General features: G+C 43.7%; 2 protein-coding genes and 1 long non-coding RNA gene across 3 annotated transcripts; 1 reads left to right on the top strand and 2 right to left on the bottom strand.

Annotated features, from left to right (window-relative positions):
• Positions 1-21,049: 21,049 nt before the first annotated feature.
• On the bottom strand, positions 21,050-25,118 carry LOC147650897 (uncharacterized). The gene is made up of 2 exons (XR_015275321.1): positions 24,991-25,118; positions 21,050-24,231 (listed from the first exon to the last, which is right to left on the bottom strand). It is a non-coding gene; the product is annotated as an uncharacterized LOC147650897 (long non-coding RNA).
• An 11,981-nt stretch (positions 25,119-37,099) lies between these two features.
• On the bottom strand, positions 37,100-49,448 carry LOC111934428 (uncharacterized). The gene is made up of 11 exons (XM_023934501.2): positions 45,001-49,448; positions 44,343-44,477; positions 43,454-43,578; positions 43,119-43,187; positions 42,827-42,940; positions 41,988-42,103; positions 41,639-41,694; positions 40,238-40,290; positions 39,405-39,532; positions 38,682-38,838; positions 37,100-37,593 (listed from the first exon to the last, which is right to left on the bottom strand). Exons 1-11 carry the CDS (start codon positions 45,505-45,507, stop codon positions 37,506-37,508), a joined length of 1,548 nt encoding a protein of 515 aa, XP_023790269.2. The 5' UTR covers positions 45,508-49,448; the 3' UTR covers positions 37,100-37,505.
• Positions 49,449-49,518: 70 nt separating this feature from the next.
• ZDHHC7 (zDHHC palmitoyltransferase 7) lies at positions 49,519-69,464 on the top strand. Its single transcript, XM_086847097.1, has 8 exons — positions 49,519-49,691; positions 55,008-55,093; positions 57,327-57,655; positions 60,171-60,295; positions 64,718-64,814; positions 65,045-65,126; positions 66,260-66,390; positions 67,386-69,464. The coding sequence occupies exons 3-8, from the start codon at positions 57,344-57,346 to the stop codon at positions 67,560-67,562; spliced, it is 924 nt and encodes a 307-aa protein (XP_086703223.1). The 5' UTR covers positions 49,519-49,691; positions 55,008-55,093; positions 57,327-57,343; the 3' UTR covers positions 67,563-69,464.
• Positions 69,465-70,863: the final 1,399 nt, after the last annotated feature.

Here is a 70,863-nt window from a genome sequence, read left to right as displayed (position 1 = left end):
CGTGATGATGATTGTTGTGATTATTACAAATGATCCATGTTTAATTTAAATTTTAAAAGTAACCGCATTCTGCTGTAACTTCAAATCTATTTTCTCATGTCTCTTGTAACTCTGAAGTCTTCCAATCCAGACTGGCTTTTCCAATCAAACATAATTTCATCAGGAAAAGTAAATTATTTCAATAGCAGACTGGATTGCCTCACAATCCCATTTGCCTTCAAAATGTCCGGTACTGTTCATGAGAAATAAATCACTTAATCATTACTCAACCATGGAAGAATTTGATGGAGACCCTTCCTGATTTTGATGCCATCTAATCATTCTTGGAAGTTACCAATAAAAGACTTGATCCTCCAGCTGTTAATTAGCTCATTCCTTCTTTCCCCTGACTCCTTTACTAATTTTCCTTCCACCAAGAGGTGCTCTGGGGGGATTTTCTCATTGTCCATCTGGGACAGTCATGTTATCATCACACTTGATTTTCAGCCTTAATTGGTTTGAGCTTAGACTCGATGATCTCAAGGCTCTTTTCCAACCTCGGTAATTCTGACATTCTGTAAATATTGGTATTGGTGGAATTTGTTAGGATTGTAACAAGTCTCTTATTTTTTTAAGAGTTCCCCTTAAGCTGGCTTTGAGATACAGCTAAAGTTGGTATTAAACATGGCATTAGTGTCTTGTTCTTTGTAAATCAGGAGTATTCAACAAGAATTAAATTCAGTGGCACACAACTAGGAAGTTTCCACCAATGTTTTCTCAGTATACTTCAATTCTTACAGTCCCTTACAAAGCAAAGTGCTTAAGGATTTATTTAGATTCTGAAAAGTGTTGATGAACAGGAGATGGACTTAAGAACATGCTTAAAGTTAAGTGCATAAGTAAATATTTTGCTGAATAAGGCCAAATGATTGCAAAGTGTGATTTCCCCTTCTTAAAAATCAAATGAATGCTCACAGAGGTATTTTGCATTTATTTCCCATATGGTGTTTGGACAGGCAGGGCAGCAGCACAATCTGCTGCAGTCACAAATAAATACCAATTAAGGAACATCAGCTTGATTTAAGATTTATGCAAAGATTTCTATCTATATTAAAGCAAAAAATATTTAAGAAGACCCATTTAAAATGATGGTCTTTCATGAGCAAAAATTTGCACTATTTCGATAATTTCTCTTGGTGCTAATTGTTTTGTTAATTAATTAGGATATTTTTAATGCAGTTATGATAAGTTTCCTGGAATATTGCACAGGAGACATTAAACGTTGGCATTTCTGAAAAAAGCAATTTGTTGGTCAACAAACTTGATGGCAGTGGGCTCACAAATGTCATCTGTACTCAGGTGAGCTTTCTGCTGGCTCCACAGAGAATTTTGCCTTTGGAAAAGAAGAATTAAGAACTTCAGGTTGGTCCAAAACAACACAAATAGTCTTTTTGGATCACTACTACAAGTGATCACTACTACAAAGTCTACTGTACTTTCCTGAGACCATCAGTATTTTGCGTCCCTTCTATGAAAAGAGAGCAGAAGGAATGATTTTTTTTCCATAAAATTGGGGATTACTTTAAGTTTTTGGGGTCTGGTGTGCCCAAAGCGTGGCAGATCAGTGGCTCCTGTGCTTTACAGCCAGGCAATGGGCATTTACTGCTTTTCTTCATTAAACTGGAGACCTTGGTGGGCTGCTGGAAAAAAAAAAGAAGAAAAAAATTAGGAAAGGGGGACTGGAGAGGGGAGGGCGAGCGCGTGAGAGAACCACATGTTCACGGTGCCTGTGTATGAACAGCAAGCTTTCTGGCCTGACATTTATTGAAAAAATAGATCTTACACTGTATCCACCCAACACCTGTTGAGAAACACTGACCCCATTACAGAGGTTGGATTTACACTGGCTCTGTATAACACCCTATAAAGGAGGCCACTGGTGCAAAAGATTAAAGAATGCTGTTAAGTAAGTTGTTTTATTTCTTTTGAGACTGAAAGAAAGCTGCAAAGTGAGAGAAAGCTTTCCTGGGTTATTTACTCTTCATTACCGGGGATCTTGAAGGGCCTTGTATAAACTGCTCCAGTCGGGTCATGACAACACTTTATAAGGTGCAAATGTTGAGGTGGAGCCAGTGCTGCACTGCCGGGGAAGCGAATGGAAAGGTCCCTCCCGACTCCATGGAAAGTTAGTGCTAATAAAAGCTCACGGCTTTGGCACGGCCTCCCAGCCACCAGAGGCCCATGAACACCAGTTTACACCAGTTTGCACCAGTTTACACCAGTTTGCACCAGTTTGCACCAGGGCCCAGAGCAAGTGTCCCAGCCCAGGGCACGGCTGGCGGCGGCGCACGCTGCCCTCGGTGGATTTTCTCCAGGTGAACTTCACAAAGTCCTTTTTAAACATGAGCTAAAAATCTCATGTTTAAGGGCTGGGGGGAAAGGAAAAAAAAAATAATAAAAAAAAATTAGCAAAAACAACTTGTTTTTTACAAGCTGCTGCATAATGAATAGCCCATTTCAAGGAATGTGTGAGTTCCTATTAGGGCTCGGTGAATGCAGCAAAATGTTTTCAGTCAACGCGTGTCCCAGTTTTCAGACAAATGGCTTTCTGTGTACTTGCTGCCTTCTGCTCTCTGCCTTCCCAAATCATCTGTGGGAACTTGTTCTACCTGGCAAAAGGCTGGTGGAGACAGCTCACCTGCCTGCTGCCTGCCTCTCACTCCCTTTTCGTACAGTGAACTGGGAAGCTGCAGCTTTTTGGGGCCAAGCAGGCTGGAAGGTGAAGCAAGGCTTCCAAAGGGTCACCAACACTGAGTAGTTTCACCCAAGCTGGGAGGAGGAGGATTGGCCAAGTGAGCCAGCCACAGAATTTTGGGGTTGAATATATTGCCTTGAGACATCCTCAAATATCGGAGGCATCTCCGAGGGGCTGACAGATTCCATACAGGATTTGTGGGAGACCCTTATCCTTGGGGGTAGCTGTTGGGGCCAGGGAGACTCCTGAGGAGATCCCAAATACCATTAAAGAGCCATGTGTGGTTTGAGCCCTTTAATCACCCTCTGACCAAAGACTGGCTGGAAATGTGGGGACTCAGAAAACCCTGGCTGAAGCAGACAAACAGAAAAGAGATGTGTCCGCTGCTCAAAAGAGGAAAATGCAAAGCAGGCACAGAGGCAGGAGATGATTGCTTTCACCAGCAGTGGTGAGGACTCCTCAGAGCAGTGAGGACCCTGGTAAGAGGCTGTTTTGCTCAGTCCCCATTCAGCAGAAAGCTGCAGCTCTTCTGCACTGTCTCAGAACCAGCCCTTTGCTTTGGAGCAGACACAACACAAAACCCAAATCCTCCTTCTATATTCACATCTGTCTGTAAAAGAAATTTGAACCACAGCTACAAAAATGCTCTGGAGAAGTGGGCAAAGCAGCTCAGGAGCCTCTGGAGGTTCTCTGCTGGCTTCGGGATGTCTCATGTCTGAGCTATGACATGTTACAGCAGAAGGGTCACTTTAGGCAATGAGTTCTTGTCCCCAAACACTCCCTGGCAGGGATGGATGGACTCTGGGCAGATGTCAGGGTGTGAGAAGGTCTCCATCTATTCAGCCAGCCTTTGAGGAAGCTTCTCTCTCATCCCACCCTTTCCACAACTCTGTTTGGACACAAACATGATTTTTGTGTAGGAATAATTTCTTCATAGCCAGGAAACAGACTGTGAATGAGACCTTCTTTTGGAAAAAAAAAAAAAATATAAAATTTTTTCTTTTTAGGTCCTCCAGGCTGGGAACAGCCCCTTATTTCCCACGCAGGGATGTGAGGCTGGCATGTGCTCTGATTTTGTAACAGGCACAGCAACTTCACGGAACTCGAGGAGTTGGGGTCCTTCTGTGTGAGCAGGACTAAGCCCTGCAGGTTCAATTAACAGACCCTGGAAACGCACAGAGGCCTGACAGTCCCCAGGCTTGTTTTAAGGGAAGGAAGGTGGCTGTTGGAGGAGATCTGGACCAGCTGGGACACACAGTGAGAGCCTGGAAAGCCTGGAACCTGTGCTCCGATGGCTCCTGAGCCAAGAAGTCCCATGGCTGGGACAATAAACAAACAGGAATGAGCTGTGCAGATGAATGTCTTTGGGTTGTAAAATCCATTTGCTTCCCAAGTCACAAACCCCAGCATTTAGCTCAGAAGTCTTTAATGAAAAGGATGAACAGAAAGCAGCTTCACAAAATAAGAAGAAAGGGGATTTATATTTAAAAAAATACATCCAACAGCAGATTCTTGAGGGCTCATTTAGTTAAAAAATCTTTCCATTACTAATTTCAGCTAATTACCATCTTAAACTAATAAACACCTTGGATTCTGGGATCAAAGGCGCTTCAACCCAGGGCAAATTCCCTTGAAGTCACAGCTCCCAGACACACAGCAGAGCAGGAGGCCAGGAAAGGTGAGAACCCAGAGAGCTGATGGGGGAGACAGACCCATCCCCACCCCCCTTCACCTTCACCTGGAACATGGGCACGCTCCCCTCTCGTTTCCACCATCCAGATCCAGGAGAAATCCCGGGCTCTTTGCCGGCTGCTGTCGGCTGGGCGTTACTGTTCCCATCCTCCTCGTTAAGTCTTTGTATTTTGGCTCCCGAGGTCAGAGTAAAACATCCTTGGTTGCTGATGACTGGTGACTAATTTGAGGTGAAATGTCCTGAACAAGGAGTTTTCCATCCTAGAACCTAAATTCCCCTCTCTGGCACTGCTTCTTTTAGAAGAAGTCTGTTCAAAAACTGGATTTCAGGATGAATCAACCGAGCAAGAGGGAAAACTGGCCTGCCAGCTGAATATTTAATTGTTGTATCTGTGAGAGCAGTAAAGGACTAGGAGGGGGCAGGCAACGAGGGAGGAACAGAAATATTCCGGGATGGCTGGGAAATGCACCATTTTTTATTTATCGACTCTGTTTACTTTAAAACACATCCAACTGGAACGCTAAGGTGCAGACATAAAAATTAAAATAGAAAACATCCTGGGCCTGCCTCTTGGAGGATGCAAATTGGCATGGGAGTTCCCATGGCTTCCAGCACTGCCTGCTGCTCTCACACCAGCTGCACTCCCAGTGAAGGCAAATAAAGCCAACTCCACCACTGATTTTGTGAGGAGAGGGAAGGAGGGAGAGAGAGATGAGGTCTCTAAGTGCTAAATTATGAGGGGCATGGTGGCTCTGAAGGAGAGCAGAGAGGAAGGGGAAGCCAAGGCAGGTCAAGGAGCACAGGTGGGCTCCAGATCCGAGTCGTGCCACGGCTTGCTGCCATTCCTGGGTGGTCCAAAGGTGTAGCCCCACCGAGGGCTCGTTGCGGTAAGCCAAGCCCTCGCCTCCTGGACGTGCCATGGGCTCAGGGGAAGCGAGTTCAAGTGGGGTCAGCAGAAAGAATACGGTCGTTGAGTGGTAACAATGCGCACAAATTACCAACAGATCGTGAAAGGCGGCTTCAGGCTGGGAAAACGCTGGAAATGGGGTGGGGGAAGTACAGTTAAACTTCATCTGCACCAAAGGGGGTGTTGAGGGCTTGCTTAAAGTCTGTGTGATACTCGTTGTGTGTTATTTATGTGATGTTGATAGGAATAATCCCATGTTTCCTTGCTGCGGGGATTAATCCCTTCTGGAAAGGCAGAATGGCTGGCCCAGGCTGTGATGGAGCTCTGAGGGGCACCAAAAACACCTTCAAATCCATGGCAGATGGGACTCACTGCAAAACGATCAGATCTGCAATTGAAATTATGTTTTCCCTCTCCTCAACAGGCAGGAGTCTCCAGGGAGACTGGAGGTGCAGAAAGACATTTTTTTTTCTGCAGAAGCCTGGAGTATAAATCATGGTTTAGTCCCATCTGGGCATTTTCCTCAATTTATAAATAATTTCCTTTCTCCTAGCAAGTACTTCATGGTTGCTGTGGGGTGCTGGAGAGCTTTTTCCCAGTGAATATGTAGTCTTTCCTGCATTATACACAATTCCATAGGTTCAAGACTGTGAAAAACAGACACCCAAATGTTCCTTTCCCAACTGGAGCCCCTCTAGCTTTTAGGCTGGAAAAAGCAGCACATAAACACTTAAAACAGAACAAAAGATGTAAGAAATAGTATATTTACTTTAAAAAGTCTCAAATTAAATTAGGGTCAGCTCACATTTGATCATTTTTTCCTTTTTAGCACACCTTTATTAGCTGAAGAGAAGAGCCAGGCCTTTGCAATAATACTGTCACAGAAACATGCCCCAGTGAACTCTCTCTGAGATAACATCTTCAATAATCTTTCCACTGTTAAACAAACAGCCAGAAAGGAAAACAAAAGTGAATCCAAATATTCATTTCTCCCTAGAAGTTGTGTTTTTGGGAGTGGAGTGGTTCTGGATGGAGGATCCTACATATGGCTTAGTTAATGGGTCGTGATAGGAGTGAAAACCTTCCTAAAGAGGAATTTAAAGATGAGGGCTCAAAGAAGAGCCTTTCTTGGCATAATTTATGGGCTGAGTGCTGGCTTTAGGAATGCAGATAATCCCCAGCAGACATGGCTGACATCCACTGACATCCATGGGAGCTGTCTTTGGGCTGCCCAGAGAGATGAGAGAAATTGTGGCAGCATCTGGTAGTGCCTTTAAGGAAACCATGAGCTGAGGAAGCGACTCACATTTCTCTGATTTTATTAGTATTGGCCAAATCTGGGAGTTCTCACCTAGACTTTAATTGGCCAAAATGTCTCTTGAAGGCAATTGGAATTTGCCTGGGTTTGGGGTTCTGTACCAGCTCAGGACTAAACCCCACTGCCCTTTCTTGTTGTACCAGATGCTCTGATTAGGTGTCAAGAAGCCCTCACGAGGCAGCTCATGGCCAAGTGCAGGGCTCAAAGCTGAACAAGCACTGTGGTTGACAGGGAACAATATTTTCCCTCACGTCTGACCACAATTAGAGAGAGAAAAGAAGACAGAACCATTCCTAAAAATGTGAACCACAAGCAAAAAATTAGATGGAGACATTGCTGGGCCTGCCAACACCATTAAGAGCACACATTTTGCTGCTTCATCTCCATTCCTACCATTTTATAGGATCAGGGAATGGTTTGGGTTGGAAGGGACCTTAAAGATCATCTCCTTCCAACCCCATGCCATGGACAGGGACACCTTCCACTACCCCAGGGATGCTCCAAGGCTCGTCCAAAGTGGACTTGGGCACTTCCAGGGATCCAGGGGCAGCCACAGTTTCTCTGGGCACCCTGTGCCAGGGCCTCACCATCTCACAGAGAGAATTTCTTCCTAATTTCCCATAAAACAACGTTTTGACTTATTCTGGTGCCGGAAGTTGCTGTTGTTTGGTGTCCTCCTGGAAGCCGCTCTCATCTGAGATTTGGGGGCTATGGAATTTGGTTAATAATGAATCCAAATTTGGAAAGGAAAGGCTTTGAATGCTTTTTGGACTTGCAATGGATATTTTAAAGACTTTGAAAATAATGATGGGTGCAGTCTCAGCTGCACTGAGCTTATTTCACTTCTAAGCTTGACCTAAACAGCTCTTTGATAGCTTAGACTTCTGAATCATTTATCCAACCCCTATTATTTTCATTTCCCTTTAGGTTTTTGTTACAAAAACACCAATGCATGTGTTTTGATTTTAACAGCTAAAATACTGGTTAATATTGGTTGTTTTAAATGGTTGAGGCTTGTTTAACTACATGGAACTTGCCCTTGCTATAGAAAATTGTAGGAAATTAATAAAATGTTCTTAGTTTAGGCTGTCTAAGCTTACATATATTGAGATTTGCCTGGTGATTGTGTGTGAGTGTGTAGGCAAAGATGGATGGATGGATGGATGGATGGATGGATGGATGGATGGATCGATGGATGGATGGATGATGGATGGATGGATGGATGGATGATGGATGGATGGATGATGGATGGATGGATGGATGGATGGATGGATGATGGATGATGGATGGATGGATGGATGGATGGATGGATGGATGGATGGATGATGGATGATGGATGGATGGATGGATGATGGATGGATGGATGATGGATGGATGATGGATGATGGATGGATGGATGGATGATGGATGGATGGATGGATGGATGGATGGATGGATGGATGGATGGATGGATGGACGGATGTGTGGCAATGGAGAAGAACCTTGGGCACACTGGGAATTTCCTAGCAGCACAAGTGATAGGACATTTTTCTTAAGAGTTTTATTGGGATTTTTTTTTTTTTTTCTTTTTGCTAAGGTGTGAAAATTGGCAGCTTGCTGCATTTTCTGACGGACTGCTGGAGATTGGCTAATTAGAAATCATGTCTAATTCCAAGTCAAACAAGCTGAGGCCACTAAATCTTCATGGGATGTTTGTCTGAAATGTTTCAGTGAGCGCTAACATTTGCAGAAAGAACAATATTGTCAATCCATGTTCACAAGTCCAATCCACCACTTGCTATAAAACAAAAATAGTATAAAATCCGCTTTCTTTGAGTGATCAGTCTTCATGCTCCTTCCAGGCAGGAAACAGAACCCAAACCCTACGATTTGTTTGTTATTTATGTAAGTGATAACACCGATTTAAGTGCAGAGCTGGCTTTTTAGTGCAGGTTTGATGGTTTATTCAGTTTCCCAGCAGAGGTGATTAATGCTAAAGGATTTCCCAAAGGCCCCAAAATTTGGTGATGCACCAGCCCCTGTAGAAGCCCCCCATCCTCCTCCCCTTGTCATTCAGCAGGCTCCTCTGTGTTCTAACAAGCACCACACCGGAGAGGCTGAGGACAGAATTTTGGCCTCGTTTCCTCAAGCTTATTAATTTCAAAGTGCTCTTTTACTAAATACACACCATGGGCTTCATGAATCCACATTCCAGCCCCAGAGACCTGGTAGACAGTGAAATAATTTTCCCCCAAAGATGTGGTGGAAGCTCCATAACTCAAATCAGGCAGAATTTGGTCTGACAAAGCCTGGGTGAGCACGTTGGTGTAAACAGAGTTCTTTTGGCAGAGGCAGTCAGAGCAGAGGACTCCATGTGCTCTCGTGCACCATTACTCACCCTGTGGTCTGTGAACCACTGGTGGTCCATGAGGCATCAGAACATGGCCCCAGAGATGATGGAAATGTCTTTGTTGTGTTTTTGTTTTTAATGAAAAGGCACATTCTGAAACAAAAATAAATGGAAGGGGAAAAAATGTAACCCAGAGTACTTAAAACTTACCCTCGTTTTTATTTGGTTATAAAGGAAAGGCCTCACAGCAGCACCACACAGGAGGGCCTTTGGATTTTACATCCTGCAGAAGTGAGGTGGTCCATGGATTTAAGGATCACAGAATTATGGAATGTCTTCAGTTGGAAGGGACCTTAAAGATCATCTCACTTCAACTCCCTGCAGGGACACCTTCCACTGCACCAGGCTGCTGAAAAACACCAAGTCTTCTTCTGGGAATGATGGCAAGCTTTCCAAAAGAACAGGTCATGTCATTCCCAATTCTTGTGTCACAGCAGATGTTGGATGTTGATTATAACCCAATCTCCATTTTGGGATTCAAGAGCTCTGCTTTCTTCTCACCACAGCCGCCCTTCCTTGCCTTGTCACTCGACATGACTTTTGCCTCTGCTTGTAGTAAAATCAGGACTGTTTTATTGAGAGTCATATTCTTCTACTGTTTTGGGGAATGACTAAACCATCCAGACCATCTGCAAGTGCTTGAGATGCTGCTGGAAGGTCTCTTCCAATCCTGCTGCCAGCATCTCCCATCCAACACAGCCCTCGATAAAATGAATGCTGCTGGTTGAAAGGTTTGTGGTGAAATCTTGGATTTGGTGGGCAAGGGATGGGAACTAGGAAAAGTGAGATTATTGTGAAAACCAGCTTTGACAATTTTCATTTTCCTACAAGGAGACAGAATAATTATATCATTGATTGTGACACTACCTGGATTCACAATGGCATCACAGAGGGGGTTATCCTAAAATATTTAAGGATGAAAAAAGACTTTGGGTGAAAGCCAAGAGGTCAATTCTTTGTCTCTGAAATCAGCTATTTTTATTCCATGTGGAGACTGAACCCACAGAGAAAGAAACATTCCTACATTTCCCCCGTGAACAGTTTGCCAGAATATTGGGAATATCACCCATTGTCTCACATCAGAACTGCTGGATTCCTTAGGCTTTGAACATCAGCATGATTTGAAAATGAGAGTAAAATGTCTGGGATTTCATGGCCACCACAGGGCCACGCTGAGGTGGCCTCAGGGGCGACCCACATTCCCCAGATGTGTGGTCGGTACCATGCAGGCTTGGGAATGCTCTTCACGGTCCAAAATTTAGCCCTGAGCCTGTTTTATTTATCCTGACCATTTAAACCACTATCTCTTTTTGAGCGTGGCCATTTTTTATAGATTGTGGAGATCATTATTTGCACAGTTAACTGCTCTGCCTTTCGTCTTTAGCTGTTTTTCTTATATACATATGAAGTGCTTTGGATCCAGCAGAGTTCATAGAGTACAAAGACTTGTACTGCAAAAAAATATTTGCATTTCTTTCGTATTCAAGAGAAAGGTCAATAAAATAAAGCAAGATGAGAAATCGTGGGGTGAAATGTTGGCCCCAATATAGTCAATGGGAGTCTTGCCATTGCCTTCAGTGGTGGCCAGAATTTCACCCGTGTTGCCTCAGACATGGTGAATGACTCCTTTTTGTCTACATTTTTCAAGCCTTAGGAGGCAAATGGAACAGAAATAAATCAATATCCCACCAGAAATGCAGATTTCACCTTGTCCTCTCTGTTTCTGAATCCATAAAACATAAATTCTGGGCAAACTTTGATCTGTGTGTTTGATTTTTGTTATTCCTTCGTTTTTCAGGAAGGCTGGCTTTGCAGAGGTTGCCTGGATGGGCTCTATAGGTGGAACAATCTGAAATGCACAGCATTCTTAGAAGATGAATGCATCATATACATCCAGGACTGGACTGGACAGGCTGTCTGCTCCACACAGTAACAAAGCCTGAAACCAGATTGGCCTGCTGCCTGACACAACACTCCGATCTTCCCTGTGGCTTTTTACTCCCAGGGAGAGAGAGCAAAGGAATCAGCGGGGAGACCAGTGGAAGTCATGGTTTGACAACATCAAAGAGCAGCTTGGACCTTCTCCTCATAGAGAGAAAAAGGTTGCCAGGATCCCATGAGTTGGCTGACTAATAAGTGAAGTGCTGCCAACCCTCCGATTCAGGATGACTTGGGGTGACCCACTGAGTGATGGCCACCGCCAGTGGAAGAAGTTAACAGAGAAAAAGCAGGGAGATAAAGAAAAATAACCAAGCAAATGCAGGGATTTGGAATGCATAGGAGCACGGGGGCAGTTGTCTCTTGGATCAGAGCTGTCTGTGTGAGTAGTGAGGTCAACAGTCACTCCCTGAGAAGGCATTTGCAGCTTTCGTCCCAGCTTCCGTCCCCTGACAGAGACTGGGGTGTGGTGCCATTTGTCTTGTCCACACCAGTCAGGGCAATGGATAACACTGGCAGAAGGAGGAAAACACATAATTTATAAACCAGGACAGCCAGAGGTACGTTTACACTGGGGGCTCACTGGGGGTCAGCCCCTGCTCATTATTATAAATAAATAAACCTGGGATTTCTTTATGGAGACCAAGTCCCCAGTGAGGGCTGTGTGACTTGAGTTGCAGGGCTGTGAGAGACAGCAACGACAGCTCAGGATAGTCCAGGGCAGCCTTCTATGGACAAGGAGAAGGGACAGGCATTTGGGCAAGAAAAGATTTGGTCACTGCTTTTTGGGTCAAGAATTCCTCATGGTGGATAGAAAACATTTTCTAGTTCTCCAAAGCTTGGGTAAATCCATTAAATGGTTGAAAAGTGTTGTAATCTTGAAGTTCATTTTCCAAGATGAGATGTTCAGAAGGGTGTGATGAGCAGGGTGGCTCCTGGTCTGCTGCAAAGCATTTTTCCTTCTGCTGGAGGTCAATGTAGAACCATGGAATCATTAAGGCTGGAAAAAAAACTCCAAGAACAGACCTCAGAGCAATCACCACCCTGCCAACTCAGCCTCAACACTCTGTGCCATGTCTACTCATTTTTTGAACAGTCCCAGGTATGGTGACTCCACCACTTCCCAGGGACCCTTTTCCTTAAGCTCTGTGGCTCCTGAATTTCACTCTGAACAGCATTGCCAGACCTTGTGTTCCCCAAGCACAACATTAAAGTCAACACCTAAAAAAGAGGAATTATTTTGGCCACAGTCACACCTGTGGCAGCTGGGTCTTTTCTTTAGCTGGACCACTGGGTAACCAAAGCAATGGAGAAGAGGAGCTGCTTCCAGCTTCCCTGGATTTTTGGCAAATCACCTCCCTGTATTTCCATACCTCGAATTTTTGCCTGGGCTGTTTACACTGTCAGCTCTTCAGAGGGTTTTGTACAGCACCTTCTGCAACAGGACCCCGATCTCTGCTAGAGCCTCTGAACGCCACAGGAACACAAATAGTACGAGAACATTTATCAAAACTTACAAAGGCGACTCTCTGTGCTTTGATTTGAAGCGTGTAAAATGAGTCTTGGAAAACATTCCTCCAAAGGAGCCGAGGATTCATGAGCAGCACGGGTGGTGCTGGGAGCCCTCAGCACCCACTGATTTTCCAGCAGGATTGGTTTTCACCAAAAGGGGTGCAGACAGGCACTGGATCTCACAGGATATCACAGGTCTCTTTGCTTTCACTGGGTTTGCTTTTCTGCACAAAAAAATAAATCAAAAATAAAGGGGCACAAAATGCTTACATACTTAAAGAGATGAGGATGGAATAGTTTAGTGTCTTTGAGGCTTGAGGTGTTTATGGTTAAACTTAAATCTTCTCCTGCATATTTGATTAAAAACCACCTTGGAATTTGAAATCAATGAATCTCCTCGTGGACTGAGAGGCTGCCCACAGGGGTTCAGCTCTGTCCTATGATTTATCCCCCATGGGGAGCCCCACTGATCTGTGGGGAGGGCAGGTGTCCCACAAGCTGCTGAGAGCCACTTTCCCAAATCCCATCTGAATTCCTCTGTCAAAGCTACAGAATCATAGAATCACAAAATGTTTTGAGTTGGAAAGGACCTTAAAACCCATCTCTCATGGGCAGGGACGCCTTCCACCATCCCAGGCTCCTCCAAGACCTGTCCAACCTGGCCTTGGACACTTCCAGGGATGAGGCATCAGCCTTACCTGTGCCAGGGCCTCACCACCCTCACAGAGAAGAATTTCTCCTCAATATCCCATCAAAATCCACCCTCTTTCATCTTAAAGTCAAGCTGGAGTTCACTGTCTCAGCTGGTTCAAATTGCAGAACACAAGAAGGGAGAATGGTTTTCCAACTTTTAAGCCAGGATAATTTGCTTGCTTTATTTTTATTTTATTTTATTGTAAAAATGGTTTAAATCAATCAAGTCACTCTTCGGAGTTATAGAGCTGCAATAAATCCTGGTCTGTTTGGACTCAATTTCCGATTAATTTTTTTGCCAAGCACCCTAATAAAAATGGATTAATTTAAAGCTATGTGGAGAAAATATATATAGAATTTTACAGCTGCTATTTCTTTAGCTGGACTATGCTTTTCTTGTATGCATGTTCAAATCATTAGAATGGCAATAAAAAGAACTGGTAATTGCACTCCCTGTAAAAAGTCATTAGACAGGAATGGAAATTTATAAAATCCCATAATTAATGGTAGATGAGTCCATATACACACACATACACAGATGTGCTTGAAAAAGTATTAATATAGAGGATAATATGGGATATGGGCAAGGAAGGAGACTGCTCTGAGGTTTAAATGAGTTATATTCTAGCAGTCTTCAGCCACCTCATAGAGTCCTTAAAAATTAAATTCTCACTGTGCCATCACCAGACACATCCCTGCAGGAGATTACTGGGCAAAGAGGAGTGTGGGGTGCTTTGGGGTGGAAAAAAGGGTGCCCCACTCACGTGTGGAACATCCCACCCTGCAAAACTTGCTGGATGGGAACTCCCAGATCCACAGCAGATCCTAAAAGATGGATAGAGGGTTGCAATTAGGAGGGGCTGTGCCATTTCTGTAGCCAGACATAAAAACAACCTGCCTAATTTCTCAAGTGAACTTTGTAATAATGATGAATGCCAGGGCTTGACATTTACTGTCCACAGTCCTGACCGCTGGCTCAAAGCAGGGACAGCAAATAAACACTCCTGGCTTGGGACACTCCATTGTCTGCAGTGACCTGGGAGCATTTCTCCCTGGGAGTATTTATGAACCCCAGTGTGACCCCAGCTGCTGCCCAGACTGGCAAAAATCATCCTTTGGATAAGCTGGGAGCAAACACCCCCCTGATCCAGGTTTTTGTAACTTCAGGGAAATGATTTTTGTGTGGTGATGCTGCAGCAGGATCTTGCTGCATCTCTGGCACAGGGAATTGCTGGAATCCTGCAAGGGCAGGTGATGGGAAACCTGGAGCAGCCCTGGGAGAGGAAAGTGGGAGTTGAGCTACGGGTCTTGGGAAAGGAGGATCAGTGTCATCCCTGTTTAAACACTCAGCATCCACCTCTCCAGAGAAACACGCTCAGGAAAGACAGGGATATACATTTCAGGGAAGCAGAGATGGGATCCCGTCACCCCTGGGTTACACCACACAGAGGTGGTCTGGGCTGGGCTTAATGAATACGTGGGAAACAAAAAGAAAAGACCAAGGGAGAAAATCATCCCTCTTTCACTCAACCATCACAGTACAAAAGGATTATTCTTAAACTTATGATTTAAAAGCATTGTCAATCCTTGAGGTCAGTTATTAAATTTTAAAAGCAGCAGCAGCAGATGCTCAAAAGCTGAACAGGGGGATCATTTACATGCTCAATTCAGATAAAATTTAACAAAAAAAAATCAAACTTCAATAAAAATAATCTCAAACAAGTGAGATTTTCTTGCCAAATTCACTCAAAGGATATTTTTCCCCCTCCTATCAGCTGCTCTTGTATCCAAGGACAACGTTCTCTTCCCCTTTTCAGAAAAGCTTTGGACTGACATTTGTTTATAATATCTTATTAGAAATTACTAAAATATTTTCAGCATAAGACCCAAGGCATCAACTCATCTTTCCTCACTGAAGCAATAAGCAGCCACTAAGGCTCAACGCGTTGGGCTTCCTGTTTACATCCCCAGATGGCAAATTAATGTGTGCTCATTCCTCCCGTGGATTAATCTCTCCTTTTCCCACATAATCTGCAAATGAATCCCAGATGGAAAGAATTAGCTCAAAATCTCCCCCTCCTCCTGCCCACCCTCCCCGAAAAAATGTTGGGACAGGGGTTTTGGTAGCACTGATTACACTGCAAAATTGTTCGGTGATGCCTTAAGTCTATTGGAATCTCCCAATAGAAATATAGGATTATTCTGCTGGTGTAATATAGCACATGATATATTACAGTTCCTGCGTTATTCCCTGCTTACAAGACCAGGGATATTAAAAAGAAGACATTGGAAATGTATAAAACAAGTAGCTCGAGACTAAGAGACACTAATTCCTAGCTCAGTGAATCCGGGAAGAGACCTCCCAACAGCAGACATGGGATTAAACCTCTCCAAGCCTTACCAAGCTCAGCTTGGTGCAGATCACAAGCTCTTACACTGTTTATATGTTTTTGAGAGTGGTCTGGCTGGGTATGAGGTCACACTCTGTATTCCTTAATTTCTGAGGGAAAAACTTGCCATGAGCTGCCTGTGATGCATTCTGTAGGCAGTGGCTCTGAAAGCTGTGGATGGATGCTCCTTATGACACTTTGGCCAGGTGACTGACAGCACAGCAGTGCCATCAGCTGTGTCTGATTCCCACTGGAATTTGGGGAATTTATAGCACTGAAAGCACTGATGGATGCCTTGCTTGCAGATTTGGGAAAGGAGCAATTGCAGAATGAGCTGTGCCCTAAGAAAATGGAGCAGGAAGGGTCATGTCCAGCCCAAACCTAAGTTCTTGTGCCTCTTAGGACACATCTGCCTTATTAGCAATATTCACCATTTCCCAGGCTCCAAACACATGCCTGGATCTCTGAAGATAATGGAAAATGGCCTCAAGTTGTGCCAATGGAGTTTCAGGTTGGATAATGAGAACAATTTCCTCACTGAAAGAGCGATTAAGCAGAGGAACAGGCTCCCCAGGGAAGTGTTGGAGACACCATCCCTGAAAATGTTCAAAAAAATGAGAAGTGGCACTTGGTGACACAGTTTAGTGGGAATGGTGGTGTTTGTTCAAAGCTTGGACAGGATGATCCTGGAGGTCTTTTCCAGCCTTAATGATTCCATGATTTTGTGATCCTTTCCCCAGCTCCAGAGGTATTGTGTTGATCAAACCTTTAAGGCTGGGGATATCCCCCAGTGGGAATTTTCTGCAATCCCAATTTTCGATGACCAATTCCTGCACCTCCAGCAAGGCTGTGCTTCCAGAAAGGTTTCCCCAATTGATGATGGATTTTTTCTCTGACTTGTGCAAACCATGGGAAAAACTCACCAAAGGGAATTAACAAACTGGTCCAGCCTCACCTTCATCCCATTCTACTGAAAGCCAAACCACAGATACTCTTTTTTTTAATCCTCAATTATTAAATTGCTCAAAGGAGTTGCCGGCACTGGGGAACTCTGAAACATTTCAGACGTGATGCCAACAATTTATTTGAAGCCCTGCGTGCTGCCACATGCCCTGAACTGCTCGTGAACCTTCCCAAATCCCAGCAGCAGAACAGAGTTTGGATCCCAGGTGGAAGAAATCCATGGGATTTCAATCCAGGGATTGAGCTGAGAGGAATTAAGCCAAGAAACCACCCAAAAAAGTGGGTTTGGGTTTTATTCCACCATACTCTTCCTGCAGAAGTTGGTAAATTCCATGGGGAAATGACCCTTTAATGACCAGGAAAAGCTGGAAGATCAGCATTAAATGTCATGAAAATGACACAGTTTTTAAAAGCTTTTTTATATGGGTGATTTGGAGTTATTTGGATTTTTTATTTTATTTTATGGGCATTGTAATAATTCAAAATATCTGTTTGAGTGCAAGTGGTTTATGTCAAAACAATTTTTTACCTAAAGAAACACCTCAGTCTGTGAGGAAACAGAGAAATCCCTGTGGGCAATGAGGAAAACAGATCTGAGCTGAAAACCAAATGAAAAATAAGAAATGAGAAAATGAAAATCACCCCAGACATAGACATAAAACCAATTTAATAATGATCAGAGACCTTTAGTGTCAAAAAAGGGAGAAAATATCTAGAAAATCAAAATTTTTGCAAGAAAATTTGCAATAAAAATATTCATCCCTCCCCCACTAACCATCAAGGTAGGAGCCAGTGGGGAGTTCATTATTTCCCATCCAGAAATGCTTTTTAAAAAAAAGGATAATAAGGAAAAAAAGAGTTACACAACTTTAGTCTGAGCTAATTGTTCAAGGAAACAGAGTTTCCTCCAAGACTGATAAATCCCACAGGCTATTTCAAACAACTGGGCAGTAAATCACAGAGAAGTGCTGGTACATTATACAATGAAATCAAAGTGATTTGCAGAACCCTAAATGTTTCTTCATTACCCTTAATCCTACACCATTAAAGTAACAAGGAACTCTGATAAGGTTTTCAGACAGTGACAAGGCAACAGGAAAATTATGGGCATTTTTATTTCAGGCATTTTCTCTTAGTGCTTTTGGTTTAAAATATAATGAAATATTGTAAATACTTTTATGAGGTTGTAATAAAAAACCCTAATGAACCTAAAACTGTGAGCTTTGTTAGAAGTTGAGAGCAGGACTGAGCCATGCTGCTACCCTAGATTAAAAAAAAAATAAGAAACAACCAAAAAGATGACAGAATATTTTATATCTTAGTTTGATTTTTACATTTAGAACATTTAAAAAAAGTAATAAGCCATTAGTATTCCGTGGCAGAGGGAATATATTTAGAATATAGAGAATTAAAACTAAGGGCTTGTAATCAAAGAAGTGGAAAAAGAGTTATTTCCTTAAATCCCAGATTAAGACATTAGGAGTTTTTGGCACAATATATAATACAAATATAGGTTACACCAAGCTTCTATCACGTATAGACATGTACTGAATGATTTATCATGTAGGGCATGTGCTGGCAGAGAGACCATCTCTGTTTTCATCTGAGCTCTGTGCATGGATGTAGCGGGAACAAACATTTGTTGTGTTCACTTTATGCTGCAGAATTAATGACATCTGAGCCAACATTTGCATCTGTATGGAAGCACAGGATGGGTTGGGTTGGAAAAGACCTTAAATTTCATCCCAGTCCATGGGCAGGGACACCTCCCACTGTCCCAGGCTGCTCCAAGCCCTGTCCAACCTGGCCTTGGACATTCCAGGGATCCAGGGGCAGCCACAGCTTCTCTGGGCACCTGTGCCAGGCCCTGCCCACCCTCACAGGAAAGAATTCTCTCCCAAAATCCCATCTCTCCCTGCTCTCTGGCACTTTGAAACCATTCCCCTTTGTCCTGGCATTCCATCCCTTGTCCCAGGTCTCTCTCCAGCCTGTTTTGTCTACTGACATAGAGAGGCATGGAGAGAAATTCAGAGCACTAGGCATGACTCTGCTTTCCTTTTCTCGTGGTTCACTTTCTGGTTGATTTTTGGGATTTAACAGCTCCTTGGAGATTTTCACAAGCATGGATGATTTTCTGCATCAAATCCACATTGGCAGGGGCTGCCCAGGGAGGTTTGGGGTCCCCATCCCTGGAGGTGTCCAAGGAAGGCCTGGATGTGGCACCCAGTGCTCTGGGCTGGGGACAAGGTGGGGATCAGTCACAGGGTAGACTTGATGATCTTGGAGGTCTTCTCCAACCTCAGTGATCCTGGGATTTTGTGTGGTAAGGTCTGAGCATCTCTTCCATACTGGGGCACCTCTGACCATCCCCTGTCACTCCTTACCAGCAGCAAAAGCTGCCTGAGCAGACCTTTACCTGCACAGTTTATACAACACCCACTCCCCAGGGTTGGGAACACTGCTGGAATTCTTCATGAGTGGATTAAAAGGCCCCTGTGCTGATGGAGGGGTGGCTGTGAGTGCAGCTGCTGGACACGGCCATAACTCACTGCTACTACTGAGCTCGCTGCTATTTATTTACTGAGTTCAGCCAACAGACTCCGAAGTGATTTAGATGTTCCTCCAGATAAAAACAGCAGAGTAGTCAGGGTTTTTTGTTTTTTTTTTACAAATCCAGCATTGCATCAGCAACAGAAAGGGAGCAGGAGGGAGGGCAGAGAGGGGGAAATAGCTTGGTTGTCAATGGGCACGGTTTGGTCTTTCTGCTGAGCTATGCTAGCAAAGACCAGGAGGTTTCACTGCTCCTCAGGCATGTCTTTGGTTTGGTTTTAGCACAGAAAACCAGACAATATAGGCATGAAGGGACAGAGGAACATGCTGGTGGAATGCTGACAGTACTCTGAGGTGCCAAGTAAAAAGAAAAATAATAAATGAGAACAATCAAAACAAGAGAGGCTCTGGGGAGAGGCAAAAAAGTCAATTACTAAAGGGAATAAAAAGATCACTGTCAGAGGATGACAGGAATTCCTGATATGAGGGATTTAGCAGTAAAGGACAGATTCCTTTTTTTTTTTCTTCTTTTACTTAAAGGTAAAATCTCGTTCAATCTCATTCATTCAATCTGATGAGCATTTTTGAACTTTGAACTCTCTGACCTTTAAATCCTCCGAAATAAATCCTGGCCAATGGAAGAAATGGCAACAAACAGCAGGGTTGGTCCCCTGGGTGCCTTTGGGTGCATCCAGCACCACGGTGGTGGCAGCAGCTCCTGAGGATAGACAGACAGACAGACAGACAGAAAGTGGCCAAACTCTGCTCCTGTGCCCCCAGAGTCTGGAGGTTCAAAAATCCTCGTGGATTTTTAGAGGATTATCCTGGGATTCTGGCAGGGGTGATGGAATTAGGCTGGGGATGCAGAGTGTGCTTTACAACAGATACCAGAAAAGTCACATTTTGCCCCAGTCTGCAATTTTGATTTCTCCTCCAGTTTGCCCAAGTGAGGTTACAACACTGATTTAATAACAGAGTGATCTGTGCCAAGATCTGAAATACCCAGAGCCATTTTACATTAGAGAAACCTTTAAATCCTGCCCAGCTGAAAGGAAAGCTGCTCTCCATAAGCAACTGGGCTCAGAGAAATTAAAGTGTCACCCCAGCTGAGAAATTTTCTGGGAGCAAATGAGACCACAGGCAGTGTTTTGGAGTGATAGGATTATTTTCTGAGCAAGGTTGGCTGCAGATGTTTAATGAACACATGGAGACATCTCTGCCTTAGCATCCCCAGAACCATAAATGACATAAATGACAGAGATTGTCCTTCTAACTTTGACCTTTGCCAAAGGCTCAGCACAAGAAAAGGGAAGAGAGGAAATCACAGAGAGAAAAGTCTTCATATCTTCTGCTCTGATCCTGGTGGAGCATTTTTGCATGGAAGAAGGAAATTGTGTTCACAACATCTCCTGAGCTTTACTGCTCCTCCCTACCTGTCCTGGGGCCTCATACAGTATAAAATAGTGCCATCTACTGATATACTTTAGCAGCTCCTGGGTACTCAGCAAAGCTGATTTTGCTGCTTAAAATGTACTGATTTTACCTTGAAAGCTGATTTTTCTATCCCTTCATCATTGTGTTATCTCTCTAACCAGGACATGCTGCTCCAAAAGTACTAAAGCAGCTGCAAATTCATCCTGGAAGAAATTACCCCAAGGTCAGCAGGGCATTAAACCTACTGGTGTCGATGGAAAGTCCCTGATGAAAAGGCAAGGATGTTGTGCAGGTCTGGATTTTCCTCTGTGGAACACAGGAGGGTGTCCTGGGGAATGCAAAGAGGGAGAGCTGTCTTCAGCAGTGCTCAAAAGTCACATTGCTGTTGTGTGAGATGCACTGAAATCCCTTCTTCTGGGATTTAGGACAAGAGGAAACACCTGAAAGGAAGGACCAGGGACAGAGAGATGCAGCTGGAGGCAGCCAGGTGAGTATCTTATATAGACAGGGAAAAAAAATCCTTCTTGGGAGCTGCACACCTGTGCAGGGGAGGATGTCACACAATTCAGGCATTTTAGAGAAAGTCACTTCACAAAGGAAATATTTCCCTGCTAGCTTAAAAACAGGGGGAAAGAGAGAGAGTGATTTCCCTGCTTTGGAGATCTGTGGTTGGAATCTGTCAGCGCTGATTTCGTTATTTTCGTATCACAACAAACTCATAGGGGAAAAACAAGACTGTCCCAAAGGTAGAAATAACTTGGAATATTGCTCACAACAAAAGCCAAACACGGGAGTGAAACAATGTGCAGTGTCAGGCTGTGGAGCTGGGTGTGTTCAGCCTGAAGAAGGCTCTGCAGAGGCCTCAGAGCCCCTTCCAGGACCTAGAGGGGCTCCAGGAGAGCTGGAGAGGGACTGGGGACAAGGGATGGAGGGACAGGACACAGGGAATGGCTCCCACTGCCAGAGGGCAGGTTTAGGTGGGATTTTGGGAAGGAATTCTTGGCTGTGAGGGCGGTGAGGCCCTGGCACAGGTTCCCCAGAGAAGCTGTGGCTGTCCCTGGATCCCTGGAAGTGCCCAAGGCCAGGTTGGACAGGGCTTGGAGCAGCCTGGGATGGTGGAAGGTGTCCCTGCCATGGCAGGGGTGGAATGGGATGAGATTTCAGGTTCATTCCAACCCAAAACACCCTGTGACCGTGTGATTCTTCATGTCCCAGGCTCCAGTTCCCCGCTCCTCCACCCTCGCACCCCTCGAATCCCAGCAAGCTCTGGCTCCTGCTCCAGAAACCCCCAATGAATCCGTGTCCCTTTCCATCTGCCAGCCTCCAGGAGGATGTGCCAGCGCTTGATTAGAGTTATCAGATCCCAGCACTGGGATTTTCCCCTCTCCTGTTGTTTTTACGACCAGGAGAAGTTGTTACAACCTTTATTTTACAAGGCAGCGCTGGCGGCCCGGCCCGGCTGAGCGGGGTCGCTGATTGCCCTGACTTCCCTGCAGGTATAAAGGCTGCTGATTTATGCCAGGGGAAATTCATATTAACCATAAATATCTTAATAAGTGGCCATCTGGGAGAGAGGGCAGGCCTTGGATCCAGCAAAGACTAATTGCTGTTTAATGGGCAGCATCTCCAGCACTGTGTAAAACAAAGCTTTTGGCAGGGGGTGCTGCTGAGGTTACAGAGAGGGCTTTTCATCTGCCAGGGGAAATGTGACTGCTGCTCTCAGCCCAGTCCTGGCCCGTGTCCCACAGGAGATGATTGTCTCGTATTAATCACAAAGATTCAGCCCCCGCCCTCTGTGACATTCAGACATCACCTGGTTTTCCATCAGCACTGCTGAGCTCCCCAATCCGCGTCCCCCGTGCCCAAAAGGGGCCTCACATCCCCCAGCTTGAGCACGGGAATGTAAACCCTGATAAAAGCTGGCTAATTTAGCTAATTTTGTAACATTTTGTGTCTCCTTCCTGCAGGAAGGTAGCGTGATGCCAAGCTGGCAGAGGAGGTGGAAGGTGGGCACTGGGATGCTGTGGGTTTTTACCCAAACTTCCTGCAAAAAATGGGAATTCTGGAGACTTTTTGGGTCTGTGTGACCCCCCCCTGGGTGTCCCCTGTCCAAAAAGAGCTGCTTCTCACCGGCTCACCCGTTGCTTTTCCATTCCCAGCCCAGGAGAAACCTCTCTTTGGTCAATGTTTTATCCCAGATATCGACCTCTTCCTTCTCTCTTGAATCAGACTTCAGTCATCAAATCTCAGCAGCACTTCTATTGCAGGGGGAGATAAATTTCCCCAAGGATAATTCTTATTTTTTCACACAAACCCCATGGTTTTTGGTTCACAGGAGGTTCTGCCTGTGCCACAGCCTCTGCAGAGGCCCGAGCCAAGGGAGCCCCTCAGGGCTTACACCCAGCTAAGGTATCAATCAAAATAAAACCCGATAATAAATAAATATAAATAAATAAAATAAATTTCTGCCTAGGTGTGGGAGCATTCACAGGGTTTTGGGATCAGCTGAGGTCTGGTAGGCAGCGCTGCTCAGGTGTGAACTGTGTCTCCTGCCTTTCTGCTCTGGAGAGAGTCCTGTGCAGGTGTGAGTGATGAGGAGACACAAAAACACTTCAAAGGTCTGGCCATTTCCCTTTTTAGCCAGGATATTTGAGGGAGTGTAGCTGAAAACATTATTAAAGAACTCAACTGGCTTAGCACAGCTCTTCAAAGTTCTCTGAACCAAGGTGAAAACAGCTTCCCGCTGATCTTCCCTTTCCTCACTTCTGATTCATTTAAAAGCTATGAAATACTTGTTATAATTTTTTTTTTTTAAACCTCAAATTTAGTTTAAAGTTCTGGAAATAGACTGCAAAAATATGGTTTGGGTTACTCATGGTACAGGAGCAGTAGACACTGACATAACTTACTCCCAGGAAAATTCCCTATTAAAGGAAAAAAAAAAGAGAAAAAGAACCTGGGAGAGCAGAACATGCCCATTGATAAGGCATCAGGTTTCTCTGAGCCAAAACATGATGTCACCAAGGAACAGGGCAGTTGGTGAAGCTCTTGTGCAAGGTGACAAACACTTGTGCTGTGTTTATCTTCCAGCCCTGCTGCTGTTTTGCATGTGCCCCTCTCTGCTGTCCTGAGGCCAGGCAGGCTCCAGGAGAGGCCATCCCCAAACACAATAAACGTGGGCTGTAGATGCTGCTGGACGGGCCACGTGCACAAAAAATCCCCTCGAGGTGCAGGGGGGTTGCTCCTCCTGTTCCACGTCTCCTTTTTTTATTGCTTGTCACTCAATCCTCACTCAGCGCTTTTGCTTTGAGCCTCAGTACTGACAGGTCAGTGTGCTGGCTGCAGATAATTGGTAGTGTTTGGGTGTTTAAATCCTCTTAGCATCACCCAGAAGAGTTTAACCTGTCAGAAGCTGATGGGGAAATTGCTGCATTCATCACCACGAGGTGCAGAACCAGCCTCTTCCGCAGCCACCTGGAAAAATAAATCCCAGACCCACTCTGCCTGGCACAAATCAGCATTTCCTGAAGGGATAGCTGCACTCTGCAGCTCTGGCACACGGCAGGGCAGAGGCTTCCACACATCAGTGCTGGTTGTCATGGATAAAAAGCAGCTTTTTCAATTCTTCTGGATTCAGGATGCGATGCAGAACATCAGCAAGCTTTGACTTCTCTGAGCGTGGTGGCTCATTTGTTTTGGAGAACACTAACCTGTGTGAACAACCAGCCCTTGGATGTCACATTTTGGAACTGGAAGTGAACACCTCACTTCTCTGTCCCTGTTTAAATTACCAGGCTGGAATTTCCCCAGTGCACTTGAATATTTGCCTTTTGCAAGCAAAGCCACTGCGAGAGCACCAAGAGGAGAAAGAAATCACCCAGTGTGTGCAGGCTCCTGCTCCATGGTGCCCACACTTGAGATAAAACAATTTCTGCATTCCACATTCTCAGCGTGGGGGTCTGGGGGCAGAGGATCCCCCAGGGAGACACACACAGAGCCCAGCCCGTGTTGGCACAGGGGCTGTGTGAGATGGAGGAGGAGGAGCTGGGCTTTGTGCAGGACAGGAGTGGATTTCACAAAAGCAGGAGAGGAGAGGTGAAGCCCCAGGTGTGCTGCCTGTGACCAGGCTCCACCACAGATGAATTTGCTCCCCGGAAACTCTGAATTTTCTCATCTCTGTTATGGCTCTGCAGAGAGACAGAAAGTGGAAAACCACCTTCCCCAGCCAAGACAGAGCCTGAGAGGTGGAGGTTTACCAAGCTGTTCTTAGAGAGATTCCCAAATCCACCTCTCAGCAGACCTGGAGGCAGCTTTTCCACACACTGCCTGGATTTACACTTCTCTCCTCCAGCTTTCCCTCGATCCTGAAACCCAGAAATGCCTGAGGCAACACCGTGTGCCTTCACCTCCTCTAACCCCTCCACAGTGTGCAGCCCACACCTTATTCTCCTCTTGGAAACAATTCTGACCTGAGGAACTGAAATGATAAATGAACAGTACATTCACGGCGTGGAGGGTAATCCCTAGGAGAAATGGGAAGGATTCAGCTTGGCAGTAAAACACTGGGCAGTTGGCACATAAATTTCTCCCAGGTGTGGAGATGAGTGGCAGGCAGTGTCAGAGGCATTAACACCTCCCATCAGGTGTAATTATTCCAGGCTGTTCCCAGTCTAGGGGTCGAGAGGCATTTCAAAAACTCTGGGAGAAATCAAAGCCTGGGAGGTCTGTGGGAGCTGTTTCAGGAGGCTGTAAATTTTATTTTAAAAGGAAGAATTTGGAATTGCATAAACAGCCAACCTTTTCCTAACAAAGAGTGGAGAGTTTTATATCAGCTTTTGCCAGTAATCAAGTCACTTCTTGTATTAAAATAATTGTGAAATTCAAAATGATATGCACATTCAAGGGAAAAATACCCTAACAGGTACAAATCCACCCTGACACCTTTGGTGCAAGAACACTTCTCCTCTCTGCTCTAAGAACAGCCTCTCTACACACAAGGGAAAAACCATCAATTCTCTAGAAGTTTTCCTGAGATTTCTTCTCTTGCAGTGAGGAATCACAGAGAGGTACGGGAGAAATCTTTGTCCTTTTGCAGGACTCTTATCTCAGTTTCTTCACTTCTGCCAAACTTTGCCTTTTGGCAGCCCCAGATGTGCCAGCTCAGGGCACCTGCACCACCAGATACAAAAATCTACATTTCTGTAGATAAATTTAAATCTAAATTTACATTTTTTTTAGTCTCCATAGCCTAATTTCTCAATGCCAAACAAAAATCCTACCCGGTTCAGAGACCACTTCTCCAAACACCAGTTTCATCAGCTCTTTCTTTCTTCTCCCCAGCCTAGGACAGCGATCTGGCTGCACTTAAAACACTTTCCTTCCCATCTTTTATCCCCTGGAAGGGACTGGAGAGGTTTATTACACTCTGTGATCTTATCACAGCCCTTGGCAGGGAATGGGGTGTCCCATGGAGGCTGGAATTGCACTGTGGCATCTGTGCAAGGGGTTCCTTCCCATCAGAACATCTATATATATATTTCTTTTATATATTTTACATAGATGTATACTTACCCTATCCCTTCCAAGCCACGCTGGCAGTTTATTTCTGCACCAAATGGTCACTGGGAGATTTTCATGGGGTATTTATGAGGGTTTAAACCTATTTTGCCAGATTAAAAGTGATGTTAAACCACACACTGAAAGCTCTTCCAGCTAAAGGCTGTTGGGCAAAAAGAAAATAATCTCCTTTTTTAGTTATCTCTGTCATTAATTGTGGTTGGGTTGCCCTGTGTGTCAGTCACCCTTGAAATAGGTTTAGTGGCTGAAGAGCAGTGCTGAGAAAGGAAAGAAAGAAATGTGAAAATTATCTTTTCTCAATGTGTTCAGCACTGCCAGGATCTGTTTACGTGGGGGAGGACATAATTTCATGTTTTCCAGAGTACAAATTCAGCAAGATTAAACACCATGAGCTGAACCCTTGTCTGAGGGAGGCCAGCTTGACGTTGATTTACACCTGCCCAGGAGTTGATCCTCTGGACCCAGCATTAAAGCTCTCTGAGAAAAATAAACCCAACAACAGCGACTAGTTCTATTAAATAATAATAATTAAAAAAAGAATAAATAAATTAAGTGATACATGGGGGGAAAAAACCTTCAAAAATCAAAGCTCAGGGCAACAGCCAAAAAGAACCGGTCTTATTTAGGGGCAGATGAAAGAACATGTAAGTTCAGCATGATGTCATGGCTGTTTATGCTCTTAAATGTCCCTTTATCATCCACCAGACACAAAATGACTTTCTAAGGCTCCCACTGGACGGATGGTCCGTCTCTGGAATAAATGTTGACAAGTTTTATATCAAACCGTTGATCATTTTCAATTCCCAGTGCGGCCATTCGAGCCCGTGATTAATAACCTCGCAAATCTTATCTGTTTGAAAATAAGAGGAGCTGGGTTTGTTTCCTTCAGATTAGGGTTCAGGGCTTAACAACAGGAAAATCGCCTGCTGAGCTCACTCTGCTTTGCGTGGCACATGAAAGCCCAAACCCAGAAAACAGAATTTCAGGATGCGCTCAGCGTTCCTATCACAAAGCAAATAAGATACTCCAGGAGCGGTGATAACGTTGATTCCTGGAGCCTGGGAGCAAGGAATTGTTTGATATCAAGCAGAATAGCTGTGAACAGAGAGATAGGCACTTGTACGTTTAAATTCAAGCACTAATTGGCCGATAAGATGTACCGCGAAAAATAATACCCAGCCTCAAACTTCCTGGTGGTTTTGTCAGACTGAATGGGAAAGCTCTAGGGAGGGTGAGCAAAAAGGAGCGAGGATTTGGGATTCCAGATGTATATTTGGCCTGGATACAGCTGATAGCCAGCATTTAATAAAATGGGGGGGAGGGGAGGGGAAAAAAAACCAAAACAAATTAAAATCCACCAAAGACAAGAGTCAAATAAAAAGTGGTGTCAGAATTATGCAGGTCTTGAAGCTGAGCAGAGCAACCAGCTGAAGACAAAAAATTCCTTTAAAATCTGCTTTAAAATCCACTTCAAAATCCACTGCAAATCTTCAGTATGTCATCTTTCAGTATGTAAAGTGTTATATTGGATATAAAGCATTCCTAGCACAGTTTGGGACGCCAAACATCTTCATCCTTCCCAATTCCAACATTCCATCTTTGCACCTACAACCAAAGCTATAAAGAATAATTAAAAAATACTGCTAGACCTTTCCCCTGCTGAAAAAGGGCAGAAAAGAATTAAAAAGGAATTTTTTTCCCCCTGCAAAAATCAAAGAGCATTCAGCTGAAATACGTTTGGTTTTCAGCACTCCAGCACATTGAAATTTTCCTGTGAAATCAAGCTCTGCTTGCCAAGATTTTAATTTATTTTTGAAATGTAGCTTTTTGTCCCAAATGGTCAGTGGATTTTCTCTTAAAAGAGCTTAGAGTTATTGCAGTATTAAAAAGAAAAATTGCCTTTGCCTTGCACACAGTGGGCTGCTCACAGGGGCTGGAGATAAGCACAGAGGGCTGAGCAACTCCTTAATTACCTCTCCTTAATATTAAATTCTTTGTCTGCCTTTAATTTTACGGCACTTTCATGCAAAGCCAGGGCAGTGAAGTAAACAGAAATTTCTCCTTATGCTTTCTGTTAAGTGAGAACATCAAGGGCCACCAATAACTCACCCAAGTGAGGAAAGGATGGAGTTGGAAAATGAAGCAGGTCGTGGAAAAAATCGAATAATCTCTGTGGAAAAAGCAATTTATCCCCACACTGGCAGATGGCTGCAGACAGGAGATTTGGGGATAAATCTCATCTCATAGGAGCCACCTCCTGGGGCCTGGGCCCAACCAGGTTTACACATGTCTCAGGGAAAAAAATTGGAGTTTTTTATCAATAAATAAAAATTCAGTTGCTGATTTATTTCTTGTTTATGAGTGGTGGGTTTCAACCATTGAACTCACCCTGCCAGCCCCAGAAATGCTCAGCAAATTCCAGATTTCTCTCTTGTTGATGGAAATTTTATGCTTTGTGACAAAAAATGGGCATTAAAATTGAGAAGGAAAACACTCAATAAATTGATGAATCTTGGTAAGTCTTTCTGATGAGGCTAAAAACACCACATTCCAAATAATTTACAGTCAGCAATAAATAGGAATGAAACACTGCTGGTTTAATTCTTCCTTTTCTAGCATCCTTATTGTCTGATAAGTCAAAATAGTAAAAAACCCAAACCCAATATGAACTGAAATTATTTTTCACTGTCAAACACCACTCCAGAATGCAAAAGTCCTAAAAAAATATTAACTGAGGATGAGGCAAAATGGGTAAGTGGGAAAATATTTAAGATGTTATTTGCTTGATCATCACTGTAGGAGTAGAATCCACCTTTGTGTCACCATGGAATATATTATAATAATGTAATAGAATAATGAAACAATTATGAATAAAATATAATCATTAATAACATGTAAATAATAATAGTATCAGTAATAATAGTAATGGATTATTGGGAAATAAATACACTTTATCCCTAAAACAAACACGTCACATGAAGGAAGCAAATGTGTTTGTCCACGAGAGGTCTCTGGAGCCCTGATAATCACAGGATGTGCCCATGGATTCCAGTGCTCCTGCTTTGAAATGAGACAAATGTTTGGAATTTCATGTTCCCTCATCAACTCATGGGGTTGTCCCCTCTGGATCTGGCACATTTTGGGCTTCCTCAGCCAGAGGAGGAGGAGGAGGAGGATGGATGTGAGCAAATGTCTTCAGGACACAAAAAATCCACGTTAGCCCACGGCTATGAGAGCAGATCAGGCAAAGAGCAGCCTTAACGATTCTGGGATTTTGGGATTCTACTGCTTGTTTATCCCAGAGGGAAAAGGAATTCTTCCTGGTGAACCACCTTACCCAGTGCCTTTTCCTCTTGTCCCATCACTCGTTACCTGGGAGAAGAGACCGACCCACACCTGGCTGCACCCTCCTGTAACAGAGCAATTGGAGAAATTTCAGTTTTATTCAGAACATTCAGAAATCAAATTAAATGCCCTTTTGGTTGCAGAATTAACAATATTTCTGTTTAAGGCAGTTACTGACCAGGAAACACAAGAATTGTATTGCAAACAGATGTAAACAGATGTTACAGCACAAATGCTTTTCTAAGTAAATTCCGTTTCAAGAAGACTTTATGAAACAAAGAGTCTGGAAGTATTTGTATCTGACAATGCACACATTTGGAGAACTCCTTGAAGAATCCATTCTCACAATTTCACAAATTTATGTTTCTTGTCTAAACAATAAGATGCAAATTGTTGGCCAGTCCCAATATTCTTGTGGGATATTGGTTCTTCAGTCTCAGTAACTGCGCTTTGGAGTCCAGGTGAGATTAAACCCAGGCTCTGCATATCATTGCCTCAAAACACATCTCCTTGCTGAAGAGCTGGAGCTTTCTCAGCTCCTGGTGATTCCTCTCGCTGCCCTGTCACCAAACACTAAAGCAGAAGATGTTAAACAGCTCACTCAAAGGAAAAAGCAGAGTTTATTTTTGGAACTCTTCATTTCCCTGTGTTAGTGACTGGGAATCGCAGAGGGAATGAATGGAGAACCTGAAGGGAAGACAAAAAATCTGGAATGTGCTGGAGTAATGCTGGGATTACCACTTTTGAAAATTCCAGTCATCTCTTTTGGCTTGGCCAGCCTTGGTGATTATTGAGTCTCATCAAAGGATGTCAGGAGGAGAGCAGAATTCTGCCATAAAGGAGCTTTAAAGAGGAATTAAATCAGTCTTTGCCTCTTCTAACACACATTTCAGCAATCCCCTGCCACAAGCAGGGCATAAATCTCCATACCTAATACCTTGGCAGATTCTTCCTTGGAAATGCTCCTGCTTGCCTCCCATCCCAAAAATGGAAACATTTCCCTGAAAAACAAACAGAGAGTGCCTGAGAGCAGCACCCCCACCCAGCCCAGGGTGAGTGGGCTCAGGGAGCCCACCCCAGCACAGAATTCCTCAGATCCGGCCCCATGGAGCCTCCAGCCATCCCAGGGATCTGGGCTTTGAACAATGAATGCTTTAAGTGTGGTTTGCAACTTTTTTATTTTCTTTTCTGATTTGTGGACCATTAAAAATGTTCCGGCGGGGATACAGGATACCCTTTAAAATATGGAGATTTTTGTGTAGCACATGTGAACTCTTCTTCCTCACTCCCCTTTCATGGAGCCCCAGGGAGCTGCTGGAAATGCCGGCCCTGGGAGATCAAACAAACTGGGGGTCTGTGAATCAGACAGGAGAAACAAATTCAAGAGGCAAGGTCCTGGAGGAAACACCCTCCGGAGTCATTGCAGATGACAAATTGGAAATGCTGGTCTCGAGAGGCTGAAAGGGGAGAGACAACAAAACCATCCCAGGGTGAGTCCTGGAAAGGGAGAGACAGCAAAACCATCCCAGAGTCCTGGAAAGGGAAAGCAGCATCCTGGAGGGAGCAGGGATGTGGATGTGGCGATGCTCTCCTCTGGGATTGTGCTGTGTCAACACAGCTCTGCCAAACGTGGGAGGCACAGAACATATCTGGGGGCTTTTCTGCTCCGTTTGCTCCTCAGCCTGCACAAAATCCTCATTCCTCAGTCAGTGGGAACTAATAAGGAGTTGTAAATTACAGCTTTTCTAGGAAATATTACTAAATAATGCTAGCAAATAGCATTGAAGTCGGATGCAGTGTGAGTGAGGATGGGTTTAAATAAAATAAATGCAGAAAAGAATCTCCATCTTGTGATTTGATATTTGTTCCTCGAAGAGTTGATATAATCCCTGTAGAGCAGGGTGCAGAGTCACAGCTCATCAGTGACACTGGGAAAGCCTGAGGGAGAAAGGGATGGTTAGAAATGGGGTTTTCATTATCCAGTTTTTACCGGTTGCAGAAGAGCCTCAAGTATCAGCAGAGCCCCAGATGTGCTCCAGAGCATCCCTAAAGTTACAGGAGCCTTTGAGGGGCTGAAGTTGGGATCCAGCTGAAACCAAAACCGATAATCCCTTCCCAGAGCAGAAACCTTTGGTGCTCTGGTTGTATCAGGACTGGTTATCCATGGGAAAACATCGTGTTTTGGAGATCCTGTGTGAATGCAGATCCTGAGTCTTCTTGTGAACATCACTCTGTGTGTTGGAGTGGAGATCTGGACTCCAGTGGAAAGTGTCCCACTCATGGCTGGGCTTGGAATGAGACGATTTTTAAGGCCCCTTCCAACCCAAACCATCCCATGATTCTTTTGAAAGCTTTGCCAAGATGTCCCTTTCTCTCTGAGACAAACAGAAAAAGATGGAAACAAGTTTTAAGGAAGAATTTATCCACAGTTCATTAAGGTGAGGGATAACTGATGTAATCCTCACTCATTTCAGTGCTTTTCCATCATCTCCAGAATACCAGATTATCCAGGAACAAGGTGCTCCACTAAATACCCATTCAGTGCTAGCTGGGCTGATCCACTTGTGACTGTGAAACCCAAAGCCAAGCAGTGATTGGCAGGGAAAACCTTGGGATTGTCATCCTGGCATATTCATAATGTGCATTAAAACTGAGGCCTCTTCATTGTCCAACACATCCAGCACCACTTTTTGCAGTCACAGTTTTAACCATTTTACTGGGGGTGCTTGCACAGCATTTACATGGAGCATTACCAGGTACCTACAGCGGGTGCTGCCAGGTTTCATTTACAGGTTTGACCGTATTTGGGGTTTTTTGTGGACTTTCCACCCTTTTTTCATCTTTCCTGCCCTGTGTCCCACCCCAAAAAGCTGAAAGGCTGCTGTAGGTCTGGGCAGAGCCCAGGAGAGGCCGCGAGGGCGCACGGAAGCTGCGAGGAGCAGAAAGCAAGCTCTCGGGTTAACAGTTAAAGAATGCTGCTATAGAATTGGCCAGACAGCCTCTTCCCCAGAGTTTTCCCGTGGGTAAAAGGCAGATCATAGCTCTTCCTTCCCATGAAAGGCACTTTGATCTCCCTTGATGAAATGCTTTATGTATTTGGGGAGTTTGGTGTAATTGGCGGTGATGGCTCAAGGCTCTTCCCCATCCCCAGAACTCCCCTGTGCTGGTGCTTGTTCTGAAAGCCTCACACAGCTCACGGCTCCTCCGAGTGCACTGCAGATCAAGAGGAGCATATTTATGGCTTTGGGAAAATCTCCAAAGAGATCAGCTAAAATCCTCCTCCTGCATGATGAAAAGCATTTTGTGTGGCTGCTCTGCCCTGCTGGGAGTCCAGCCCGTGTCGTCAGAAGCTGCCTGACATGTCCAATTATGAATTAGGGCTCAGCAGTGTCTGCTGGGATTTATTCAGGTATTTGGGCTGAACATTATGTCAGCCCTGCTGTCACCACTGAGGGTTGCCAGCCCAGAAAAGCAGCGCTGTGGCACCAGTGTGACAGCAGAGCAGAACATTTCTCATCTACACGGAGATGCACAGCTCTTACATCAGCATTTAGGCCGAGAAACTCCTCTTTTCTCACCTCTCCATGAATTATGACATTTATTCACAGCTATTGTTTTGGTGTGGAAAGCAGGGTAAACGAGGCTGTATCTGCAAAGTCAATTATTTTGCTAATGGAATAGAGGAAGGAAAACATTCCTGGCATTATGGTTTTATCAGCTTATAAACATGTGGGAGAAGCCTACGTGCCTTAGAATAACAGCAGGAACAAGAGTGGGAAAGGAAACACTGGGATCTGGATGCTTTAGTAAAGACAACCAGCAGCACAGCCCAGTGTGTAACCTCACAGCTTTTCCTGCTCCTCACCTCTGCAAAACACTATTTAATATTCTTAAGCCTGATTTTATAATTAATTTCTTTCATTCTTTATGAACCAATTACCTAACCCTCTCTCAAAGGGCATTTAGGAGTGACAGCAAAAGCAACAAACAGTGGAATTTCCTGTGCTAAATCCATAAGAGAGGTTTGGAGGTTAAAAAAGGTTATTCAAAAGGTATCAAGTGTGCCTAATTTGTAGTATTTTGCAGAAGGAAAAAATCATCAGCCATCATCTGGGTCTCCTTCTGCAAACCCATTTCTAACACCTACAGCAGCCAGAAGTCCCTTGCCAGTCTCTGATGTCCCAAGGACTGTGACAAGGGCTTCAGCCATGAGCCCTCTCCAGGTTTATTGTGCCCAGGGCCATTTCTGGGCTTCTTTGACCAATGAATTTGGGGTCAGCGCTTCAGACACGCTGTCCCCTGCTCAGCTGCCAAGAAATGAAAGAGGACATTCCAGCTGAGAATGTCACTCCTGCTTTCCCTTCTTTATCTTTCCTGGAAAATGGGATAAAAACGTGACTTGTCAGATCTGCACCTCCACTCCCACCCTGTGGATGAATCAAAAAAAGGGTCATTCACCACTTTTTATTTGGAAAGTCTCTGGTGCACAGAGCAGACACCTCCAGATGTCTCCATCAGTGACATTATTTATAAGAAGACCAAGCAGCTCGTTAGGCTAATTGCTCCTGGAGCGATTTAACTCCACTGAGGGAGCCTGAACAGGGCTCAACTGTTCCAGAGCATTTGCTGCCACTCCTCCCTTTGATTTACACCTCTCGTAAAATTTTATGGCCAGATTAGAATGAACTTCACTTGCACTATGGTTTAATAAAAGTTGTTTTATGCTGAAGAAAAGCAAAAATCAATGCAGTAACTAATTACAGCTTTAATGAGGAGAGGAAAATACCTCAAAAGGGGAGGCCCAAAAAGCCCCCCAGGACAGATCCCTTTGGAGATTTTGCTTCAGACACCTGAGCTCAGAGACTGTTGGGAGAGCAACAATAAAAAAGTCACATTTTTAGGGAAGAGCAATTTTGGATGGAGAAAGAGCAATGTGAGTTTTTATGGCGGATGCGAGGGAGTTGGGGTTCCAGTAAATGGGAGAAGGGAGTGAGTAGCTATCAGTCACTCTGGCTGGAATGTCTTTGAGTTATTTGGCTGCTGAGCACGTTTTTTATGGAGGGAAAAGTCCACTTTTGAAATAATCAGATGCTTTGCAGAGATAATTTGGCCATACAGTGCATTTCTGTTGATAAATTACAGAGCTCCCTGGGCTACACTTCTGCTTCACCAACTGTAAAGCTACAACATAAATCCAAACTGAAAAAGGGACTTTTTTTCTTCCTTTCTTTCTGCCAGTGAAATACAATGTCACTGAAAATGGCCTTTATAGCTATGCTGTGAACACATGAAAAATTGCGAGAAGGAAGGAGAACAAATAAGCACGGTAAAATATTTACCATTCTAGACATCAGTAGCCAGGGGCAGATTGATGGGAAATGCTCAGTTTGGGGCTGACAGCCTTTAAATGACCTTTTTACAAGGCCTGAATCCCAAAATTCAGCATGCAGGGAGCCCCAGGGGGACGTGCAAGGGTTTGGTGGGAGCATTTTGCTGTGACAGCAGCAGGAATTACAGGTGTTCCCTCCTCCCAGATGCTGGGAAAGCAGCTCATCCCAGCGAGGCTGCAGCTGCCCCCCTTCATGCAGATCATATGCTGCATTTCACTTCTGGCCAGGGCTCACCTCTATTTATTGTGTTTTTGGCTCAAAATTAATGCTTTTGGGCTGCAGAAGTACTTCCCAAGATGGATTTTTCCACTGAGAAAGGAGCCGCAAGTGAAGGACCACTTCATATGGTCAAAGCGTGGGGCTTGGGAGATTTATTTTAAATTAAATAAGTTATTCCATGTGTCCTGGACACAGGCTTGCTATAAAGTAATTTGAAATCCAGGGAGAAAACCCCCGACAGTCAATTTTTTTCAGTCCTTGGAGCTGAAATACCCTACCAGTAGTTCATCACCTGGCAAATAAACCTGCCAGCTCCAAACTTTATTAATCATTTGCTGTACCCTGCTTGAACTTTTCCCAAGTGATCTCAGGAGTGCTCTAATTCTCCACCCACTGGTACCAAAAGAAACAAGTGGAGGACAAAAGGAGAGTGATGAAGGCTTCATCTCTGCCTCCTCCACTGCAGCAACATGAACTTCCAATAATTTGGGGGGACACCTGCCTTTTCCCCACAGCATTCCTACTTCTAAGCCCAGTTTCTGGAATTGGGAAATGGCCAGATCAATCCCTTCCTTGATGGGATTTTTAAAAAAAATTTTGGCCTGGATAGAGAATTTTTTTACAGTGATTTCTCAAACCACAGTTCCAGAGTCATAATTAATTTTTCTCATCATCTACATGCTCTGACACCTCCAAAGCCTTGCTTTATTATGTGCCAGTCTTTCACCTTCTAAATGTTAATGTTTTAGCCTTGAAGAAATAAGTGAAAGGGAAAGAGATGACAAGAACTCCACAGAAAAAAAGGAACAGATGTTCCTGAGATCATAGCAAAACAAGCCACACACTTAATAGGAACAAACTGTGATGTATAACATCGTTATTTTTCTAACCTTTCTAAAATTACCTATTTGACTGATTTCTGAGGTGTAAAAAGAGGCATAAGGCCTTCCCTCCTGTCAAAGCACCATTGTCTGGAGTAATTTAGAAGCTCCCTGTTTCAGCACCTCGAGACCACGAGAGCACAGACAGATTTAAGGCATCTCTGGGTTTGTGCAAGGCTCACAAGAATGCGGCTCTTAATACCACTGTAACTGGAGAAGTGTTTATAGAGGTCCAGCTAAAATCCAAAGCTCTGGATCAATGCCATCCCAAAAGAAATGCACCCAGAAGTCAGCTTGGCTCATCCTGAGGTGGTTTGGGATGGAAGGAGGGGCACAGCACCTGCACCTGTTGGGGTGCAGCTCAAGTGCAGAACAGGTATGAGGTTAGAAATTAGGGAATTAGGGAAGTAGGGAATGGGAATCTGTCACAGCTGATAAAATCAGCCTGTTACAGCACATCAGGCTTGCAGCACCCCAGCCTTGTTCAGTGACACATCCCAAATCGGGACAGGCCATGTCATAAATACAGGTGGAATCATTTTATATTCATGCACCCATCCTGCATAAAAAAAGCTGTTGTAGCAATAAGTGTAAGAAGTGCTTCAGAAAGGAAAAAAATTTATATTCTGTTAAAGTCTCCTCTATGCCTAAGCAGGGATTATAGAAACACAAAGATGTGCACCCAGATTTCACTATTTTCTGAAATAGAATTGTGGTACTATTCTAATTAAAAGGTGTCTTTTCTTTATTTCTCCTCTCCACACTTTCCACTTAACTATTTTATTTTTTTTTTCTGCATATTTTAAATATGTTTAATTTTCAGTAATGAATGGCAAGATGCATCTAGGTAGGGATAGGCTACCTTGTGCCAGGGACTGCTGTGGATGCTGTGGTTAATAAGGCACCTACAAGGGAATGATGAGGAATTCAGATCCCTTTCTAAACTGGATTACCAGACCCTGGCTTTCCTTCAGACAAGGGAAAATCGTGTTTGTACCACTTATTCTTGGCCATTAATTCTATTCTTAGAGGACACCTCATTTAGCAGTGCTTTTTCCTGCTCCTTCCACTTCATGTTTTACCCAGCCACAGACAAAACTATCAAATCAATGCCGTTTCCTGTAACAGGTTTTTCCCACGTTTTAATGACTGTAACAACCAGAGAGTTCAGAACTACACAGTTTTTATTTCAAAAACAAATCTGAGAGCAGAGAGAAGCTGCTAAATTGGGTCAGTGATCCACATAGCCTGAGGTCCTGGTCGTCACGGTGGGGAGCAGCTGGAAGTTTAGGAAAAACACCACAGGACAGAGCATGGAGTGATCCCTCCCAGTGCACTCCTGCAATCAGACTTCCTTCAAATTTCCTCCAGACCACCCTGCTTAGCAACCACTGAAAGCTGCACTAATAAAAATATATCTCATTTCTCTCCAAGTCCTTTTATACCCTTGACCTCCCCAGCGTCCTGTGACGAGTTCTACACTCAAACCAGTGCTGTTTTTTGCGGGGAATGATATTTTTTTGGAAAGCTGCTGCTTGCTAACATTGCTGGGATGAGCTTGTAGATAGATGATCATGGGGGAGAGGCATTGGTGGTAGGGTCAGGTCCTTCTGTTTTGGAACCAAGCTGCAGATTTGGAGCCGGCTGGGCGGCCTCGTCCCTGCGGGAAGAGCAGCGATGCTGAGTTGGTGTCTCGTGGCAAGGAGGAAGAACAACACTCCCACCCTTTCATTTCTCCCATGGGGTTGATTTGGGAGCAGATATGAGATGGAGCCGATGGGAATTGTGTCAGCACAGTCAGATGAAGCTCCCTGGGGCAGCTCCAGAGCCAGCCGGGTCTGTCCAGACTTGCGGAACGTGCCCTGTTTGGGTTTGATCCCAGGCTTTCCCTGCTGGGTCATTTCCTCCACCAGGCAGGTTTGGACAGCCCCAGAGGAGGGAGCAGGCACCTGGCAGCAGCTGCAGGTTCGAGTTCAACCAGCAGGTACTTTGCACTTTTGGCCTGTTTTATGTGCTTTAAATATGCCTGGTTTTCGGAAGGAGCTGAGCTCTTCATCTCCTGGAAATCATTTATGGCGTTTCCTCTGACAGCCAAGGGCTGGTGTTTATTTTAAAAAGCAAACTAAATGCAAATAACAAAATTTGCCTCTTTCTTTCATGAGAGCAAAGACTCCATGTGGAAAAGGCTCCAGGGAAAGAGTGACAATCATGTGGCAGGAGGAACAGCACTGAGAAGGGAAACACATTCTTTGTGGATATAATTTTGCCCCTAACAGCCATTCCTGTGGGGATTTTCTGAACATTTATCTGTTCAAATAAATCCTGTCCACACAAATCCTTGAGAGAGGGAGTTTCACCCTGTACACAGCTTCTCTTTGGGGTGAGGACTCTTCATTTCTATAATGGGACAGATTCCCTAAATAAGAGAGTGTCCAGAATGGAGCATCCTACAACCCATAAACCTATATGCAGACCTATATAAAGCCCACATAAACCTATATAACAAACAAATTGTTGCACCCATGAGGTGCTTGGGCAATTATTCCTTTTCAAATAATATACAGAGTGCTTGACAACTTAATAATTACATTAAGCACTAAAATGAGCAACATTTTTTTACATCAGGTAAAAATATCAGTGCATTTATGCTTCAAATATGTATGGAGTTACATATTTGAATATATATATACACAATTCAATATAGGAGGATGGGAGTTTTTTACCTCTTCTTGCCTGTCATTATTTTACCTGTAATAAAATTCAACCAGGCCCCAGCCTGGGGTTAAGCCATTGAGTTGGAAATCTGCAATGCACTCGTGGAAAACTCCACTCCCTGTCAGGCCATTGTACACCACAGGACAGGTCTGCTTATCCAGAGCTGCAGAAACATCAAAGCTCTCACCACCTTGGAGAAGAGAAAAAGGGAACAAAGTCAACAACTTTCACTAGTATTTTATCTCAAAAAAAATCCCAATATCTATTACTTTTATGTATGGGGGGTTTTTATGTTTTTCTGAAGAGTGATAGTTCTGTCTGCTTTGTAAATCAAGCAAATTGATCAATCATATTTCCAGCTGAATCCACCTCATAGCAGATGTTTTGACACCCCAAAAAAGTGGAAATCACTATTTTACGTGGATTAGCACAAACAACAGTCACCACAAACAATCTGTAGCCCTCCCTCAGGAACCTCTGGCCCTGATCCTGCAGTGGGCACATTTCACCCAGGACACACCACACCTACAATTTAATTTAAACAGGGAAGTGCCCATGGCAGTGGGGTTGGAACCAGAGGATCTTCAAGTCCCTTCCAACCCAAACCATGAATTTCTGGTTCTAGGTGATTTCTCAGGGTGTAAGATGATGCATTCCCCAGGATAACATGGAATCTCACTGAACAGTCTTTCCTCCACTAAAGGAATTGCATGCCAAGAAATGAAGGCAGGTGTAGCTGGACTGTGTTGAGCTTACCAGCAGTGAAAGTGACCCCATAGCCATCCTGGATTACCCCATCCTCAGCCAGCTCAGCCAGGGAGGCGTTGGACCACTCAATGCCAGCCTTCCTCCCATCAGGAAAAAACACATAACCTACAGTGAGGCTGAAGGGGAGAGCAATGGAGCAGGTTTAAAGTTCAGCCAAAACTCAAACGCACCAGAACAATGGCAGAGATAATTAGGATCATTCTGCCTGAAGAGAAGGCTCTGGGAACTTCCAAGAGAGCTGAAGAGGGACTTTGGAAAAGGGCCTGGAATGCCAGGATAAGGGGAAATGCTTCCACTGCAGAGGGCAGGGTTAGATGAGATATTGGGAAGAAATTCTTCTCTGTGAGGATGGTGAAGCCCTGGCACAGGTTGACCAGAGAAACTGTGACTGCCCCATCTCTGGAAGTGTCCAAGGCCAGGATGGATGGGGCTTGGAGCAACCTAGGGGCCATGGACATTGGTCTTTAATCCTCTGGATGCAGAGAACACCAGTCAGCAAGGCAGGGCTCCCTGTGGAATGCAGACTAGAGTCAGACACACCTTCTCAAGCTGCTGGAAGTGCCCACTTTGTACCTCTAAACCATCCAGACAGACAGGCAGCTCCACCAGCCCTCAGCAACTGAAGGGAAAGGAAGCAGTGGAAGCTAAAAGCTGTCCTTGTGACTAACTGCAAATGAAAAACTGGGAGCATGAGGGTGTGGATGGAAACTGGGCTGTACAGGTTCAAAGCAAGAATTTGCACACAGGTGTCCTGCACAGCAGCTCTTTCCACCTGTAAGATGAGGGGTTTTTTAGCAACATAAAGTTCTTTGGTCACTTACTGAGTTGTGGTAGCTGGCATGCTGATAACTGTTAAATGTGCTGCAGTCCCATCCTGCAAGAGAGAGAAAAAGCAGCCAAAGTTGTGCAGAGTCATTTCTGAGGGCCCTTCACTGGCTGGACCAAGAAGACACTGGATAGAATTCAGCTTATGCAATGTGCTTCATACTTTAAAATCCTCTCACTACATCTTCCATGAAAATCTGGCTGTAAAAAATCCAGGAATACAAACCAAACACATTCAGGACAAATTAAGGACAATGGGAACTACAAAAAGCCCACAGCAAGAGGACAAAGGAGGGAAACAAAGCCTGCAAAGAAGTACAAAACTGATGTACTTTGACCAGACTTGTCTTCTAACCCATATTAATCTATGTCTGGGAGCAGCAGATAGGGAAAATGTTAAGAAGGAACTGGAACCTCCTGGTTTTACTAATTTCTCTTCCATCCTTAGGTCTGGACTCTTCATGCTCCACTTGGGCCACCCTGAGGCAAATTTAAGCCTCCTGTGATGCTATAAATGTACAGACACTCAGGGTAAGAGGACTCCAATCTGCAATAAACTTCTTAATGAAGTCAGCTGGCTTTTAATTAGGGGCAGAACAGCCACAGTCACTTTGAGTCTTGAAAAGCTGAAGAACAGGGAGAGGTTGGTTATACACATTGTGGTGCCAAAGCTCAGTCTTGGTAAAAAGTTCACAGGCACATGATAAACCAGGGTTTGCACAGAAGTGGGATTTTCCAAGCTAGGAAAAGAACTTTTATTCTGAATTCAGTGTAAACCCCTGTAACACTGCCTATAATAGTGTTGATTTATGCCTGGCTTGGCAAAGGAAATGTCTTTTCTGGAGCATCTGCTGGGCTCGGCTGGCAGCTGGCAGGGCCAGCCCTCAGCATGTCCCTGGGCTGTGTGCTCCCAGCAGCCACAGCACTGCCTCTTCCCACACAGAAAAGGAGAGTTACGGCTCAGCACAGGCAGAAATATTTGCTGACTGCTGTCATGAAGGCTTAGAATGCCTCAAACACTTCTTGCTTCCTATTCATGGGAATCAGCACTGCAGCAACTCCACAGAGCGCTGGGCACTTGCAGCAGCTGAGAATATCTCCTGTAAAGATGCCTGCCTAATTTTTCTTGAAAAAGCCAAAACAAACTGTGTCAAGCTATCAAACAAGTTTTGCTTCAATCAGTGGAGCAAAATCTCAGTTTTCACACACATTCAGTTTTCACACAGCAGTTTTGAGAGCTGCTCCCAACACTGATCTGGGCTAATGGTGCCACCAGTGAGCACTTCTGTTTGTACACCATGGATGTTCCCAAGTCCTAATTTCTGGATACTTAAATATGCCTGAGAAGCTCTGAAAAATTTCCTGGTTAAATAGCACATTGTCATGCTAATACCTACTTCAAAGTGTGCCAAAATCATGACATAACGGTAAATCTCAGCCCAATTCCGGACACCTGCAAAAAAAAAGAACAAAATCCCCCAACCTGGAGTTTCACCATTCCTGAGAAATGTGAACTAGCAGTACCTGATTTCACAAAAGCTTTTTTGGATAAAGAAGTATCCAGTGACTGATAACGTGGTAAGTAAGGTATGTCCCCAAAACAGCGATGGTATTTCCTCTGGAATGTCTGAACTTCATGCCCAGGCATGGAACTGGTTATTTGAACAGATAATCCTTAATCTCACTGCCAGTGCAAGCCACAGTGAGGGTGTTCCCAAGGGAGGGAATTCTTTCCAGTGCTGTTACCATAGGAGTGGCTCCGAATGCCTTTGAGGGAAAGTTCAGTTTTCCCGTAATTTTCTATTTCAATCTCTCCAACAGACCGGCCCCACTGCTCGTGTCGGAAATGCTGCTCCCTCTGCCTGGAAGAAAGAAAGGAGTGGATCAGCACAGGCAAGATCTCCAGTTCTCCTCAAGAAGCCTCAGTGCCAATCTGATGGATTTGTCTCCAAAAATGAAGGAAATTTCAGAGCATCTGGACCAAGGCTATCCCAGATTTTACACATCACTTCTACATTTCCCAGTTCCTGCTCCATAATGAGACACCTGAGAGTGAAACAACAGCAAATTCTCACCCTGACAGAATATAAAATCACCCTTTGTTTGGAGAAATGCCAAGCAGCTGCTGCTTAGAACTCAGCAGGCATCACCAAAACCCCCACATTACTGAATACATAATTTCTGCTTCTGTTGAGACAGCACACCGTTGATTCTCATCTTTTTAGCTCTCCAGAGCTTGTATAGTATTTAAAACACCCACTTCAGCTCCTTTCTCACAGGATTATATTCCTTTTCTTAGCTATACCTGGACAATTGACTTTGGAAGCTGCCTAAATTAATGAAAAAAGAAAGAATAAGAAATATTCCTGATGTTGAAGGAATTTCACTCAGATATCAGGAAGATCCCATCTGTCTGCTGGATTCCCCAGGTGTGATGTGGCACTGAAACCAGTAGCCATGTCCTTTAATAGAGCACTTCAAATTAAACCTACCTTCTAAAATCAATTATAACACACATCAAACCTTGAAGAGAACTGTAGAAAAAATTATTATTAACCCCAGAAGACATTAATCTTGCCCCTCACTTTTTGACCCTCTGGAAGAGCTCGATGCTCCACGGCTCCTGGGCTAAAGCACGAGCAAATGTGCTGGGGTTGCTGTCAACATTAAAGTTAAAAACGTCTGTGGAGTTCTCCCATCTAGAAAAAGAGAGAAGATAAAAAGGACATTGTTAGCATTCAGCTCATACTAGGCCAAGTTGTGCACTTGCTGCTTTGACAGAGAAAATCCTTGTATTTTTCTGGAAAATTCCGATTTTTGCCATTTTAAATGAGCCACGAGCTTTTTAGCATCCAAAAGCAAAGATTAAAAACTTACTGCAAAGAGAATTTAACTGGTACAAGTTCTCCTTCCTCTTCACTCCACTGCTGTCTGTAGGATCCTTTCCTGCAAGGCAAAGCACTATAATTTTATATCACTCCTAAGCAAACAACATATTTCTTACATGTTTGGAATTGGGTAAAATAGAAGAATCTATAATACTTTACACCACCAGATATATTTTAATTCCTTAAAAATCAAAGTGTCTTAGTTACCAAGCAGCTTTTGGTTCAAGCCAGTTCAATATAAAATAAATTAAATATATTTCCAGATAGTGCTGAAAAAGCCTTGGTTTTACGTGTAGATAAATGAAATTACGAGTGCTGCAATACCTGAGTAATCCATCAAAATTTATCTTCCAGCACATTTGGGGCTCCAAGTATTCCATAGTGAGTCCTCCTCCACTCCAGATCTCTTTGGATTCATCTCTCACCATCATGTTTGGATGCTGTGGGTGCTAAAAAGAGGAAACATTTCAGGAAAACATTCACTTAATTCAATTGTGAGGATGCCACAGTCTTGCTATACTAGATTTTACTAAAACCCCAAAATAATGCACATCAATCCTCTTTTTTTCCCCTATATTCTCCAAATAGGATTTTTTCTGCTTTTTCTGGACATGGCTACTTAGTGAAACAGATTTGTGAACATAAGAGCTGAGTGCAAAGGGATTTATGTCAGGTCTTCTCTCCTTCTTTACTATGTAGCCAGCTCTTAACAAAAAAAGAAAATCCACAGGCAAAAATCTGATTAATAATATTTGATTAAGCTTTCCTTTCAGCAAGAATGAAGCAGATGTGCATAAAACTCCCTAAAAGCTTTCCCTCCTCTTTTAAGGAGGCAATTCCAAATTATTTTATAGCATTAAAATTAAAAAAAGGGAAAAAAAAACCAGCCATAAGTAGAAAATGGAACTCATTAACCATGTGTTGCACCTGATTGGAATGATTGGATGCTCAAATTCTTCCTGGGGGGTTTAATAAGCCACTTTTTAGAAACTATTCTGTTTTGTGCAGATTATGGGAGAGTGAGTGCCAGATCCTACTGAAAAAGGGACATACCCAGTACTGTGACCATTTCTACCACTGCCTTTAGACACAGCACTGCTGTCTTACTGGTGTGAAGATGCAGAGAACATGAATTTTGGCTTGGGATGCCATCACAGGTTGAAGAAAGGAGTCAAGCACAGCACCTGAACATCACCTCACATCCAGCACTTACTTCAAACTCGCCTATCCCATCCAGCCTCAGGAAGAGCCACATCTCACAGAGGCCAGCGGGACGTCTGGCGAGGCGAGCGATCACAAAGGTCCTGTTGGTCTCTGCAAAGCCGGTGAAGTACAAGGAATCGAGTGCCTGGGGAAAGGGAAATGGACTTCAGCTCCAGCAGGAGGCAGGAAAGGGAGAGGATCAGCAATCCTTTGTTTTCCATAGGCTTCTGCTCAAGGATCAAATTTTACTTTCACTTTTTGTATTTCATAGCAGGCACCCTGAGAACAGGCAGAGAGCTTTGCAAGCAGCAGGGAAACCTGTGCCAAAAGACAGGAGAGCTCAAAAACATGGGGTCGGGCAGTGAGCGGTGCCAGGGGCCAGGATGCAGGGAACGGGAGCACCTGAGGGACTGCCAGGGGGACACAAGGTGCTAGAATGCAGAGGATGCAGTGGGGTGGAGGTGCTGTGGGTCCAGGGAAGTATGAGTCCAAAGGAGAAAAGGTGTTCTGAAGGAATGTGGGGATGCTGGGGATGGAGTGCCAGGGGAACAGGAAGATGGCAGTGCCAGGGAGGGGGGACAGAGGGATGCCAGGGTATGAGAACAGGGTGTGGCAGAAGCGGGTCCCAGGGAAGGGGGTCCCAGGACCGGGGTTCCCGGGCCACTCACGTGGGGGTCGGGGCGGAGCGGGCGCGGCTGCCGCGGCTCGGCGGTGCCCGCGGCCGCCCGCTGCCTGCAGGCTCCGAGGCAGAGCAGGAGGCAGCCCAGGGCCCAGCGCTTCAGCGGCACCCAGGCGGCGGGGGCGGCCGCTCGTCCGGTCCCGAGCAGCGCCAGCAGCGCCGCGGCCACCAAAGCCAGCAGCGCCGGCATCGCGGGGTGCGCGGTGCGGGACGCGGAGAGATCCGGGACGCGGAGAGATGCGGTGCGGGGTGCGGAGAGATGCGGTGCGGGGTGCAGAGAGATGCGGGGTGCGGAGAGATGCAGAACGCGGTGCGTGGAGAGATGCGGGGTGCGGAGAGATGCGGTGCGGGGTGCGGAGAGATGCAGGACGCGGTGCGGAGAGATGCAGGACGCGGTGCGGAGAGATGCAGGACGCGGTGCGGAGCAGGCTCCGGCCGCCCCCAAACCCCGCCTCGGGGCCGCTCCCCGCCGTGTCCCGGGATGGATCGCTGTCATTTCCGCGAGGCGCTTGTCCAGCTCTGGGAAGTTGCATTTGCTCGTTTTATTTACGTCAGTTCTCCTGGAAGGACGCTAGAGGAAAGCCTTCAGTGGTGCGGGGCAGAAAAATCGAATGTTAAGCTCTCTGCCCCGAGCTTCCCAACTCTTTGCTGCAGATCGCTGAACGAGAGTCCGTTTAATATTAGAGATATTAAATAAATGTTCACAAGGAGAGTGGTGAAACACTGGCACAGGTTGCCACAGAGGTGGTGGATGCCCCATCCCTGGAAACATTTGGACGCAGCTTTGCTAGACTAGACCTGGTCTATTTGAGGATGCCCATGGCAGGGGGGAGTTGGACTAGATGACCTGCAAAAGGATCCTTCCAAATCAAACTATTCTGTGATTCTAAGAATTCTTATCCTGCTTTATTGGGCTCCTTCACTTGCTCCCCTTCAAGCTTCAGCCAAAAGGCAGCAACCCATTTCATTCAAGGAACCAAAAAACCCCACCCACAGCAGGCATCTCAGCATCTCTTCAGCATCTCTTGTAGGTACCATTTCTAGAAGCCATATTTTTGAAGGCTTTTGGCTGGCTGTAAAAGAGATACTTTTATTCCTTTTACAATTAGCATTTAGTCTCATTTCCCTATGCTGAAACAAACTCAGCCTTTCAGGAGAGGTTGAAGTGCAGCTAATCTCACTTTGGAGAAAGCTGCTCTCAGAACCTGTGCTTTCTTTGTCTCCTGGGCGTTTGGACTCCCTGTTAGCTCTCCAAACTTCTCAGCAGACTCCCTGCTACCTGCAAGAACATTTATTGTGCATTTTTATGCCTTGTTTCAATTGTACCTCAGTTTGGTTTTATAACCACCTCTGCCCTGCTTTGTGTTTCACGGATCAGTGCTTATGGTTCTTTCAATTTTCTTCTCTGAATATAACTTGTTTTTAATAACCTCCTGAGCTGTGCTCAAAAGATCTTTTTGCCCTTTTTGCAGTTTGTCCTGACACTGATGTGCACTTACACTGCCTCGGTGATCATGTTTCCATTGTTCCCTCAAAAGCTTTTAGCGCCTTAGATGTTCATTCTACCTTCTTAAAAAGGTTCCTGAGTTTTACACAGCTCCCTTTTTCTGAGACCAGGCACAGCTGTTCTGTGCTGCTTTATTGCTGTCCATGGGCCACATCAAATTAAAAGAAGAAGGGCAGAAGGCACCAGAGATTCAGACAATGAGGTTCAGAAATTAATTTCTGTAAATCACCATTGCTTTAGTCAATATTGAAGGGGCACATCTTAAAGTTAAGCACCTAGAGAAGGCAGAGAGCCAATAAGGTTGTTTTCCAGAGAGCCAGAGGGATAATAAGGTTGTTTTCATACTTCAGATTGTGCTGTGGAGGGACTGAAAACAGTCTGAAAGAAAGAGATGTGTCACAATGTTATCACCTTGCACCTGCACGGTGGCAGATGTGGCTCAGCCCACAGAAAGGCTGCAAAGGGAATGGATTATGAAAAACAGCTTTTCTTTTTCGCTAGAATTTGAACACATTGTTGACACAAAGCAATAGTCAGTGGTGAAAGATCCACACAAATTAACAAACCTTTGGGACTTTACAAACATGCACATAATGAAATTCTCCTTTGCCTGAGGTGGAAGTGGCTACAACAAATGACAGATTCTTCTAAACTCTTTTTCCCCCCCAATACAACCCATGAGCAGCTTTGCTGCTCTTCCCCAAATTGTTGGAATCCTTACACAAACCATTTGAATTTCAATATTTGCATTTCTGGGGGCAGGAGAAATGGGGTATGAATATTTCATGCCAAATATTTCATTCCAAACCTCCTGGAGTCTCCCCCAGCCACAGCGAAGGCATTGTGTGTGTGTGTGTCCCTCGGGAATCTGTAACAGAGATAAGCTCCGTTCCTTCCTGTGAGGACAGGACCCGTGGAAACAATTTGTTTCGTGCCACCTTCTGTTTCCACATTTCTTAGGTAATTTGTTTGAGGACTTGAAGTTATCTCTGGCAAACAATTTATCTTGGCAATATTATTTGTGGTGGAAATGGGTTCCAAACCACGAGGACTTGCAGAAGAACCGAAGTCCTGACGTGTCTGGGGATGTTCTTAGAGTGACAGCACCAATTCTCTGTGCGTTAAAACAATGCACAGAGCTGCACCATGTGCTCAGCAAAAATGTGGGGAGGAAAACACTCAGCCGGTTTGTTTTTAAGACCAGGAGGAAATCAGGAACCTGTGAGTGATGCACGGTGCTAAAACACAGAGAAAAAGCAAGCTGAATTTCAGATTTTCTGGTTTGCATAAATTTAAGCTTCTGAATAAGGTCTTAAGCATCTGCAAAATATTGCTAAAAAAAGATGTCACAGCAGCTGACTTTTTTTTGTAACTCCTGGGTAATTGTGGTATCTCAGCCACCCTGAGATAAAAGCAGAAGAATTGTAGATTTCTCAAGGGTTAAACCACAATAATTTAATATAAAATAATATAATATTATTTGGTTTTCATTTTTATTCCTGCATAAATAACATGTTAGTTATATTAAGGAAAACACTGCAGGAGAATGAAGCTTTTGAAAAAGACCTGCTCTTATGATTTGGTGTCTGTAAATATTTACATAATTATATTTGAATAGCAGAGACATTGGCATAGATTAATTTCTTTATGTATGTGCAACCAGCTGTTGGGAAATAGAAGAAAATATGTAAAATCAAGCTTTTCAGAAGTCGCCAATATTTCAGCACAGAAGAGGAGACAAACAAGCATGTGAGCAGCTGTATTTTATTGCACTTATCAACACACACAACCCTTGTGCACTGGCTGCCCGTGTCCCACTAGATGGTGGTCATGCTACAAGAAAAAAAAGGATGCAGAAGCATGCCCGAGTTGTCATCATTTCTGTTCGTCATCCTTCAGCGTTTTTTAATTGTTTCTAAAATATCCTCAGCTCACACACTGCAAGGTTTGCTGTTTTGTGTCTACTTTTTGAGCCACTGGGTATTTTTCCTAATACACAGTGGGAAATCCTGAATGAGTGTCGTGTAACAGTATTTCCATATCAATTTAACTACTGATGTTTAGGTATGGTGAACAGCTGCTGAACATGCTCTTGAATTAGGTGCTAAATCACGTTCCTGAAACTCTCAGAAGTGAAATCACAGATGATTTGGGTGAGAAGGGATCCTAAAGCTCATCCAGTTTCTCCCCCTGCCATGGGCAGGGACACTTCCCTCTATCTCAGGTTGCTCCAAGCCCCATCCAACCTGGCCTTGGGCACTTCCAGGGATGAGGAACGAGTTTTAATGAGGGACTGTAATAAAATATCACCACGAAAATATGTGCAGACATAAAGCAAAAATTCTTCATGGAGAAACTGAAGGAATACCCTCTTCCTCTGTGTTCAGTTCTTGCAGGGTCAGGGTGAGGCCCCCGTGCAGAGCTGCCTCCAGCCCTGGAGCCCAGCACAGGGAGCTGGAGCTGCTGCAGAGAGCCCAGAGCAGCTCCAGGATGAGCAGGGGGATGGAGCAGCTCTGCTGGCAGGAAAGGCTGGCATTGTTCAGCCTGGGAAAGTGAAACTTCACCGTGACCTAATTGTGGCCTTCCAGAGCCTGAAGGGAGCCCCCGGGAAAGTCGAAATGGGACTATCTGTATGAGTACATAGAGACAGGACCAGAGAGAACGGCCTCAAAGTGACAGGGTAGGTTTGGACTAGATGTCAGGAGGAAATTCTCTCCTGTGAGGGTGGGAACACCTCGGTACAGGCTGCCCAGCGAAGCTGCGGCTGCCCCATGCCTGAACGTGTCCCAAGCCGGGTCAGACGGGGCTTGGCGTGCCCTGGACCAGCAGCAGATGTCCCCGCCCGTGGCAGGGCTGTCACGAACCGCTCCCAGTGCTCCCCATCCGCACTATGAGGGCACTGCGGGTGTGCCCGGCCGCGGGCCCGCCCCTGCCCTCAGGCCCGCCCCGCCCTCCGCGCCTGCGCGGGGCCTCGCGCGCGTCCCTTCCGCCTCCCGCGGAAGCGCCGCCCCCGCCGCTTCCGGGATCCTGCGGCTCCTCGGGAGCCTCGGGAGCCGCGGGCGCGGTGGCGGCGGGCGCGGAGCTCCAGCGGCCGGGGCCCGGCCCCAGCGCCCCACCGCGCCGAGCGCAACGGGGCCGCCACCGCCGCTGCTGCTGCTGCTGCTGCTGCTGAGGTAAATCCGCCCGCGGATCCTCCCCGCGCCCCGGCGGGTCCCTGCGGCAAGGAGCGCGGTGGCCCCGGGAAGGGCGAGCGGGGAAGGTTAGCGGCGATGAGCCGCCTCAGGCCGGGCTGAGCGCTGGGCTGCCGGTTGGGCGCAGTTCATGGGGTGTTCCTGATTCTCCTGTCGCTTTCCGCGTTATTTACACCCCCCCTAAAAATTAACAATTATCCATCAGCAGCAGTGGGAAGAAGCCCGGACGTGTCCCTTTGCCCGAGTGCGGGTGTTGTGGAGCCCGAGCTGCCTCCGTGGGGAGCTGGAAGGGCAGCGAGCAGCTCCTGTTTGACTCCCACCTCCCCGGCCGTGCCCTGGGGCTTGCTCCGGGGAGTTTCCCTGATTTATGTGGTTCTAATTTTCCTCATTTCCAGGAGCGGAGAGCAGCGCTTGCAGGAAGTGGGAATGCAAATTGGTCTCAAATGAGAGGGTGGGTTCGTACAGCACAGCGTGTGTGTGTGATCTGTGCCATAAAAAAAAGGGATTGGGAAATCACTGGCTACTTTTTGTACTGAATATCCACTCGTGTGATGGTATCAGGATGCAGAATTACAGTGATGTAACTGTTTGCTTTGCTGGAGACATAATTAGGTTGAAGTCGCCGTGACTGTTCACATTAACAGACTTAAATTAGCTCTTTTGAAGTGAATGCTCCCTGACTTTGAAAATTTACAGATAAAAAGGAGCCGTACTGGTTCATTAGGAGATGAAACTGATGTGAAATTTCAGCGGTTTGAGATTAGAGTTAAATAGCTGAGATCTCTTTGTGGCTGAAAGGAATTGGTAATACTTTTATCTCTCTAAAGCTTCTTGGTTTTCCTTTAGCATAGTATATTTTGTATACTGATGGATTTCTTTTTTATGCCTTTTATGAGGGCAGAGAACTTTTAAGGAAATTGAATTGATGAAATTTTGCAGTAGTTGAATGGCTGAACATGAGGAACATAGAGGAAATGTGAGGATTTGTGTATCTGATATGATGAGCAATTGAAGGCTTGAACATTCTTCTAATTAATATTGGAAGTTGCTAGTGAGAATAATTTGACCAATAGCGTTCTCTTTTGGGACCTGGGAGGAAGAATCACATGGACATGGATGTGGATATTACAGCTGACATAAAAATGTGCTTGCCAGCTTGATATCACAGAGCAATCACTGTATGTGATAGCTGAGCTCAACTGAGTGTGAGGATAGAGTGTGCACTGATGAATACAAAAATTAGAAATAAAAAAATTACTGTCCTCAGTAGGATGTGATTCATATAGTTGCTGTTGGCAAAGAGGTAAAACTTTCAGTTTTCACACACCAATGCTGATGTTGGTGTGAGCCTGCAGCCTGTGGAGTCTAATCTGAATTTGAGCCTGTTCCAGAAGAGGCAGAAATCAAAGCCCAGCCATAGATTGTGTTCGTGTCCTTCTCAGGTGAAGGTTGCTTAATTCAGGAGTGTTTTGTCCTTGCTGCTGTACCCCAGTGAACTCTTGGTGGATCAGGTAGTGTGTTTGGTTCTTTGCTGGGCAGCAAGGTCTTGTGTAATATATTTTCTTTGACTTTCACATCTCAGGGTGAGAGATGTGTTATTGAAAAGATATCTTGCTGAATGTCTCTGGTGTTACTTTGTGCTTATGGAAGAGTGATTTGGTATCACAAATCTATTCCATGTCTGATAAGGAAGCTTTGTAATACTTTTTACAAATATGTGTCCTGAATACGTGCATCGGGGTGTTTTCTTGCATTTTTAATAACTTCTTTTACCATGAATTCTCATTTCTGGGTTTTGAGGATGTTTATAAAGATGTTAGTGGCATAAATCAGAAGTGATTTGGGCTGGGACATTAAAGATCTTGTTCCCACCCCTTGTGGGAACATGTTCAGTAGATGGATTGTTCAGAGCTCCATCCAGCCTGGCCTTGAACAATTCCAGGGATCCAGGGACAGCCACAGCTTCTCTGGGCAGCCTGTGCCAGGGCCTCCCCACCCTCACAGGGAGGAATTCATTCTGTATATCTAAACTAAATTTCTCCTCTTTTTGTTTGAAACAAGACATAAGTAATTAGATGAGCAACTTCCCAATAATAACTCCCTACTTACACTGAAGTACTTCTGGATACTTTTAGTCTGAGGTGATTTAGAAGCAGCTCATCCCCTTTTCAAAGCTGGAAAGGAGCAATTCCAGCATTTCCCGATGGCTGCCTTAAGGAGAATTGTTATAGTAGCTTGAACCTTGACTATATTAAATATGGACTTAGTGAATAATCTCTTCAAGTTGTTGTACACAGTCTCACATTAATTCTGTGTTCCACTGTGACCTGTCCCCGTGTGCCTGTAGGAGAGGAGAGATGGACCAGCACAAGGAAAGGGCTGCAAGGTATTAAATGGGAAATTCAAGAGATAAATACTTCATGTATTTTAAGAACAACAGCAGGGTTTTGGAGAGATGGTGAGCTGAGTCACTGAGCATGGGTATGGAGATAATTTGATGGCGACACTTCAGGGTTGTATCATGGATCTCCATCGCAAGTTATTTCAGCTGCTCCTCTCCAGAGCTGTGTGTGCTGTATTAGGGACATCCCAGATTCCCAAATTGCTGTGAGGATGGCTGCTAGACCAGTCACTGGGAAGGAATTGAAACAAGCCACAGGTGATTTTTTAAGTGCCTTTGCAGCTTGGCTTGCCTGGATCTGTAATAAAAGTAGATGATTCTTCTAAATTAGACATTAGACTCTGTGCAGATATTATCTGATAGGTATTTATCTGTCAGCAGTGAACAGCCCAAATTGCCCATGGAACTGGCTGCAGGAGGAGGTTTGCCTGCTTGATTAACTTAAAACTCACAAGTTCCTGGAGTTAATGTTTATGCTGTAACCTCTGAGGGAGATTCCAGGCTCTAATTTTGATTTGCCGCCAGTGCTCTGCTTCCAGGTAGTATTTAAATCCATTGTATGTAAGTAAGTGCTGCAGGATTATTATTCTGATGTGCAGTATGTGTTAGTGTCTCTACAACTATTGAGAGCAATCAGAAATATTGAAATAAAGGCATTTTCTTTATTGTGTTGCCACTGAAATGGGAGGAATTTTAGGAGCTGTCCATTGTGTAGCTTGAAGGAAAAGGCAACCAAAAAAATGTATGCTTTGACAACTGATGGATTTTTAGCCTATATATAAATTCTTACTTGTTCAAAAAAATTACAGAGAAATAAGCTTTTCTTTTTTCCTACAATTATGCTTTTCTATTCAACCTCAAAAAATAGCAGGAAGAAGGACTCTTCTTAATGCTGAAGTGCCTGGTTTTTTAAATTCAGTTCAGAGGCCTTTGTCTTCCTAATGCCCTTAGCAACCTTCTTCCACTAAACCCAGTAATTTTACAAGGCCATCTTTCTGGTCATCACGAGTTCATACCATAACTTCTTCAAAAGTTGTTTGGGTTTTTTTATTCCAATAGTACATCCGCATTTTAGACCTGAGTTTCAGTACCAGTGAGTTGCAGCTCAGGTGAGACATTCCCAACCTGAGAATTCCAAATAACACCTAAGAGTGGAACAGGGTTGGGTCAGGTTTAATATAACCACGGTGCGACCATAACATTGGGCATGAAGCATTGAATAATTTGGTGTTATCTTCTGGTGCTAGATAAAGATTTGTAAAAGGTCAAATTCAAAACTCTTGCTTGGTGTATTAGAGGTTGAAGTGTAGTGCTTTGTCCTTTTGTACTCTAAGCATGCAACAGAGGAAATTTGGTTAGTACAGGCATTGAAGCAAATAAATGAAGAGAAGAGGGAAGCTGTGAGCATCTCAGTGGGGATGCTGAGCTCTTCATAAAGGGAGAGCTTTCCAACATTGATCCTCTTCTCTCAGAGGGACCAGGATGGGGGCACTGGTGTGGGCAGCTGGTGAGGAGAAGGATGGGGAAAATCACATGAGAATGCCTAAACCCATTATTCCTGCAAATAATCCAAGGGGACACTTCTTGCACATAAACCAGTAACTGGTGATGCTGTGATAAACAGATTTTGCACAGGATTGCAGTTGGGATTAGGGACTGACTGAACAAATCACGTCCCTGTCTCATCAATTAATTCTCCACGAGCAATTGCAGCTGATGACTCGGGGTTGAATATTTCACCTGCGGAGGCCGAGTGTGTCGTGTTCCATCTCCTGTCATCCCCAACTCCAAACACTGCACATTAATGTGAGACACTCAGCCTGTCTGCTCCTGTCTCTGCTCAGCTGCCACCAAATGCCACGTCAGTGACAACTTAATGGGAGTGGGTTTCACAATATTGTGAAGTTTAAGGAAAGTCTAAAAGCTTATTTGTAAAGCAAACCACAAAGCAATCACAGCTTCCTGCAGTGATACAGAAGATAAGGGGATGGTGATTTTAAACTAAAAGAGGGTCAGCTGGGATTTGATATCGGAAGTTTTTCACAATGAGGGTGGTGAAGCTCTGGCACAGAGAATCTGTGGATACCTCATCCCTGGAAATGTCCAAGCTCAGGTTGGATGGGGGTTTGGAGCAACCTGGGATAGTGGGAAGTGTCCCTGCCCATGGCAGGGGGTGGCACTAGGTGGCAGTTACAGGGTCCCTTCCAACCCAATCTATTCAATAATTCTGATATGTTCACAATAAACATTTGCATTACAATTTAGTCTTGCAGTAGAATGTTTGAGTTTGTTTAAATAAGGTAAGAGACTCCTCCTTTCCAATTCCCTTTGATTTGGGAAAATTTGAAAATGGTTACTGAAGAACTCCACCAGTAATGTTGTATTTGGGGTATCTATTTCTAACAAGTTGCCTCCAGAAGCATTTCAAGAAAGTGACTTTGTATTTGCTGTAGCTCTTAAATGTCAGAATCCTTATGTTACTCTCAAAATATATTAAGTTAACCTTGTAAGCAAGAGTTATTTCCATGTCACAAAATTTACTTCAAATAAATAGAGAATAAAACCAATGAAGAAGAAAACCCTAGGTACTTCTTTAGGCAGCTTTAATCAGACAGCAATTCAGGCCCACACCTCTTCTGTTCTCTTCCCCAAATAGAAATGTAATGCAAGGTTCTGTGCTGCAATCCTGCTCCAAGTGCCATGTGGTGATTTCCAAAAGTTAACAGCTAAAAATGTCAAGCTATCAAGTACCTGGTTTTCTAAATAAAATACAAACTTTTCCATTGTAGCTACATGCAGCGTGTTTCAGGGTGCTACTATTGATGTATATTATTTGTATTTAACCGTATTTTCTTGATGCAGCTTTGCTAATCAGTTTGTTGGTGATGTCTTTTCAGATTACATCAGACATGACTATGTGAATAACCAGGGATAACCCAAAGGCAGGACAGGATGTCAGAGTAACATACAAAACATTTTTGAGGTATTTGTTTTGTTTTGGATTACTTTAATTGTGCTAAAATTTTTTTGGTTGTCTTTAAGAAATTTAAACAAAGTTAATGCAGTAATTCTGTGCCATTCCCTACTTAAAACATTCCTTGAAGGTTTTAGAAGCCCCTTTTTTTTTATGAATTAATAGCTGATTTACGTGGTTATCTTCATGTTCCAGCTGCTAATTATGTATCTTTATGAAACTCAAATTTTCTTGACCATGAGGAATATTGTCCCAAAGTGCTGTTGGACTTAATTGACATAGATTGTAGTTTTAGCTATGAACATTTAGAAAGATCAGGATAATTTGAACTGGGTGAAAAGAGGGTCTTATTTAGGTTAAATTAAGCTTTAATTACTTTAAAGGGAGATAATGTTAATTCTTTACTGAGGTAATTTTCTAGTGTGTGGCATCTTCATCCTTGGCTTAGCAGCTGCATTCTGGTGAGAGAGAGGAATTTTGTCTAAAAAAACCCCAGTGTGTGAACAGAAAACACAATTTAACTCCTAGAAATTGTAGTAGATCCAAGCAGCAGAGCTGAATTTCAGTTTGTTCTGTTCCACAAGCAGAGAATGTGTCCTTCAGACACCTCACAGTGTCCTGGGAGCTTCCCAGATATTTTTGCAGTTGCTCTCACATCTCTCTGCTGCATCTGCATGTATTTATTTTCATTTCTGTTTTCTTGGACTGCTCCTGCCTGGTTCTAACATCAAAGTTTAAGGATCAGAAGGATTTTCTGGACAGGGTGTGTTATTCTGATTCTTGATAAAGAGTTTTTAAAGGGTTTAGGCAAACACAGCTTCAACAAAAACCATCTCAGTGACCTGGTAATGGTCACTTGGACCATTCTAGAGGAACAAAGTGATCCCATATTCAAGGTCTTGGGATGGAAATTGCAGTGCCATAATCCCTACAGTTGTGTGTAGGCTGCCATTAGTAAAGGGGAAAAAGGGAGACCTCTGTATGCCTGTCATAAATCAATATAAATGCTTTCAGGTTTCTCTCAGACATGGCCTTTAATAGCCAGAATCAATATGATTTTTAGAACACAGTATACTTTTAAAGCAGCAGGATATTCTTGAGGCTAATGTTTAAGCTTTAATTTGTCTCCTGTTTGTTGATAGCACTTCAGTTCTGCCATTCCATATCTTTCCTTGGGAGAGATGTCTGGAAAATAATTCTATTTTCATGAGAACTGTTAAGGCTTCAAGTCTGGCTTCTGCTCCACATTGGAAGGACAACAAAGCCCTAAAAGAGTTTTCATGAAGTAAAATTAATTAATGTGTTCTTTGAAAATCTGAATCATATAATCCGTTGCTACATTAATTTAACTAGAACCATTTGTTTCCCTTAAGTTTGGGCTGATCTGAGACCATTTTATAAGTTACCCAATATATCTTTGTAACAGACTTGTGGTTTTTCCAAAACAATAACATTTTTGTCAACAAATTTAGCTGCTTTCTAACTTGTTGTGTTGTTTGTTGTGAGTAATGTTTTAGAGCAGCTTTATTTCCATCCTGGTTTTCCTTTCTACTCTTCCCTCACTTGCTGGAGCAGAATGAAAATTGAACAGTCTGGTGCCATAATTTGCTGTTTTCAGAGAGACATGAGCTGTAATTTAATGAAGACTTTCTCATTTTAGTTTGAGAGAAAAGAAGTTGAGTTTTTAACAGAAGGAGAGGAGGGGTTTATGAGCACAGCATGATGGAAATGAAACCAGTCTAAAATCCCTTTGTTGAGCATTGAAGTTGCATATTATTGATGGGTTAACCCCGGCTGGACACCCCCCAAAGCTGGTCTGTGTCTCAGCTGGAGAGGGGAGAGAAAATATTAAAAAAAGGCTTGAGGGTCAAGATAAGAGCAGGAGAGATCACTCGGCAATTTCTGTCACAGGCTTGACCTGGGGAAATCATCTTTATTTATTACCAATGACATTAGAGTAGAATAATAAGAACTAAAACCAAAAAACAAACAAACCTAAAAACAGGCAAAAAAAAAAAACCAAAACCCTTAAAACATGTTTCTCCCCTTCTTTCATATCCATCTTGATATAGTCCCAGAATCGCTCAGGTGTCGATCAGAAAGAATCACAGTTCTATTTTGAACTTGAATATGCTTTATCTCCCAGAAACAAAAGCCCAGAGCCACCTATACTCTGCTCCCTCATTAATAATTAATAATGATGATGATGATGATGATGATGGTGGGGTGTTTGTCCCTGCAGGGCGAGGCCAGCAAACCATGCAGTCATCAGGGCACCGTTTCCGCGATGTCGAGCACCACCCGCTCCTGGCCGACAATGACAGCTACGACTCCTCCTCCTCCTCCTCGGAGGCCGACATGGCCGAGAGGGTCTGGTTCATCCGGGATGGCTGTGGCATGGTCTGTGCCATCATGACCTGGCTCCTGGTGGTCTATGCAGACTTCGTAGTGACTTTTGTCATGTTGCTGCCTTCCAAAGACTTTTGGTACTCCGTGATCAACGGGGTTCTCTTTAACTGCTTGGCAGTGCTGGCTCTGTCGTCTCATCTGAGGACTATGCTGACTGATCCAGTAAGTATCCAGGCATTCCTTGGCATTGGATTGTCCCCTCCATCTGCACAGAAGTTTGGAGAAGTGATAACCAGGTTTTCTCCTGCTGGGAAAAGTCAAAATCCTTGTGTTCGATTCAAAACCCTCAAAGTTTTGATGATACCTGTATTTATCATCAGGATGGTACCTGTACTTCTGTTACTTCATTAATGAAACCATAAACACAGTCAATATAAAATTTATAAAAGTGTTAGACTCAAGAAAAAACAGTAAAATATTACTCCAGGTCCTGAAGAAGCTAGTCAAGTTTAGTCTTCTCTGCCCTCATTTTTCTTACCTTTTTCATGAGATTTATTTTCAAAATTTGTACCTCCATCTTGTTGCATCTCTTGAAATGCTATTTGTGGCACATGCAAGAACTTTTAGAGGTGGATGTGCTGCAAAACCTCAGGCACACTTGGCATAATGGAAAAAACATTGTCCCATGTGATTCCTGCATTTTAGTCTTCAAATATTTGGAGTCAGAGGGAAGGGAGATTTAAGCTGAACACACATTGAAGCCATATAGATGAAAGAGGTCTTAAAAGTGCTCATTTATTAGAACTTTAACTCTTCAAGATTTCAGGAGATGAAATAGTTGATTTTGTACTAAAATCTGTTTACTATTTTTAGGGTATAAATCTGGGAAAAGTGGCATGAGGGGGCCAAACATCTATTCTCTCCAGATTTTTGGAGAAAAATGGAGATTTTTCTCCAGTACCAGTGTATGGAGAAATGATGGGAGTGTTCAAAATCCCAGCAGGGTGTTGCAGTTAATGATTTTCTAGGTCTTTGATTTACTTCTGCCCACACCCAGTGATGAAATATCACAGCTTCTACAAACTGTGACAGCTAAGAGAGTTAATGGTTTAAGGATTTATTGCTTAAGAATATGAGCTGGTAGAACTGGGTGTCTTTCTAGACCCTAGTGTTGTTTTTATGGGTAAAACATGATCCAAACTGAGATGAGTCACTGCTTTTTTCCTTCGTTCCTTTCCTGCTGACTCCCAGAATGGAAGACACAACTGTGTGATAGAAACTAAGATGAAAGGAAGAAAGGAATGAACTGCCTCAAAACTTACGTGAATTAAATTTACTCTTGTAACTGTAAAATTAGATTTTTGGTGGCTGGCTGTGGCTGTGAAAGATATTTTTGAAAGACAGCATATTTTTGTCAGCAAAATGCTAGAAAGCATGGTCTGAGGTTCTCATCCCTGTGGCAGGTGAATAGGGGAATGTGTGATGTTTACACCAAATATTAACTTGAGTAAGAACATTCAGATTGCAAAATACACCTCAGGAGTTCAACATGAGTGTTTAAGGAAGTCTCTGTGTACCCTGTGAGCACCAGTTCAGGTTTGAAGCACCTCTCAGCCAGAGAGCTCACCTGGGACAGGACCTGGGCTGTGTCTTGGCCAACACAAACACAAATTTATTATTCCAGGCCATAGGTAACAAAAACTCCGTGCCTAAGCAGAGGGGTGCTTGACAGTGGAATCTGAATTCCTGCTGGCTTCTTAATTCTGTCCCAGAACTTCTTGAGGTGTCTGTGTCATGGGCTGATGTTGCCAGGGGGCTTTTTTTGAGTGAGAATTAATTGTAGAACGTTGCAGTTGGCTTAGGCTGACCTGGAGAAGTCTCACCCTGTGTGAAGGATGTGCTGACCTGCAGGAGTTGGTACAGAAAGGTCACTGCACTGGGCTGTCACATCCCAGTTGATTTCACAATCACTTCCCCTCGCAGATAAGACTTTACCTCCATAAATGAGCAGAGTGACAATGTTGCTGTCCATTATTTTATCCTTACTAGTCCAGATTTAGATACTGAACTCATGAGGCTGATTCAGCTCTGTGATAATCAGATCAGAAAACTAATCACTAGAAGTTAATTTATTTTCCCAATCAATTATGTTTCTTCTGAACCAGTTCCTTCAACTCTCTACCACAAAGCTGCACATTAAAGAAGAGTAAAGAAGCAAGTGCTGGTCCTGCTGACAGTGTCCAAGCTAAAGATTCTAGGAAAAAAGAATGCCAGTTCTCAAAACTTGGGGTGGTTAAACCCTGGCTTCAGAGAGTTGAAATAGCATCTTTCAAGTAACTGCTGATTGAACTTTTGTAGATGGCTTGCCCATTAGTCAAATGCCACAACAAATATTCAGGGTAACTCCTCAGCAAATGATGAGCAGTGCTTGTATCTGCAGGGTAAGATGTGTGTCCCTCTTCATTTCTGTGGGCTGGTGACAGGATATTCTATGAGAATTAAGCTAATACTTGGCCAGAGGTGAGTCTTGCTGAAATAAAGCAAAATGACTTTGAGGTCAAGCAGAGGTAATTTATTCATTTGGAATTGATTCTGGCTTATAGCAGACTGGCTTTGAATAAATGAACTTATTTTGGCAATTATCCTGAGGTTACTGGTATGAAATCTGTGAAATGTATTTTTAAATGCTCTCATGCCATTTAAGAAGCTTTCTCTCCTCTAATTGAAATGATTTCAGGGGGCTGTGCCCAAAGGAAATGCCACTAAAGAATACATGGATAATTTGCAACTGAAACCAGGAGAAGTGATCTACAAATGTCCCAAGTGCTGTAGTATCAAACCTGAGCGTGCACACCACTGCAGGTATGCCAGAGTTCCTTAAAGAGTTCTGCATTTGGAGGCATGGAATAAGAATTCCTGATATTTGTTCATTTTTTTTCCCCCCACAAATTTCTTTTGGTAGTCGCTAAACTTTCAAATTCCTACATTGCAGAGTATTTTATAAGTGTAATGTACTATTGCCAAAAATGACTGTGGATGAGGAGAGAGAAGTAAGAGACTCAAAGATTTTGTAAAAATAACTGTGCTCTGGTGTATTAAATGATTTTGATCTGTGAATATCTTTTCCTGTACATCATTCCAGTTATTGTGCTGTACTGTGGGTAATGCAGGGCAAAGCAAAGAATCTCAAAGAATTTTCTGAGAGGAGCTGATTTAAGAAATGACTCCTGCAATCTTAAATTAACAAAAATTTGAGTAGTTTTAAAAGATTACTTCATGTCATCTCTTCTTTGCAGTGCATTTGAAGTTATATGTGAATTGGCAGATTATTTTCCTAAAGTTGCATGAATAATTGGTTAAATGCACTTTACTTACTGAAAATCCATTTAAATAAGGACAGAAGTGATGATCACTTGAACTAAACACACTATGGAAGAGATAGTAAATGTACATTTTAAATTCTCAATCTTTGGAGTTTCAGGCACTATGGAAATGCTTTTGTAGTTTTTATTGTGTGCCAGTTGAAAATAGCTGTGCCTGCATAATCAGGGCTTACATAAAGATGCAAATGCTTCTGGTGGCTCTCTAGGTGTGGGGAGTGATGTGTGTTGAATTGTGAGAAGTATTCAACTGAAGTCTCTGAGTTAGTGCCTGTCAAAAGAACAGAGCAGAGTCTTGTCAGGACTCTGAGATGATTGTGGAGCTTTGTGGGCTCTAAATTAAAAGTCTCACGTGTGTCACTTGTCTCAGTGCAAATGCTACGGCTGAGAAGCTGCTCCCATTATAAATCCTCAGCCTTGGCATGGAGCTCTTGTTCTCCTCTCAGCTGTGAGTGGGTTTTTGTGTCTGGAGTGTGAAGGGAGAAGCTCCATAGATAAACAGGCAAGTATGGAATTATCTCCAATTTGTTTGTGCGTGGTTTAGGCTGGCTTTGCTGGGGTGCAGATCCCAGGGCTGCCTTGCTCTGAAGGGATGCTGCTGCTGCTGCTTTATCACTCGGGAGTGTTCAGTGGAGGATGGCTGGGGATGGAGGCAGCACAGCTGCTCCTGGGGCAGGACGGGAGGTGGAAATCCCTGGGGATGCAGGAGAGCTGTGCACTGTGTCCATGGGCTGCTCTGAGGGACACCTGGGAGCCCCTGCAAAGAATGGGCTGGATCTCACTCATTTTCTCATCCATATTTAGGTTGATTCCTACAGAGACCTTGCAGGTATCTATGGAAAGCATTTCCCACATCTTTGGTCCTGGTAGGATTTGCTAATTTGGAAGGAGCCTTAGGTGAAGACATCATTTGTTGAACTTTATGTGGCAGAAAAAGAGCTGGAGCATCAGAGATCCTGGAGCTCAAATACTTCCTTTATAGCAAGAATTTGAGCAGCATTTATTCTTAAAGCAGAGCAAGAATGGATAATGCCTGTGAAAAAGGAAATACCTGATATTTTCAAAGGGTTTGTTTTCCCCAAGCACCTGTTTGGGGATCCAGCTTTGTGTGTCTATGAATTGTTTTAATCACATTCTGTTTGATGCTCTACCTAAAGGCAGAGGATGTATTTTGGGACATCTCTTGCTCCACAGAACATCTGAAAGAGAAAGTCAGAGCTTGAAAGGGTTGTGGTATCCTTTTTGTGAGGTTGCTGTCATGTTTTTCTCAGCAGTTGGATTTCTGGTTTAATTGTCTTTGCTTCTGTTAATCTGATTCTTTGCCTTCGATTTATCACTGCAGGAGTTTACCCAACAGAAAAAGGGTTTGTTTGATTATTCTGCCAATTTTTTTATTGGTTTGCAAACCCATTCCAAGGACATTAAAAGGATGGTCTAGTCCCAAGTATTCAAAGTGGCAATTTGCTGATAGAAGAGACTTGGAAATGGAAATTGAAGTTGGTTTCTGTTGGGAAATACTTCCACTCAGAGCCACAGTGCATGTTTTGAGTAGTAAATTATTAACAGAAGAGACTCTTAGGATGTAGTTATGAAAATTGTTGTGCAACACTGCAACAGAAGTTCCTTTAAGGAAGAAAAAGAGTTTCATAATACACATTAGTGATGGGGGAAAGAGCAAGAACCTTTCATTTACAGCTAAGCTCTGAAATACATTAAAGTGATGTTTTAGTGAGCAGTTAACATTTTCAGCACAGAGAAGAGCCCTATCCTGAGGGAATGGGGTTTCATTTTCACTGAAGGAGCCCAGCTGTCATCATTTCTGCCTGTTCTGAGTGCCTGTGTCTATGTGTGGGGCACTGTTACTCTGAATTAAGTCACTGAGATGTTTTCACCAGGCTCCCAGGGAATATCTGTTATCCACACCCATTTCTCTTGAGTCTTTAGCTGTGTCTTTCTGAATGTTATCTTTGGCTCTATTCAGAGCTGTAATTGCACCTGCCTGAGTTCATGGAGCAGCAATTCCAGGCTGGAGGAGAGACTTTATTCCATCCACAGGTGCTTGTTCTGTTTGCTTCTCTCGTAAACAACCCCGGGTGCAGCTGAGGGAGGGATTTCCCCCAAACTCCTGCTGCATAAAAAGGAATAAAATACAAGGGATGGGGTAGGAAGAAGGCAGAACCACTGCTTGAAGCATAGCTGTGAGATTGTTGGTGGGAGATCAGGAAAGAAGGCAGGGTTCCAGGTATCTGAGCTCTTGTGAGAGCTCTGTGTGGGCTTGTGAGAAATTCTGAATGAGCAGAAGCGAGTCCTGCCCACCTCCCATCCTCCAGTGTTCAGCTCGATTGAGCCTGGGTAGGATTTTACTCAGCACTCCACATTAATACTGTTTTTAGAGTGCTGGCATAGATTCTATGGCACATCAGGAACCTTGTCTGGTTGTGGTACTCAGGGAAATGAGAGGCTGAGCTTGCAGGCAGCAAGGAAGGTGTTTTGAGGAGCCTCCTGAATGTCTCCTCTCAATTGATACCCAGTTTTCCTGCACCAGCGAGTGGTTGTGGTGTTTATCTGCTATTGGGATTTTCACTTGTGTTTAGAGTCATTTGTAGCAGAGGATGAATCCTCTTTAATGTCCATTAAACAGGAGTGGCTGGGTTTTGATAGCTCAGGGCAAAGGTGGCTTCATTTGGGATTCTTCCCCATAACCTGCACAGTGGTATATTCTGCTTCGTGCTGAATTACCATAGAATGATAGAAATGTGATGATTTAAAAATTATTTTCTGCCTCAGAGCATCGATTTCCCCCCACATCTCCCTTTTTTGTCTCTCCAGTGACAGTCACCCAGCTTTGCTTTGTGGTTTGTCACCACAGCACTTGGAGATAGCACACATAAATCAGCCTGTGTTAAAAACAAAGGGGTTTGAATAACAGTCCCTGCATTTTTTAGACTTATTTGGCTCGGTGACTGCTGAAGTGAAAACATTTAATATTCTAGGTATTCTGCAGGAAAATCTGGAGCAGAGTGTGTGGCTGTGTTAAGTACAAAGCTGGGAAAATGGAATATCAGCATTGCTTAAGCTATTGATTGATGAAGAACTTCAACAGATGTTGCAACTGTTTCGTTTTTGGTGTGTTCATGTTTGACTGCAGAATTGAGCCCACTGCTGCTGTAGAGCAGATGTAAAATGGAGCTGTTGGGGTATTTGACTGCTGTGGACCTAGCCTTGACTCAAAACGGGGCAGGAACAGAGTGAACCAGCAAAGAACAGGAGTGTTCAAGAAGTCATGAACAAGTAGCTACTCAATAAGTGCTGGTTATAGTTTCAATATTTGTGTTTTCTGTTGAGGAAGTGAGGTTTGGTACAGTAAGCTGTGCTTTAGTTGAGATTTTGATTTCATAAGTTTAGAATTTTATGGCTGGTTGAGACTTCAAGAGTGACAGTTTCTCTCTTGAAGATGTGACTTGGTTGGGTTTCTTATCCACAAACAAAAAAAAAAGGCAAAAAACCCCCCCAAAAAACCCACATAAACATGAAATATTTACTTTATCTAAAAACCTCCAGAAGGGAAAGGGTTTTATTAATACTGAATGTAGAGAGAGCTGAAGCTCTGCTCATTCTGAGCTGCAGGTGTCTGAAGCTGTGGATTTGCTTGATTGTGTGTTTGGCTATGCAGTGATTGTGTTTTATTGTGAGGAGTATTTTATGTACCCAGTCCGTTTTGAAGCAACAAAAAGCTGAGTTGTGAGAGGGAACAAGCAGTTTCTTTAAAGAAATGCAAATAAAATCTCTGTCTGCCGTTTGTAAAGAAATATTTCAGCACATCCTCCTGTGACCACTGGCTGTGCCCTTGTTTCTACATTTAAAATACAATTTCTCAACAGAAGCCTCTTGTCCTTTCTTCCAGTATTTGCAAGCGATGCATCCGAAAGATGGATCACCACTGCCCGTGGGTGAATAATTGTGTGGGGGAGAAAAATCAGAGATTTTTTGTTCTGTTTACGGTAAGTGAGCAGCAACAGCAGCTTGGTTTTAGTCTGAATCTACCTTGGTTATAACAACTTAGGCTGTGATTAGTGAGTAATGGTGTTAGCATACAATTTTGTTGGTTGGTTGGGTGGGTTTTTTCATTCTATGCAAGGTGTTTCTACCCAGATACATTTGAATTTAGTGCTGTTTCAAAGGTTCTTGGTTTTGCTGTGTTTTTTGTAATGATGCTGTCTCTTGTTTGCAGATGTACATAGCCCTAATTTCAGCTCATGCTCTTGTACTCTGTGGATTTCAGTTCTTCTCCTGTGTCCGAGGGCAGTGGACTGGTGAGCAAATAAATACTTAATTTTCATTATCATAATCTAGGAGATGTCAGGGAAAAGTCATAGCATTCCTATTTCAGTCCCATCTTCAAGTGATATCCTCAAAACATTTCAGATCTGTTTATCCACCACTCTCTGTTTTATTTCTGGGGTTTTTGCCCCCTTTCCTTCAGTCATTCTCTGTAAGAGCTGTGGCTGTCAGGGGCATTCTCACCCCTTTACACACAGTAGTAATTTACTACCTCTATAGCAGGAAGGAAACTGAGCTGGTCCTCAACCACATCAGCACTACATCACCTAAATTTGGGCTTTGAGTGCACCACCTCAGTTCTGGGAATGACACCTGAAATTTAAATAGATTTCTCCCTCATTCCATTACTGGAGTCAGCTGTGGGGCTCCTGTAGAAAAGATATTCCCTAAACTATCCCATTTTTTTTTTTTTTTATTTAGGCTTCTGGCTTGTATTTCTTAATGTTCCAGTGTGCCAGAGCTCATTCTGGTCTTGTGCTTTTGGCAGATTAAAATCTGTTCTTCTGGTATATGAAGCAGCAGGGAAATCCATGTGACTTCTATTTTTTTCTGAGTATTTAATTAAATTGATGGAATCTTAGAACTTTTTTTTACTTGAAACATTCACCTTCCTGTAGACTATCCCTGTTTAAATAAAATTGAGTTAATCAGGTGATCAGAGGCTCTCCAGAGATGTGAGGCAGAGCCTGATTACTTTGTGTGGAGAATTAAAAAAACAAGAGTAATAAAGCAATCACAGCCAAGTGGAACACGTGTATTAGCAAGTCAGGGTAGGGATGGATTTTACAGCGTCTGTCTTGCAGGAAGCTCCAGGCTGCTCTCTCATGTGCAGTTCTGAGTTCTTCACTCACCTCATGTGCAAACATTTATTTGATGGCCTTGAAATCCCGAGGCAGGATTGCAGAAATAGTTACCATGTGCTTTAGGGGAAGTCACAAGTGTTACTTCCATAAAATTCTTAATTTTCTTGATCAGCAAATAAAGCTGCTGAAAAAACAGAAGTTTGTTTGAAATGTGAATTATTATTTCAAGTGCCAGACATGTAGGATGTGCTCATTAATTTGCTGTTGGGGTTTTTTTTGGTAACTACATATCTCATTTTCAGAGTGCAGTGACTTCTCCCCACCTGTAACTGTGATCCTGATGATCTTCTTGTGCCTTGAGGGTTTTCTGTTTCTCACTTTCACTGCAGTCATGTTTGGCACCCAAATCCACTCAATATGCAATGATGAAACGGTAAAAACCTTGACTTTTTTGTATTCTGTAAAGTTTATTCTGGGAAGATGTGATTAGATGTAGTTTTATTTGCATGAAGAGAGGCTCTTGTTTTGGAGGAAGCTGCAAAGCTTCAATAGTTCATCATTTTTATTTTTGACAGTTGGGAAGATTGGAATGGTTTACTGGGGGTTGCTTTTGAACAGAGCTGCTTGCACTATTTGCTTTTCTGAGATTTTGTAATTCAGTTTTAAATGACAAAGAATGCAAAGCTTCTGACTTGAGGTTTGACTTTCCCTTCTCAGCTGGCACAAATTCCTGCTGGGTGCCACCGGGAGCTTCTGCTTTTCTCAGGTTTACACTGAAAATCAGTCTCTCACCTCACTTTGATACATTTTATCAGAGGATAAAACAGAGTTTGGCCATTGGCTCCCTTGTCCTTAGATCTGCAGTGTCACATCTTGAGAGAATAATTGTCTGGAAACATAAGGAAATTGAATCCTGTGACTGTTCAATGCTTTCTTATGTTTAAAAGTGTATTTCTGTGTGGAGGAGTAAGTGCAAAACAACTGGTAAATATTGAGCCTTCATTAGTGGGAAGCACAAAAAGTGACCATCAGAATAATGCATTTGGGAGAGTAATCCTGCCTCCAGTAATTGTGGAGCAGGAGCCCTATTGTCTGCTTTCATTAATTGAGTAAGTAACTTGTAGTGTAGGGTATTGCACGTGGATCCATCAGCTTCTCTGAGATTTTTGTCTTTTAGCTTGAGGGGGAAAGAGAGGTAGATCAATCTTCTTGTCCATATTTTATGTTCTAAACCTTCTGCCCTGTATCCACAGGGCTAAAACAGTTTATTTTTTCTTAATAATTAATAAATAACAGCAAGAAACTAATCAGCTGAGGAGCAACACAATAAAACAACACAATGAAAATGCAAACCTGGTTTTATAGCCACAGTTAAATTAAACTAAACCTTGGACTTAGCAGTGCATCCCTGCCTGTGTTTATTTCCAGGAGATTGAAAGACTGAAGAGTGAAAAGCCAACGTGGGAGCGCAGACTCCGCTGGGAAGGGATGAAATCTGTTTTTGGGGGCCAGCCCTCCCTCCTGTGGATCAACCCTTTCGCAGGATTTCGGATCAGGCGACTTCTACTGCGAGGAAAGAAAGGAGGACCTGAGTTTTCTGTTTGAGTCTAAATATGCTGGAACTTGCAAGAATCCTATATAGTATTTATTTTGGGGCCAGAGAAGGCTGTCTACATATAATCTGTGACCAGGTGAAACTGATATCAGACATTTGCTTGTAGCAAGCAGAGTTTTCTACGTTTATTGTCACAGACATCTCATTAATTCTGAGACAGGAACTGGATCTGCCATGATCTTCACAGCAGGATACCAGAGGAAAAGCACGTGGTCACACTAAAGAAGCCAAATGTTGTCATGCTACTGTAATTTATTTTCTGAGATTACTTCCCCATTCTTTTGTTTTAAACACTTTTTATTTGATAAATGTCTGGGGAATTACCTGTGTGTTTTTATAACGAGTCTAAGTCCTTGGATGCAGTTGTCAATCATTGGGAGGAGCATTCTGGTGGAAGTTGATCTCCAGTGAGACGCAGCCTTCTCACTCCAGATTTCAGGGAATTGTGCTTTGTTCAGTTCTCCTTTCTCTTTCAGCTTGTGTCCCACACATTCCTCACATGCAGGTAATGCCAAGGACTGGTGCCCAGCACAGAGGCACTGTCACACCCTGCCCAGCGTCTTCCCAGGTTCCCTAAAGCGTGGCCTGTGTTTGGCACTGTCCATCCCATCTGGCGTTTAGGGAAAGGCTAAAATTTCACTTCTAACCTGGCTGGGGGCCAAATCCTGCCCTGGGATGTGCATTTCCAGTTCCTCGTGCGTTGACTGCAGAGGAACTCAAGTGTGGACTGTGCAGGGATGAGTGGGACCAGTGTCCTGCTGTGTGAGGTGACAGTGAGTAGACAAACTGGGGGCAATTCACTGCAAACGCTTTGTCCTTGTAGGGTCTTGCTCTGCCCCTTTTTTACTGTACAGACTTTTCACAGAGGGAAAGCTGTTAATGATCCCTTGAGCAAAGACAGCAGAGAAAGAGGCAAGTGCCCTCCTTTCTCAGTTACAGCACATCTTAAATGTAGAAACATCTGCAGTAGAACGAGTTCTTTTCAATTTAGCCATTTCCAACCAAAACTACTTTGAAGAAATGAGAGCAATATAGATCTAGAACTGCTTTATGTGGGCCTGACAAACAACAGTAGTGCTAAAAAATGTTCATAAATCTGCAAGTAATTAAATACAAGCTGCAAGTAATAAAAATCCAGCTAAAAGTTGATTCTTTAAAAATGACATTTAGACTATTTTTTGTATTACCATTAACCTATAAATTACTGACCATATAAAGGATAAAGCAGGAGCCTTGATACATAGCTTGAAATCGTGCCTAGAAAGTAAATAGCTCCCTGTTTTGGGACTTGCCTTAAAATTGTCCTGTTCTTGCTTTTGCTCAGCCAGTGGCACTGGTGACCTGTCACACCTCAAGCAGCTCAGAGCTCTGCATTCCAGCCTTTGTCACTGCAGGAGCTGTTTCCTTCCTGCTTCTCCATCTCCTTGTGGCATCCTGGTCCCATCAGTTTCTGTTCCATGGGGTGGCTGGAGGTACTGAGGGATCCATTTCATGTCTGTGGCCCTGTGAACAAAACTGTGCAATACTTTGGGATATTTTCTCTTTGCTTGGGTGGGGAGGGTGGTGGTGTGGAGTGCTGGAGACTTCCTAGATGGAAATCCACTGGGATCACAGTCTGATTAACAAAACCGAGGGGGAAGCTGGAAGTTCCACTGAATTCTGTGCAGATTCAGTTGCACACCTTAAAGATGGGGAGAAGAAAAACAAAAAAAGTGTCTGGCTTTATCCTGTATATTGTTCAATGAGAAAATCAGAAAATATCACTCCAGGTGGTTGAACCCTGTGACTTGGCAAATGTGTGGGTGTGAAATCCGGTTTACTCGGCTTTTCAAATCCTTACGTTGTAATTTTATTTTTTTTTTATGTAAAAAAGAATAAACTAATGAATTGAAGTCTTAGTTGATTAACTTCTCAGCATGTTAAGGTTTTTTTTTTCCACCTATATTTAGATTGGAGCAGCTTCAGGGAAATATTCTTGAATCCTTTGGTTTGTAATTAATTTGTGTTTATATTAATTAACAGGTGATTCTGCTCCAAATTAAAAAGGCTCCTCTGCTTATTAAGAATTTTAAGCTACACTCTTTTAGCCCTTCTTGGGCATTCCCTTTTCTTCATCCTTATTTTATTCTAGAACCATGGAATGATTTACATGGGAAGGGACCTTAAAGCTCATCTTGTTCCCACCCTGTTTGTCTGAGGTGAGTGGGAAAACACTTCCAATCTGAAAAGCATTCCAGCCTTTGCACTTCCAAGGAATTTGGGATAAATACAGGTTTGAGTCTCCAGTTTTTCTGTGCAAATGTTGGATTTCTCCTGTGTTTCTGCAGCTTCAGGAGCAAAGACAGCTCTGAGCCTGGATAGCAGGAGGTTGGGAGTGTCCACCCAAACAAGGGGGAGGAGGAACAAATGGCAAGAAAGGATAGAGAGACTCAAAGCTGTTCATTTCCTCTTTGCAATCATTCTAGAAACCACTCTGAGATATTTTCTGAGTCTATATCACACTCTACTCTGAGGTTTCTATGGAGAAAAGAGCTCCAGATCCACGAACACAGACTTTGTGCCAGTGCTGCTGATATTTTTGAGCAGGTTAATGATTTGGTTGTGTTTGTGTGCCACAGCAGCCAGGCTGGGCTGTATTTATGTGTATTTTAGGGAAGGGTTTGTTTATTCTCCAAAGGGAACAGACGTCCCTGCAGATGGATCCTGCCAATTTATCTCCTTTTTATTTTCCTGTTGAATTTCTAGTAGTAATGTCAGTATTGTTCCAGGAATCCTTTCTGAAGGCTTGGATTTAACAATGATTCATTTATGGATTTCTTTATGCTTGTCCTGTGCAGAAATGTTTAATTTCTACAATTGTTCTGCTCCTCTCTGTTGGCTCCAGGTCCAGTGCTGTTGGAGGAAGAAAGTGGCTTAAGGGATTTTGAAATTCAAAAATTGGGCTGTAAAATTATTCAGGAATCTGAATAATTTTAATAATAATAATACTAATAATAATAATAATACTAAAATGAAGTGCACCAGAATTGGTTCTGTATATTTTTATTTTTTTTCTTCTGAATAGGGTTACAGTTCCATTTGTATTTTAATGTGGTAGGTGCTGCTTCATTGATTGTTAATTTTCTACTCTTCTTTCACTTAGTCGTGTTTTTTTTTGTGTTCTGAATATCTTATTTTTTTTCCCCTGCCTGTATTCCAGTAGCACATCTGCTCCTGTCCTCCACTTCACTCTTGTCATCCCCAACCAGAGCCCTGGAAATTATCCAGCAGGCATCAAAGCAAGCACAGCCT

Source organism: Cyanistes caeruleus, chromosome 12 (genome assembly GCF_971803275.1).
Source record: "Cyanistes caeruleus chromosome 12, bCyaCae1.hap1.1, whole genome shotgun sequence".
Classification (NCBI taxonomy): Eukaryota; Metazoa; Chordata; class Aves; order Passeriformes; family Paridae; genus Cyanistes; species Cyanistes caeruleus.
The sequence above is the reverse complement of the archived record's forward strand: the minus strand, read 5'-3'. Positions and strand labels throughout refer to the sequence as shown.

Excerpts from the sequence above, each read along its gene's own strand:
- LOC111934428 (XM_023934501.2), bottom strand. The coding sequence starts at position 45,507 with ATGACAGCGATCCATCCCGGGACACGGCGGGGAGCGGCCCCGAGGCGG. Across the intron at positions 43,188-43,453 it reads AATTTTGATGGATTACTCAG|GAAAGGATCCTACAGACAGC; the intron begins GTATTGCAGCAC and ends TTTGCCTTGCAG. Across the intron at positions 41,695-41,987 it reads CATTCGGAGCCACTCCTATG|GTGTCCGGAATTGGGCTGAG; the intron begins GTAACAGCACTG and ends TTTTTTTTGCAG.
- ZDHHC7 (XM_086847097.1), top strand. The coding sequence starts at position 57,344 with ATGCAGTCATCAGGGCACCGTTTCCGCGATGTCGAGCACCACCCGCTC. Across the intron at positions 60,296-64,717 it reads GAGCGTGCACACCACTGCAG|TATTTGCAAGCGATGCATCC; the intron begins GTATGCCAGAGT and ends CCTTTCTTCCAG. Across the intron at positions 65,127-66,259 it reads TGTCCGAGGGCAGTGGACTG|AGTGCAGTGACTTCTCCCCA; the intron begins GTGAGCAAATAA and ends TCTCATTTTCAG.